The 72,089-nt window shown below is 41.4% G+C and overlaps 3 protein-coding genes across 3 annotated transcripts; 1 reads left to right on the top strand and 2 right to left on the bottom strand.

Annotated features, from left to right (window-relative positions):
- Positions 1-17,571: 17,571 nt before the first annotated feature.
- Positions 17,572-32,412, bottom strand: rhbg (Rh family B glycoprotein; the record flags this gene model as incomplete). The annotated part of the gene is made up of 10 exons (XM_080752964.1): positions 17,572-17,646; positions 19,425-19,498; positions 20,427-20,548; positions 22,592-22,725; positions 23,215-23,352; positions 24,375-24,541; positions 24,794-24,941; positions 25,187-25,337; positions 25,887-26,073; positions 32,223-32,412. 10 exons carry the CDS (start codon positions 32,410-32,412, stop codon positions 17,572-17,574), a joined length of 1,386 nt encoding a protein of 461 aa, XP_080609090.1.
- A 13,398-nt stretch (positions 32,413-45,810) lies between these two features.
- hapln2 (hyaluronan and proteoglycan link protein 2) lies at positions 45,811-50,959 on the top strand (the record flags this gene model as incomplete). The annotated part of the gene is made up of 5 exons (XM_080741619.1): positions 45,811-45,889; positions 46,077-46,433; positions 47,692-47,808; positions 48,167-48,352; positions 50,682-50,959. 5 exons carry the CDS (start codon positions 45,811-45,813, stop codon positions 50,957-50,959), a joined length of 1,017 nt encoding a protein of 338 aa, XP_080597745.1.
- A 3,186-nt stretch (positions 50,960-54,145) lies between these two features.
- bcan (brevican) lies at positions 54,146-67,469 on the bottom strand (the record flags this gene model as incomplete). The annotated part of the gene is made up of 13 exons (XM_080741608.1): positions 67,391-67,469; positions 66,091-66,483; positions 64,241-64,415; positions 63,111-63,238; positions 62,629-62,922; positions 61,268-62,065; positions 59,465-61,021; positions 58,672-58,776; positions 57,437-57,595; positions 56,744-56,826; positions 56,196-56,340; positions 55,442-55,624; positions 54,146-54,273 (listed from the first exon to the last, which is right to left on the bottom strand). The coding sequence occupies exons 1-13, from the start codon at positions 67,464-67,466 to the stop codon at positions 54,146-54,148; spliced, it is 4,224 nt and encodes a 1,407-aa protein (XP_080597734.1). The 5' UTR covers positions 67,467-67,469.
- Between the last annotated feature and the right edge of the window lie 4,620 nt (positions 67,470-72,089).

The following is a 72,089-nucleotide window of genomic DNA, read 5'->3' as shown; positions in this document are numbered from 1 at the left end:
GAGAACAATCCTTCGTGGCCTCACTCAGCGTGAGTGACCCACCATAGAATTCACAGAAAGAAAAGAAATCACACCTCCAATCAGCCACCAGAGGCCTTGAGGTTGAAGATCTGATTGACCAATTACTCCTCTCCATAGGCTCAGGCCAAGAACCCCAAGGCTGAGATTGTTCTCCAGTCTCTCATGGCTCTCGTCACTGGGGGCTCTTTCTGCTTGATTGCTCCTGGACCACTCCCCCTCAGAGTCTTACACACACACACACACACACACACACACACACACACTGGCATTCAGCGAGATCACATCAGGCCTTTCCACATGGTAGCGCCCTACGCAATGAAGCCTTTGCCACGGCCCATTCACAACCAAGCCAACTGTCACGTCAAATCAAACAACGGCCAGGACCCCAAATCAAACATCTCATGCTAAAGAGGAAAAAAGCGTAAGGGGGAAGAAAAAAAATCAACAATGCCTAACAAAAACTAATTCTTGCTCGTTGTTGGGAGTCCGGATTAACACGGAAAATGCATTGTTACACAATCCCATCAAAGTCTGAACATATGTATAATTCATACCACCATATGTACTGTAGCTCCCATGATATAATGGGCCAACATTCTTTTCATATGCCGGGTCCTCTTGATGCCCAGTGTACATTAAACAGTGCTGAACATTCACACAGCGAAATAAATAAAGAATTGAGCAAACTCACTATAGCAACCGATTAGCCAATACATTAACCAACTTGTTAAAGTCCTCTGCATGGCTTGTGCAAACTGGTGTGGGCTGTTTTTTCGGCATGCACGTCGCTCTCTGGGCCATGTGATTCTAAAGCTAAGCCCCTGCATGCAGCCCCATACAGAAGGATCACAGGGCTTAATAGATTAAAAGTGATCCTGTTGGACCAACCGGGCCGCTATGGTTCAGTGCCACTGACCAGGCCACAGAAAGCTGTGAGGAAATATGTATGCCAATGCACCGTTTAATTTCTATGCGCAGCTGTCAATGGACGTCTACCAAGAATCAACTACACAATACATCAGAAAAAAAATGCAAATCGAAACAAATTTGACATGAGGGGGAAAAAGTTTGAAGTTGAACCTTATGTGTCCGAGAGAAAACTCTGGAAAATTAGCAAATTGGCAGCTGACAAAAGCCACTGTGCTGTGGGATTTGCTCACAAAAGGTGGACACATGCACTCACATTCATGCATGCACTTGGATATAAACATAAATGCACAAAATAAAAATGTACATTGAGAGTGTGACAAAAACAAAAAAGAAAGAAAGAAAACATGTTGCAACCTACCTTCTGTGTCCTTTTGTCTCCCATGTCCTTTCAAAATTGTCCATTTTCTTTGCTGCTTCTGCTGTGAATATGGCAGAGTGTGTGTCTGGGAAGGATGTGTGTGTGTGTGGTGGTGGTGGTGGGGGTCTTGATGCCTTTTCAGGAGTGTAATGGGATTCTTGTTACTTTCGGTTATCTAGCTTTATGAAGAATGTACATCACTCATACAGCTAGATAACCAAAGATAACAATCAACCCCGAAGGCTACCCAACCTCTTGAGCCACAGGTGAACAGGCCAGATTCTGACCTATAAACAGAGGAAAAAGTATTAACAAAAAACTCAAAAGTGATGATATCTTTCCAATTGGTCCACAATGTGATTATATTATCATCAAGAAATTCCAAAATTGTCTTTATCGCCGTACAGAGGTGTACAAACATCCTTTAGATTAGGCCTTGTATCTCATCCAAGTTGTTGTAGCCCTTAAAATGTCCAAACCCGTCATTTTAAGTACAGAACCGGATTCGCCCCTCAGCGTGGCATCATACATAGGCTCCACCAATTGTAAACCTATCTCAGAGCCAGAAAAGCTTTGATTGGATGACCAGTCCATCAACCGCCTCGACTACTCAAAGTCAAACAATCACAAGTGAGGCATGGAGAAAAAACACACGATCAGCTGAACTGGTCCAAACTGGCTTTGGCACTAACCTCCTTTGACCAACCTCTATTTCCACCCGTTGCCTCCATCCTTATGGAACGCCAGCCTCGCACACAAGGACTCGCCCCATGGGAGGTTGATAGCTTCAAACGCCACCCCCTGCCTCGGCCCAAATGCATTTCTAAATTAAAAGAAGACCCTGGCTGTTCTACTGTAACCACAACAGAGCAAAATGGCTTCATCTTAGTTTATATTATCTGACGTTAGACTCCAGGCCCATGAATAAACCCGGCAGCGTCTGTGCCCATGATCAAAATACACCATAAGGTCCATGGAGATGCATATCAGTTTCAGATATGAACACACAGCCATGCACACAGGCATTGATGCGTGTGCAGAAACACGTACATTAGTACAGTACTTCCTCACACGTATGACACACACACACAGCACATAGACAGACACACGTGTGTGCATGGATGCAGACACACCAGAATTCCTGTGGCACATGGCACAAGGGTCTGTCTAATTAAAACGACTCTCAGTGTGTACCCAGATTTTCTTTGTGGCGGGCCCCTCCCATCCACACCATCACTAGCAAGTGGTCTATTGACTGAAGGCGAGCAAAGAAGAGATATTGAAGATGAAAGGCAGAGAACGTTCTCGTCCTTTATCGTGTACATCTACCCTATACCACTCCGTCCTAACACACTAGTTACATTACCGCCTTAGCAAGCAACACATTTCACTGGCATTGTTCTGCATCTAGGTCTTAAGCTAATAGACGACATGTGCTTCTCACTAGAGCCCAGTCTGAATCTATACAAGCAAAACCTCTCATTCCTGCTCAGTTATAATAAGAGGCTTCAGCTGCAGGCTTTGTCCTGTAGCACTGCAAAATTCACAGTGACAAAGCAGGGCCTTTCAGGAGTAAACGTACAAACATGTTGTACCTCTGTGGCTGCATGCTCCAATAAAGCTTATTCACACACATGCATGTGAGGACACAGGGATGATCCTTCTGATTACATGATCTTAATTAGTTACACAGTCTCACATTTATGCATACAGATCCACGCGCGCGCGCGCGCGCACACACACACACACACACACACACACACACACACATGCACACGCGTGCACACACACACACACACACACACACACACACACACACACACACAGATTTAACAAACCTTATTTCTGTCAGGTGAACTATTACTGTTGTGCCAAAGGGAAATATATATATATATATATATATATATATATATATATATATATATATATATATTATATATATATATATATATATATATATATATATATATATATATATACACATATATAGTATATAGTTATTTCTTGTTTTTGTTTGTTTTTTAATATAAATTGAGTGCAATTAATCAATTAATGTTGATTCCACAAAATTACGAATATGTCAATTCAATAATTTTAGGTAACGATAACTTCCTAAAATGTTTTAGATATTATTATATATAATTTGCATTGCTTAAATGTTTTTGCTTGTTTTATCAGCTCTGTAAAGCACTTTGAGCTGCATTTCATGTCATGAAAGGTGCTATACAAATAAAGTTTTATTATTATTATTATTATTATTATCAAACCGGGGACTTTAATGTGTCAATGCCTGATTGAATATTCCATTACTAGCCTTATAGTAGCCTAATATGGTAATCATCTTTCTCAGTCAATGATTAGCATTTTAAATCGATACAAAATTGTAGTTTACAATACGATTTAGAACTACTGTTGTATATACTGTACATTATAAGCAAATTAGCTATAAGCTAGAAGAGAATTAGCCATATCCCATGCCTGGATCCTGCATGAGGCTACATCCCATGCAGACTGAAGTTATTTTCCCCTTTTCCTTTTTTAAGTTAATTCTATTATCATTCCTATTTCACTTTTTTGTTATTTCCAATTATAATTATTCACTATTAAGCTATTGGTAATAATTGGTAATAATAAAATGTCAATAAGTCTAGCTTGCCTTCTCACTGTCTGGATTATATATCAGTCACCTCTCTTTCAATGCCCATACAGGAGTACCACGGCCTGCATTTAAACTTTGAACCTCCTTTTAACATTTGTTTTAACAATGTTATTGTTAATAACATTGTTGGCCTATGTTATATCAATGTATTAGTGTAGCCTATATACGATCGAGCTCTGCCAAACACTATAAATTGGTTTGTGTCAATGGTGTATTATGTTGCCTAATTGTACCAGGCCAGCCCGATCATATTTGGCCTGGACTTGAATTTATATATAGGCAACACACCGAATTAATACACTACTCAATTAATGGTAATTAAGGCATTAATTCAGGCACATGTATAGCATAAGCCTAGGGCCATATAGACCAGGACACCATTTGCACAGCACAACCTCTCTTCTTTGATTTTCATCGGAATAAAATGGTAGATTACACCAATAAGCTGTAGTAGCATGGGAAAGTAAGTACAACGAAATTATTTTACACTATTGAAACGTGTCTATGTTGAGTGTATTATTTTGATGATACTGACATGCAGATCGCACGAGCAATGTAGTTGGCAGAGAACAGACAGATCAATGAGCTTGATTTAAGCTAGGCTAATAATGTAGTGCTAGTGGGCCATGGACCCAGCAGCAATCATGAGAAAGCATGCTATTGCTTTGTCATACCTAGTGGGTAAAGCTATATGGCAACATTAAGATAGATAACAATATGGACATTTCATATTTACAAATTAATTAGTCACTATTGTGAACAGGGCAAGCATTCCCCATCATTAAAATCGTAGATCACTAGCCAAATGTTATGCCGGACATGTGATAAGTTCTTTCTACATCTATATTGAGTTACTATAGGGCCTGTGTAAAAACCTCAAATGCTTTAGTCATACTTATAGTCTGAGCTGTCAAACATGTTTAAATGATTTCAATCAGAGGCAGCGGTCGACCATATTACCTATTCCACGTGTTCTGAGTCATGCAGATGAATGTCTCTCCAGGGAGCCCTGGAAAAGGGGGACGATAATTGTATTATACAAACAGATAGGCTGCTGCAACAATCACCCCGTTTTGCAAACTTGCATTGTATATTTCTACAAAAAAATAACGATGGGCTTGACATGCTTATCTGACATCTAAAACACAGCTAATAGGCTATAATCTAACTAACTTTGGCAATCCCGCTTTGTTTGATTCTGCAGGTGCTGCTGGCCAGAGATGTACACTGCTATAGGCTACAACTTTTCCTCAAGGGTCGTCTGTGTGTGTGTGTGTGTGTGTGTGTGTGTGTGTGTGTGTGTGTGTGTGTGTGTGTGTGTGTGTGTGTGTGTGCGCGCGTGTGCGCGTGCGTGCGTGCGTGCGTGCGTGTGAGAGAGAGAGATGCGCGCGCGCGCAATCACAAGAAATTAGGATTATATGGCACCACTGCTGGACAATGACCAGGCTACCGTTGCATGAATTAATATTGATATTAAAACTAGACCTACATTTTAAATGTCAATAATCCAGATGTCCCTATTCATGCCCCCTTTCTCTTTTCAGCATCCATATTCATCCGTGCTATATAGGCCTAGCTGATTTGACTGGTGCACACACACTGCACATGAATATTCTTAGCTATAGCCCATATTAAGTGAAAGTTCCATAATCCGCAGCAGAACCATATTGCAGCCGATGCCAAACACGCAGTCAGGTTGTGTGTCCATGTGCACACGTGTGCTCGGCAGGCCTCATATTCGGCGCGCACGTGCGGAGTGGATATTTGGCCTTGTAATCCTTTATCCACAAGCTATATGGGTGGGAGCAGAGCGCCTGTACTTGGTGGAATTGCAGGGATCGCAGCCATGTCTCATGGTAATCCTCATCCTCAATAGTCCGGTTCTATAACGGTCAACGGTTTGATTTGCTCTTTCCCCTTCCAAACCTTGGCAAATTGAGTTGGACCTGTAGCCTATGCATCCAATAGAGCTGCATTGTTCCAGCAGGACATTCCTCGTCTGGCAGGTGCTTTAGGCATGTTTTCTTTTTTTTAAATTGGCCCACTAATTGCCTGTAGCCGTAAACGAGCTCAAAACTGAATATAAGTGCCATCGGCCTTTCTGGCCCTGGGTTGAAATGTCGTGTTGGAATTCAGCCTCACTGGACGAGGGGTAGTAGACTATTGTATGCATCATGAGTTTATATGAAACACATGTCTCTTAAAGTATTACGAATTATAATGAAAGGAAATCACGAGAGTGTTCTGATCTGATGCATAATTTAGCCTGAGGGCAAACACGGGTTTGTTTTTGCATATTAATCTGAAAGCCTGACCTCTCGGTGTAATTTGGCACATTTCAAGTCAACCGCTCGTTAATCCAAAATGATATATAGATATTAATATCCTACATTCTCTGTAGGCCTATCCATTTACATCCACAGAGTTACCTATGGAGCCTATAACATTAGACTATACTATATTGTATGGAATGCGTTTGAACATTCTAGGGAACGATCCATCCTATATTCGCTAGCAGGTGCCATTCTAGAATGTTAGGCTATCATGCCATTATGTGTCTTGCACTCGTCTACAAAGATGAGCTCTTGAATGTAACTTCATTTCGAGTAAAAACTAATGCTATAATGTAGCCTAACCCTTGTCAGTTCACATGATGCTATGCCATGTTCAGAGCCAAATCCAAGGCAGCTCGAAGAGGATGCGCGAGTCTGTTCCGTTATGTGTGTGCATATTCGCAATGAATGAACGCAGACCTAAAAAAGAAAAACGCGTTTCGTTTTCCTCTCCCCATTCTAACACGTATACGCTACCCTCTCACACATCATCTCTAACAGTCACACATAGATATATAACATACTCACCCTGTTGTCTGTGAGTGAGCCACGGTCTTATAATACGCCGATCTCCACTAGCAATCAACCGAGCGAGCCGAGCGGTGTAGAACAAGTGAGCGGCTGCACGCGCTCCTCGGCTCGCTCATGGTCTCTCTTGAGCGTCATGGCTGCGGCTGGCCGTGACGTCGCGCTGGCCTCATCCATTCAGCTTTCCGTGGACGGGTTGCCCCCGTTGTTTATCATCAGCACCGCGTTATTTCCCATAGAGACGTCGCTCCTCTCCTCCCCCCCGCCGCGGAAAGCAAAGTGAGCTGCCCGCCCGCCGCCACTCAGTCACACGAGATGCATATTATGAACTTAAAACATGCCTGCCAAAAAACATATACCCGCCACCTAGACCCTCCCCCTTATGACACGATGCAGGTCTATTTTGTTCCCACCCATCTCTAATTGAAATAAGCATATAGGCTGCTGCATGTGAATAGTCATATGCCTACTCATATCCATATATCCGTGATTTCCCCCTCGGTTTATAGGCTACTTATTTAGCCTAATTACTAGGCTATTACACATTTTCACTAATATTGGTTATAGTTGAATCCAAGTGTGGAAACAGTTGCCGTTTACCTGCCATCTCTAGACCACAAGTCAAGAATTATGTAGGTCTACAGGTTGAGTAGGCTAGATTAGAAATAATGCTTAATAAATTGACATGTAGGCCTAGTAGCCTACATCAGGGCCTAAGCATCCTCTCTAAAGTTACACTGCAGTGGCTTTTCAAGTGTGTCGTTTATAACGTGTTTCGTCCATGTGGGATTATAAAAGTTTCGTTGTAATCTTGTCTGGTTACTAGTATTCGTTTGACATAAAGCCCCCTGCGAGACTATAGCCCCCATGCGCCCGGTCTGAATCAAGAACGTTCTACACTGCACTATTCTCATTGTCGCCGTGGCTCTTTGATACAGAAGAGAGTCGTGGAATGTGACCAGTGGATCGCCGGGGGTGAAACCGTGCAAATCAGCTTTTACTGTCACCGCCGAGCCCCCAGACCCCGTAGACAAGAGCCAAGAAAGGGGGTCTAGGTCACTCGATTATCATAATAATCAGATCGTGGGGATAAAAATCTCCTTTGAATAAATTACTGCTTCAATAGGAGGCGCGGGACTGCCAAAGAGACAACTTTGTCAGTCCTCTTGGTTTGTTGGGGTTCTCTTCTCTCGACCAATGTTCATGAGTTCCCCTTTTCTTTCTCTTCAAATTTTGGACGCTTTCCTGGAGATCAAACTCTAAATACGGCGACTGTTTCTTTTCCCGGGTTTTGCTTGGTAAGCTTGTTTCCCCTCTCTTCTATTCCTCTCGCCTCTCACAACGATGCTTGGTTTCCAAGGCCATGGCGAAGGCAAGCTTCAAACCGCTCTTTGGAAACCGACCTGCTTGCGGCTAATGGGCTAAAGCACCGGGTACAATAGCCTCGTGCCCCCCTCCACCCCCACCCCACCGCCCCCACCATGGGAACCCGGGCACCGAGGTGGACAAGGGACTGTTCAGTATTGTGATGGCACGTCTCAAGTTCATTATCACTCATCAGGCAACTCTAGCATGTCTCCCCCAGCCCCCCCTCCCCCCCTCGTTGGCTGCACAGATCACAGTAGTCTACCGCGCCAGCACAGCCATGTCCAGTCAGTTTGCATTGCACACCAATAGGGGAAAAGGGCCCATACACATTATTTTGATAGCCACGTATCAAATTGTTGGAGCAATTGCAATTAATTACTTTCATGGAGTTCCTCTGAATATATAACATTTTCAGAATGTTCAAATATAGCCTATATATAATATTATGAGGTGTTGTGAGCTTGTAGATCGGCTATTTTCGCTATATTCACAATCATGACACCTTATAAATGAGCAATAATAAAGTGGTGACTTTTTTATTTAAGTTTGGTTTGCCTCAGTTGAACGAAATGGACACATTCACACGTGGTGGTGAGGCAACAAGTGGGTCCGGTTAGGTTGCCAACACTATAGGGATTGAAATGCATGATTCAGGCCTAATATGTCCATACACACACTCACATAAAGTGGACATAAATTAATTCAGTTTAGCTTGTTTCCCACATAGGCCTATGCTTAATTGCATTTAACACTGACGCTTCACTGACAGTGAAAGTATTTTTACGAGGAATATTTATTGTCTTGGTGATGTTCAAGGTTGGCACTGAAGGCTGAAGCAACTGAAACATTTCATTTATTTAGATTAGGGCTACTTTGTGAGAAGATGTAGGCCTGTTCCTGGGTTACATGCATTTATAACAACTCAAGCTTTTGTTCACGATGCAAAAGGGATGCAGTATTGAAAAGGGTGGCGACCTTAATATGAACAAAATGCTCAGTTTAAACAAACCAACCCTAGAATGAGGTGATGGTGACGCATGGCTCTTTAGCTAACAACATCCTAAAACCTACTACATTTCTAAATTATACAGGTCTTGAATATATGAAATAAAGCGTATCATTCAAAAACACTATCACAATAGCCTATACTTTAAACAAACATCCAAAATACTTGACTTTTACTTTTTACTCTTGATTTTTTACGATCTTGTCGTCTAGGCCTAAACTGATCTTGCAAGAGGGTGACGGACTGACGGTTTGAAATGTTTTACTGAGGAGGCAGAGTCACGTTTCATTTGTGATTGTGCCAAGACACAAACCTGCAGCTTATACAGGCCTACCATGAGTTCATCGTCGTCTGCGAGCAACCTGCGAGCGCGCAGGTGCTTGACTTTACAGTAGGCTTATGTGCATATATATAGGATATAGTAAAGAGAAACTGTTGCCTGATTTTGACAACTTGGCTATAATTAATGTTCTCGTCATTACAACGATAATGTAGGATAAATAAATAGTAGCCACTTGTTGGCACTTTCGTTTTGGCCTTTTTGGGGTTGTCTCCAAATGGGGAACCCTAACTGGAGCCCTTTTATGGACAACCGATACAGATCTGTCATGCTGATCTGTCCGATCTGCCAGGGTGTTGTTTTAGGATCAAAATAAATTAGATTGATAACAAAACAAAGAAAAAGAAAAAGAAAAGTAAAAACTGACTTGCACTATAGACCGGTATATTGTTTATTGTTGATTAATTCCAATTACTCTGTGTCTGTCTTAGTTCTGAAGTTGAACCCTGACTCTTAGATGGATTTGCTGGATGAATGCCATGCTTGTATAGCGCCACAATGTTCACGTTTTTATAATGCCAATGCAAGCAACTATAGTGTCGTTTGGTAAATGAACACTAACTAATGAATAACGAATTAATAATCAATGCAAATGATGGTCCTATATTATATGCCTATAACTGAGTGCACCACCACCATGCAAGTCTCCCTCTTTGGCTCACTATTTGAATCCTCCAAACAAAATATGGATGTGCAGTTATCTCAAGACACATAATTGAAAATAGCAAAAGCAGGTTTTATTACACACAACCTTTTATTACACACAAGTTCACAACACATTAACACAATATATGTATGCTTATAACCAAGACAGTTTTTTACTGAACTCAATCAGAAGCCATTGGGTTTTCTCTTTTAGTGCAGAGTTTTCTCACATTGCCACCCTGGTCTTGGCAGCTCCGCATCCGAGACGTGCTCTGCAACTCAAAGCTCACGCTCTTTTGTCCCACTAAATCTGCCCAAATTGTCAAAGCTCCATGGGAGCTGTCGCGCGCGTTCCTTGTGCCACACGAGACAGGCAGACCCCCTTCCCTTCCCCTTCCCCCCAAATTGTTCATTAACCAAAGAGGAAGTTTTGTAATTTTTCCCCCCTATGCTCCATCTTTGCCATGTGATGACAAAAGCAGAAAGTGTGTGTGTGTGTGTGTGTGTGTGTGTGTGTGTGTGTGTGTGTGTGTGTGTGTGTGTGTGTGTGTGTGTGTGTGTGTGTGTGTGTGTGTGTGTGTGTGTGTGTGTGTGTGTGTGTGTGTGTGTGTGTGTGTGTGTGCGTGCGTGCGTGTGTGCGTGAGTGTGTGACATACATTTTGCGCACGCGAAAAGTCAGCTTCACAAGGTGTCAGACAGAATGTATAGCTGCATTCATTTCAGACTCACCGTTCCATGTCCCATGTAGTCGTTGTTATAGACAATTTTACACCAAATCAACAAGGCTATTAGATACTCCATCTGATACGAGAGAAACCACCGTCTTTATGTCTCATCTCATCGCGAGCGCGCCTGGTCTGCCTCAACAACACGGTGAACTTGGCCTCATTGCACAATTAAGTCTCTTATTTGTAACCCATAAAATAGATAGCAGTCACGACGAAATAGCCGAGTCATGGCCAGATTAATAAGACAATCCAGTTTTTGAAAATGAAAATCCTGTAAGCAATGCAACAACAAAAATGGCGGATTGGAAAAAAATCTCCCACGCCAGAGTCATTACGCTTGCAATTAGAAGCTCATTTGCATAAATGCTAATGAGACCGAAATTCATATTGACGCTTAGGGGAAAATATGGGGGTGTTGTGTGCAATGTGCATGCATGGACTTGAAGGGAATACGACATTTTGGTGCGTCATATTGATAGCCTATATCTTTTCATAATTTGAGTTTTGAACAGGCTACGCTAGACCCTCTTACAGCTTAAAAGGGTAAATCAACATAAGACATCATCACTATAAAATCAGGCCAGTGTATCTAAATCAAATGCCTGTTTTTTTATTATAGGCTATAATGTTTTTGTTTTGTTTTGTTATGTTATGTTTTTTTAATACTATTCAGCAGCAGGTGTTATAGCCTGTTGCCTTTAGTGTTGCTGAAAGCACCTCCAGGTGATACAAGATTCATGGTGCATTCATATCATCTTGATGAAAAGCGAATAGCCTACCCAGTACCCATACATTGCTTATAGAATATGCTCAAAACCGAGCGTGAAGTTAATTGTGGAGTTGTTTGGGGGAAGGAGTCAGGACAGGAAATAATTCAGGACAGGAATTCATTATAGTTTAATTTTGAAACGAGCTATATAGGCCTAGGCTATGAAGAAGACACAAAAACCTGACCGCCATATAATGCGGAGGAGAGAAGCTAGTGCTATAAGGACAGGGGAAGTTCTGGTTGAAGAAAGCCTCGGTACTGCAGGCTATGAGGGTGTTGCGTTCACTCTGCTCAGCGGTGTTCGTGGGAATGATGAAATGATGCGTAATGCCAAACTAATTGCTTAATTAATGCGTTCATAATATGAATGCAGCGAGGCCCCCCCGCCATGCATAGAAGATGTGTATGTGTAAAAGGCCTACATGTCACGAAGAAAACAGTGTCGAAGGGGCCTCGCTGTCTCAATGTGAATGGATACGTGCATGATGATCAATTATAGACAGTAGACACATAGCCATATAGGAAGGCCTGCAGGTTATACAGGCTTTTTTTTAGGCCACAGATAACATTCAGGTTTGCCTGTTAATAATGTATTTTGATGGAAGGTTGTCAGAGAGAGAGAGAGAGAGAGAGAGAGAGAGAGAGAGAGAGAAAGAGAGAGAGAGAGAGAGAGAGAGAGAGAGAGAGAGAGAGAGAGAGAGAGAGAGAGAGAGAGAGAGAGAGCTAGAGTCAGTCTGTGTGTGTGTGTGTGTGTGTGTGTGTGTGTGTGTGTGTGTGTGTGTGTGTGTGTGTGTGTGTGTGTGTGTGTGTGTGTGTGTGTGTGTGTGTGTGTGCTGTGCTGTGCGTGCGTGCGTGTGTGTGTGTGTGGTTTTTTAAAAACACTATAGTCAAAAAGAACGAAAGAAAGACAGACAAATAAATTAGGCTTTAAGTAAAATAAAATGAATTGATATACCCAGAGGAAACTTACTGGTATGTAGCAAATGATCGACTATAGGCTAATCTAATCTCGAATCTATTTAATTTGAAATATAATAACTAAAATTCATAAATGCTCGCCTCTTTCTTTCTTTCTTTCTTTCTTTCTTTCTTTCTTTCTTTCTTTAATCATATAGCCAATAAAAGTCCTAATTTAGCAGACTGCAGGTTCCCAGGATGACAACGCATTAAAACATCTAAACCTGTTGAATAATGCATTGTATTTTCTTTTAGTAAACCTATAGGCTCAAGTTGTGAGATCATTTTGATCATTTTTTGTCCGATATTGATTATTTATTTGAGATTTCACTGGAGGATAAACCCATTGAGTTGCATCAACTCGTTTTCGAGGGTGTCCTTAAAGCGCAGCAAACAACAATAAACAACACAGAACAACAAATCAAGGACATACACATGACTCTTCCAACATCTCAACCCCCACGATTAGACGAGCTCTAAAAGGCTAAAAGATGCAATAGCCAGGTGGAAAGTGCTAAAGTGTTTTATTTATGTTTTATACCATTATAATTTATATCTGCAAAGTAAACTAACTAAAGTTTTCAAATAACTGTAGTGGAGTGAAAGTAGGCCTACAATATTTGGATCCGAGATGTATTGGAGTAGAAGTAAAAGTATTGGAAATACTCAAGTAAAGTACAAATACCTCAAAATTGTACTTAAGTACATTACTTAAGTAAATGTACTTACACCACTGATAAGTACATCCGGATATGGGATGACCAAACCTCCAAGAGATGAAAAGTGAGAGGTGCAGATAGTGGATGCTAAGGCAGTGGTTCTCAACCAGTGGTCTCTGAGGGGGTTCCAGGTGGTCCCCAGCTAAATGATGGCGAGTTGGTGCTAACCAAATACCTTATAGATCTTTGTGGGTTGCTCTGAAGAGTTAAATTATTGTTAAATATCTGATTGATTGATTGATTGATTGATTGAGTATTTTATTAGACAAAAGTGGAGAACATAACAAGTATAGTCAATACATTAAAGAATGTAGTACAGTACAAGTACAGTTAAACACCCTGCCTAAAAGGAACATAGCAAATAAGTATTTTTACGGTCTTTTTTTACGTTGCAAGTCCTATACTATAGGTATTCAACTCATGGTTATACAAATAACAGAAAAAACATACAAACATCATCACAGCAAAAACAGCAAAAACAAAACAGTATATGTTCAGGGTAGGGGACTTCATTTACAAAAAGTCTAGGCTACATAATAAGAGAATGTAGAAGAATTGTTATTTTTTATCAACGTTCGCCTGCTTAAAAAGTGTAATAGTGATTGTTTTTTGTTAAAATAAGTGTTAAATATATATATATATATATATATATATATATATATATATATTAGTCACCTGCACCATAAGCCCCAAGGCAGTCTGTGAGTATGTGAGAGATTAATCGAAATAGAAATGATTTATCCGAAAATTGTCGGTTAACAGATTTGAGTCGTTGCTTTGTGGGATACATGAGATTTATTGACACTCACCTTTAGAATAATTGGATGAGGGAAAAATCAATAGGTGTTTAATTCGGAAAGCTGTATTATACATTTGTGGGAAAAGAATGTAGCATAGCCCGTCAGTAAAAGGTTATTTAATTGACGTCAAGCTTTACTTATTTAATTATTTGAGCCACATTTAGTTTCCCACAATTTTTGAGTTCTTATAAACTCAAAGTAGGCGAATTCAAACTGAAATGTAAAGTAAAACTGCAGGCTATAGGGCCTAATTATCCCAAGAAGGAGTATATGGCCATACAGATACGTTGCACCTGTGCGTATAGGGCGCTGTCCAATCAATGGTGCTGAAGTTGAAACGAGTATTACAGTAACACACACTGTAGGGCTGTAATCTGGACGGTACTTCTTGGAAGACGGCCTTTTCTGCAACAAACCCACTGATGCCCTGCCAAAACTTCAGGAAAAACATGCATGCCACTCTCTCTCTCTCTCTCTCTCTCTCTCTCTCTCTCTCTCTCTCTCTCTCTCTCTCTCTCTCTCTCTCTCTCTCTCTCTCTCTCTCTCTCTCTCACACACACACACACACACACACACACACACACACACACACACACACACACACACACACACACACACACACACACACACACACAGTGTTAGGTGCCCTGTTCCCCGATTCCCCGAAGATACAATAAATAACCTCTGGGGATTTATTAATTGGACGTCATCAAAATTGGACATTTTGATGATCAAAAGAGAATCTCTGCGTATTGAGATTGTAGCCTGTTTCTGCTTGGAACCATCTGAAATGTATTGGCTATAGGCCTAATCAAAACATATCTTAGAGGTTAGTTGAGTAAACAAGTCCCTCAATTTATATGACGTGTTCGTCTTCAGGCAAAAAAAAAGAAGAAAAAAGAATCACCTGCAAACATTCAGGTATATATATATTTAATCTGGTATAGCATAATTAGAGCTGGTGCAACTATTATGACACAATTTCAACGCTGGAATACTTTTTTATTGGGCCTCTATGGCTCCTTCAGCTGTGAACGCATATAAAAAAAATCCCATGCCTTGGGTTAACATTGTTTAATTGAACAAATATTTCACATACAAAACAAAACCCCACATTCTTATAATAATATCGACCAATATCACGTTTAACTTCTATTTCATTTTAAAATATAATAGGCCTATATTGCAAGCAAAAAAATAACACCCCATTGAACCGAACATGCGTTTAACTGCTTTAATTTAGACAGTTCTAAATTGCAAGTTTTATGGATTGATAGAAGTGATGCCAGAAATAAAAAATAATGAAAATATGAAACTCAGGATTTAATGTATACCATTTTAATGCTTGCATTTTGTCCATGCTGCATTTAATGTAAGATTTCTTTAGTTAGTAAATCACCTCCCCCAAAATTTGTATAGGCCAAATTTATATTTTTAATGAATCATTACAAATAAAAAAATATTATTACAATATTAAAATATTATTATTAAAATATTAAAATAGTATTTGTATAATTATAGTAATATAACATTCCCTATACAATTCTTTATAGTCATTGATGAATTGGGGAGATTTTTTTATGTTTATGTTTAACTAAAATTATTATAAAATCCGTAGGGACTAGTAGGGGATTATTGCAGAGGAGAAAAAAGTCGTACACAAATACACAGCGCATTTGCATGCTGTATCCCACGGTGGGAAATTACAATGGCGTGCAATTAATATGCACATAAATTAAAAGCCAGAGAGGCTTCTAAATTCCAGGCACAGGCGGTTCTTCCAAAGAGGGATAGGAGAGAAAAGGCCTCGGTTTGGCGGAGGAACAAGACGACTGTTCACACGCTAATCGGAAGGGGGGGGGGGGGGGGGTAGATGGGGTGGTGGTTGGGCTAATATGTCTCTCCACGCACATTATTTTAAGTATTTAGAGACTGACTGACGTTTACCTCAAGTTCCATCCATAGATAGGCCACATGACATGGGCATTTCTGCATGCAGTGACTGAACGAATTTGAAACCCTTAAGATACAATTAATTGCTAATGGGGGATGGAGCCCATATAGGCATATAGTTCTAGGCTGCAGTAAAGTGTTTCGTTTTTTGTAAATAAATACATTTAAATCTATCTTCTAGTAATCATTGATATGTGTGTTTGTTAAGTAACAGGGGTCTGTGCTCTGCTCTCTGTAGGCAGAAAATGCATTTTCAGGTCGGGAGGGATACCTATTTTATCCAACCAGGAGAGAGAACTCATGCAGGATACAAGTGATGACACAAAAGATCAGAGCAGACAAAATTGGAACGGGAAACTATAGGTCTACCCTATACGTCTATAGGCCTACACATAAACAATAACTATGTCAGACATGGAAAAAAAAAGAGAATATAGAAAATATTAGACAAACATTTTATTTAGTCAAAAAATATATAATGACACAATTTATTTCAATACAACTGAACTCAAAGATGTTCTCCTTTATATCAGCTCGTTTAGACCTATCTAAATGGCGAATGTAAAATTAAACTAATCTGAAACAGCATAGAATCATCTAAGGTTTACCACAAACACTCATAACTGGACATGATATAAAATTCTATAACATAAACTAATGTGGAAAAACAAGTCAGAAAACCCCAACCCTCAAGTAATAAGAGAAAATACATGACAAAAGAATACTTTCCAAATATACATCTCAGCACCTTGTACGTTTTAAAAGAATTGTAATGCTGACAAATAAGTGGACATCACATCACAAACCCTATTCCCAGTTTCTCAAGACTTGGTTCATGTTGAATGTGAGCTGCTTATTAAAAGGGACAGCATGTCTTTGGTTTTATTTATACAGACCCCTACAATTAAAAACGCTTTAAAACCCTGTTTGTATGGAAAGAGCCGTGGATCAAGCAACGGGAAATAAATGGCACCATATACATTCTACAGCACTTTCCGTTTGGCAGATCATTTCCAAATGTATGCCCTTTCACTTGTAGCCTATACTCACATAATGACAGGCGTTAGGGCGCCCTCGAGTGGTCACTGAGTAGTACTCGAAGAAGACAGTAGCCTACAATGACCTGTCAATAAGTGATATTTTAGACATTTATTTTAGTGGTTCATGCTGGTCTGGCTATGGATGGATATACTGTAGCCTATATCAACACACATTGGCATGTATCCCGTCATAATCACTTTCTAATGCATATAACAAATAATGAATTATGCTCAATCATCACCCAGGTAAACATAAGCCATACATGTGTCATGTATTTGTAAGCTATACAGACAGACCTTTAAAGAAGTGTGTGTGTGTGTGTGTGTGTGTGTGTGTGTGTGTGTGTGTGTGTGTGTGTGTGTGTGTGTGTGTGTGTGTGTGTGTGTGTGTGTGTGTGTGTGTGTGTGTGTGTCTGTCTAGCTGTTGAGTTTCTCAGATTCCTCTGTCCTCACAGTCGTCAGTTCCTCATGAGCATGCTCTTCCCCTGGTACCTGAGAGAGAGAGAGAGAGAGAGAGAGAGAGAGAGAGAGAGAGAGAGAGAGAGAGATTGGTTAAGTTTATCTTCAGCAGCAATCCAATAGAACAGGGGTTTTCAACCTTTTTCAAATCAAGGTCCATTATTTATGGAAAAATGAAAAAAATGAAATACAAAAAAATACAAAAAACACGGCCTACTCACATATTAGGAGGGTAGTATGAATCACCAGAAAAAATAATGTGTGTTTTTAATGAATCTATCATGGTTAAAATGAAGTTTGAAGTTACAATGGGTGTGTGTGGGGAGTGGCCCTGGGCCTGGAGGGCCTGGTAACATTTACATCAAATATCTAAATATTCAATCAAGCTAATTAAAAACTGTTCAGGGTGTTCATAAAAGCCTGATTAGATGATAAAATTACCAAAAGTTTTTTTGAAAGTGAAATACCCCTTTAATTGTGTAGACTTCTAGTAATTTAAGTAGCCTAATGCAGGGTGTTTACTGTTTAACAATAATGAAACTTGTGGGAGCGTAAAGTGATTATTTACGGATCCATTTGGTTTCATTTTACACTCTCAAGAGTTAAAGATCTACAAAGGGGCCGAGTCAATTTGGTTACCAACTCTCCATCATTCAGCTGGGGACCACCTGGAACCCCCTCAGGGATCACTGGTTGGGAACCATTATAGAATGTAATTAGTCCCACACAATCTATAACCACCAGTGTCTCAACATTTGACCTGAAAAGAGTTCAACTTCAAATATGCCAACATCATCATCCTGTAAACCATGGATTCCCCAGAATCACTGGGTGCATGATTGTGTGAAAAGAGAAAGACATCTAATGCTGCTATTTGTTTCAAAAGCTTTATACCCTATATACGATACGTATATATAAAATGTCACAATAAAACATAGCTCTGTTTACACAATGCTGTCCCCCCTTCAACTGTATATATGTTGCCCATTTTCAACAGTTTTTATTTTTTATTTGTGACACTTGCTTTGGCAATGTAAACGTATGTTTTCTCATGCCAATAAAGCTCCTTTGAATTGAATTGAATTGAATTGCAAGTCTGACCATACACCTCCTGTACATTATGGAGTGACAGTGCCAAATGCATTGACCACTTGCACCATCTGGTGGTCAGTCACAGTAACTTCTTTGTATCACAGTGGAGCACCATGCAGGGCTGTATAGTGACGTCACATCACTAATCACATCAGATGCTATTTTCTTATGAATATAAATAATTATGAGAATTGTTCAAAAGTATCAGTGGTGTTTTGACAGTATATTAAATGTAGGCTGGTGTAGTTCTTTTTTAGGCCTGAAGGCAACTCTGTGTCACTTTCGAACCACTTTAACCACTATTTTATGCTTTAACTATTAAAAAGTAGCATATACTGTATACAAGCTCACAGCGCGGCACCGATTGTTGTGCTGCAAGCTTGTAGATCTGCTATTTTTGAATATTTTTGACACTATTCTATAAATCCTTCTTCTAAATCAGTGGTTCTCAAACCTTTTCAAGTCAAGGACCCCCAGAATTACATGTGTTTGGCCGTGGACCCCGTGCATTTGAGTTACAAATGTTTGCTTTTAAAAAGACATATTCAAAGACTTGCAAAAGAAATCACGATTTTTCAAAAATAGCAGATCTACAAGGCAAGCTCGCAGCTTGTATATCTGCTATTTTTGAATAGTTAAAACTCCAAAAACATTTAAATACATAAATAAAAGAAAACCACAACAAGCTCCTTTCCACAGTCATCAGTCATCCTACTGACCTCCCAGTAGATGCTGTCCTCATAGCAGATGGTGTCAGGAGGAGCTCCATAGATGGGCAGCTTCAAGATGAAACCTAACGGAAGGAAAGAGGTATAGTCAGTCATCAGTGATGGAAGAAGTATTGCAATGTAGAAATACTCTGTTACAAGTAAGTCCGGAATTCAAAATGTACTTGAGTAAAAGTGCAAAAGTATTGGCATCAAAAATGTACGAAATGGACCAAAAGTAAAAGTACTCATTATGCAGAATGTCCCATTTCAAGTTTTCAAATGTATACAAATATTTTTGAATAAAGCAGATCTACAAGCTCACAATGCGTCGCATCGCGATATATTGTGGGCTTGTAGACTGGATATTTTCAAATGGCCGAAATCTATAGGGTTGAAGTGGTTAATGTATGTTTTGTAATTATAATCAATTTACAAAGTAAGTAAAAATACTCATTATTCAGAATGGAGTCCCATTTCACAAGTTTTCAAATGTATAAAGATATATAAATATAGCAGATCTGTCTACAATCAACGTGTCGAAATTTCTCGCAAAGCTATTCCCAACATGCCAAAGTAAATACCCTGTATATATATATAGGTATGAAGTGGTCTTCAAATAATAATAGTAGTCTAAATCTACAAAGTAGCCTAACTAGTAACTAAAGTTTTCAAATAATTGCAGTGGAGTAAAAGTACAATATTTTCCTCTAAGATGTAGTGTGGTAGACGTAAAAGCAGCTATTTTTGGCAAAGAGGTTTCGTGTAGAGGGGAAAAAGAGCAGACTAAGTACAGAGTGATAGGTCAAGTTTATTAAGTATTGACGGTTCAAGTGGCTAAATATCTGGAAGCACAAATTTACATGAACCCAAAATACACTGATGATTGTGCCGTCAAACGATAAAACTATATGGTATCTATGGGTTGTGGGGGTCCCTGCTACATCTCTCTCTCGACTAAGGGGCCCTTGGCCTGAAAACGTTGAAGACCCCTGCTCTAGTCTCTGTACCTACCGACAAGGAGTCCACCAAAGATGGCCATGCCCAGAGTGACCGCCAGTGAGATGGCTTGACGAACCCCCTGGAACGATGCTTCAACTTCCCCAGAGCTCACATCAGGGAAGACGTCCTCCATGCTGAAAATCACAGAGGAAGATAAATAATAATTAGGCCAACTAAACAAATCACTTCAGTTTCAAAGTAAACACAGACAGAAATGTGTCTTTTATTGGTGTAAATTCTGATCATCAAGTAAACATAACATGTTCAAAGGAGTAGATAGACAACATGACCTCACATACAATATAAAGGAACAGGGCAAGCAATATACACTGATAATAAATACTGTATTTATACTGAGCTGTTGCTCACTGTAGTTTTGGGACACATACATCCAGATGCTTTTTACTCTAAACTGAGTGAGGAGCAGAGAGGTGTTAAAGGGGAATTCCACTCTGGCAATATATCCCATACACGTATACATACTACACGGACAAATGTGTCTGTGGAAAATCTTTGATTTCTCTCTCTAGATCATCCTCAGACGAGCCCTCCATCGTCGCTTCCAGTCATCCCTGTTCTCCATACATCCGGCCAGCTCGTTGGTGCTTTGCACTCCTGTGTCTTTCTTGAGTACCGGTACAACCACGTACAGTATGTCCTCATGACCGGTGCCCATTAGTTGGTTCCCACAGTACCAGTTTGCTGGCTGGCAGCTCTTGGTGTCTTTGGCAGTGTCCTGCTAGTCTCATTCTCATGGCTGCTATGTTATCGCTGATTTTGTTTTTACATAACATGATAATGTTTTCAAAGACCCACTTACTGAATGTCAGTCTCCAGGATTTCTTCAGAATATGTGTGATACTGATTTACTATGACACTATCAAACACAGAAATTGTCTGTTTTTACAAGTTGGGTTTGTACTTTGCAGGGTTAGGGTAGATAGTAAAAATATTTATTCAGAATACAGTGAGTTTAGAGGCAAGGATCATTGTGCATCTATTCTACAACATCCATGCCTGGAGGGGCCATTGTCTCATAATAACTCACCTATGATTAAATGCCATTCTGGAGCATGAAGCATAAAACAGACACTTTCATTACAGAGAAACCTGATATACACTGTGATTATAATGATAACAATCTGCTGCCAAGTGGGAACGCAGTTGCACTGTTGTAGTTGACAGTAGGCCTGGCCTATACAGTGAGAAAATGTGGAAATTCTGGTTGAACCACTGCCAAGCTACAACATGTCAAGTGTTGCTCTCACAATGCGTTTAGTAATTTAGCTTCTAATCTAATCCTACACTTATAACCTGTGTTCAGTACAGTACTCACAGCCAATTCCTTAGGTTACATGTTTAGAAATAATATCGTCTTTGTGATTTAACCTTTATTTAGCCAAGGTCAGGACATTTTTACAGCTTGACAAAGCTGTCAATAAACAGATGCCGCAACTAGTCCTTCTTGTTACTTTCTGCCTATTGACTAAGCTGCTGCCACATGGTGGTCAGATCTGGGATTGCAAGAAAACACTGCTGCTTCTATCATCATGTCTCACTCAATGTCTCACTCACTCACACGCGCGCACGCGCACAGCCGCACACACACACACACACACACACACACACACACACACACACACACACACACACACACACACACACACACACACACACACACACACACACACACACACACACACAGATGTGTTTTATTTATATTGGTAGCCAAGCTGTAAATGACATTTCATGTCAGTTTTTTTTCTCTCTTTCTTTTTCTGGGAAGGATATTTTTCAAATGAGTTCGTAGTGTTGCACACTTTCACACTCAAGAGGCTCTGTGTATTGTAGAGAGTATATCGGATAGTCTAGTGACATGGCTAATGCAGAAGTTGTGATAGTCCCTGGGGGAAGTGAGAGTACAGCTCATTCACATTCCCTGTCCTTAATGTTCTACGTGGGTCCAGTGATCCTAATTAGAAACATTCCACTTACAAGCCCTCCTTTTTCAACCCATAAACCTGACTTGTGTGTGGAAAAATTGCAATTATGTGACATGTTGCTTGACAAATGCCAGATGACATTATGTCTTTTCAAGCGTCACTTTTCAAGTGTTTCAACACTATTTTCAGTTGAAAATTCCATTAGATGTGATGACCTGACATACTACTACTCACCCATCTCCATAGACATCCTTGGTAGCCACAGCAGCAGTGACAGCTCCCACAATGGCACCCAGGACGCCAGGCATACCGTGCAAGTTGTGAACTCCACAGGTGTCCTGGATCTTCAGTTTGTCCTCCAGTATTGGCTGAGGGAGGTTAAGGAAAGGAAGGGTGAGTTCATGATGACATTGCTATGCCTGTAGTGTGAGGACTATTGGTATATGTTGAAATAATAGTGTAAAACTGAGAGGAGACTTGTGGTTTTATCTTTTATTCTTTCTATTCAAATTCCCCTTTTGCATAGACTAATGGCAATAGGTAGGCTGGTTTTACATTTGTTTTGCATAATGAAATACATGACTATATATATTTGAAACGGTCAAACACTTCAGATAAGGGTGGGAGTCAATTCCCGAAGTTCAAACAAGTCTAAACTTCAGCTCAGCCTCAGTTACACAGCAAGAAACTGTGTAATTGTCCATTTAACAAAAGAAAAAAGTAAGAAAGTAAGAATGTAAATTTCCTTTAGCATACAGATACATTTTCAAATTCTGAAGAAAATCCACACGTTAGAAGATGACCTGGCATGAAAGTACGTACTGAAAGAGCAGCGAAACAGATGCACACATCCTTACCGAGAGGTACTTATAGCCTAGCACGGAGATGACTCCAGCCAAGAAGCCAACGATCATGGAGCCGTAAGGCGTTAACATCATCTCGCCAGCCGTTCCTGCAGCAACTCCACCCGCCAGGGCAGCATTTTGGATATGGACCTAGAAGATCATAATTACATCGAAGCTCAATTTGTACATACAACCGAGTCAACTCGGCAAAAAGAACTCATTTGCAATCCAAATTTATTTAGCTAGAAAAACATTTCAATAGACATTTTAGACCACTTTCTTGACATTCAGGGGTGTCGCACCAAATTCTGGGCCCTGGGTACAAGGATTCACTGCGGGGCCCCCATGAATGTTCTTCATAGGGGGAGGGGCTTTAACCCATTTAGACTGGGAACGCATTATTACGCATTATGCCGCGCTGCGAGCTTGTAGATCTGCTATTTTTGAAAAATCGTGAAAAAGTCTATGAATATTTCAAATCCTTCTATGTTTTTTTTTTCTTTTTTTTTAAAACCTATGTTTCTATGTCAGTGGTGCTCAAACGTTTTCATGTGAAGGACCCCCAAAATTATATGTATTTGGCCACGGACCCCCATCTCAAAATATTTAGTTCCAGGGACCCCCCAGAAGCAAAATTTGAGTTAAAAATGTTCGCTTAAAAAATACATATATTCAAAGATTTGCACACATATTCACGACTTTTCAAAAATAGCAGATCTACAAGCTCGCAGTGCAGCACTCGGTGCCACGCTGTGAGCTTGTATATCTGCTATTTTTCAAATAATTAACTTTCCCTTCTTTCTTTGGCCGAGGACTGGCTGGCCACCTCTGAAAACCGAATCTAGCTATGCTCGTAACACGGGCCATGGTGGAAGTCCTTATATGGTCAGCACACATTCTAGTGAGGAGAATGAATGGAAAATGTAGCAATTATATTTTTATTTGAATGAAATACAATCACTGAATATACCTTTAAGCAACGTAGCAACAGCTGATGAAATTAATAATGGGTTCGATTTAGGTGTGCCAATATGCAAGCATTGACAATAATGTTGACTACTACAAACCCATGGCGCTGGCATTAGGCTGCCACCGCCTGTTAATTCTTGACTGTCTTACCATGTCCAGTTTGCATTAGGCTACCACCGCCTGTTAATTCTTGACTTTCTTACCATGTCCAGTTTGCCGTCGTGAGCAGTGAGGGCAGACAAGCCGTATGTGGCCAGAGTACAGCTAGCTAGGGAGTAATAGGTGTTCATGGCTGTACGGTGCTGGTCATCTCCATGGGCAGTGATGGCTGAGTTAAAGCTAGGCCAGAACATCCACAGATAGATGGTACCTGAGAACAAATACAACACATTGAGTAAGCTTTTTTTGCAATATGAGAACTGAGAAAGTGAAGAACTGAGTTGATATATTTGAGAAATATTGGCAGATGAATCATGTGCTTTTGTGAGCGCTATAAGCACAGGCAGCACTACAGTACAAACACCCCACAGACAGACCATATCAGAGACTGTGCAGCCATCATAAACTGAGCTACCTACTGGCCTGAGGGCCTTCTGCACTACAGACAATAAATGATCCTTACCGATCATGGCAAACAAATCTGAGTGGTAGACAGAGCAGTTCCTGTGCTTGCTCTTGTCCAGGTTGGGGCGGTAGAGCACTCGAGCCACCATAAGGCCAAAGTACGCTCCAAATGTGTGGATTGTCATGGAGCCACCAGCATCTTTTGCCTGAAGAGCAATTGACAAACATGTTTTAATGTTTGGGGAGTAATGAAGTGAGAATTAAGTTGAAGCTGACAAAATAATTAATAATTTTAATTCCAAAATGACAGGTCTCTGGTATGATTACAAATGTATTTGTTTGTGTGTTAATATATTTTACATAATTATTAAAGGAAAGTTGCAATTGTTTTATCATCAAGGACATAGAGAAGGACATTGGAGAACATTTCACATAGATTAACAGAACTCACCCCTAACGCAGTCAGCAGGATAAACTCATTCACAGCAAACAGGGTGACCTCAATCACAGCCATTACCAGGAGCTGGACTGGGCTGGTCTTACCCAGGACTGCACCAAATGAGATCAGCACAGACCCGGTGCAGAAATCAGCATTGATCATACTAGATGAGAGGAAATCAGAGAATATCTACATTTACATACGTACATATCGTTGTCGGGTGGAAACCATGTATGTCCAAAACCGCTCATTTGTATTTATCATTTTAAAAATGATTTAAATTAGTGATAGACGATCTACAAGCACACAACGCCTCGCGGTGCGAGGCGTTGTGTGCTTGCTTGTAGATCTGCTATTTTCACTAGTTTTGTGCGACAGTCTTGAATGATGAACCAGGGCTTTACTTTACGAAAAAAGCGTACCAATTTGAAACTTAGAGATACGAGGTTTCTGCCCGACAGTGACAATATAATATAGACAGTTAGACAAATGGGGAAAATAGCAGATCTACTAGCTCAAAAAGCATCACAATGTGTCGAATTGTTACACACAATTTTGGAAATTGGGGGAATTGTTTGAAAGTTTTTGGAACCTTTTGGAAGTTTTCTGGGATATTTTTTTGGAAATTTGTGACAATTTCTGACGACCATTGCCATTAATGACAGGCCCCAAACAGGCCAGGTTGAAAGTGGTTGAGCAGATGAGCACACACCTCTCCACTCCGATGTGGATCTTGCCATGGTGCATGCCGTGGAAGAAGCCCTGCATCAGCGTGGCCCATTGCAAGGCCATGGCCGCGATCAGGAAGTTGAAGCCCACGGCGCTGAAACCATAGCGCTGTAGGAAGGTCATGAGGAAGCCGAAGCCGATGAAGATCATCACATGGACATCCTGGAAGCCTGCAAATTACAGACAAACACATGAAGATCATCTTGTGAACATCAAGGAGGCCTTCACAATACAGTACAGACAAAACATGGGTTTTAGCTGTGTGGTGAGAGACAGTGGAATCCTTTAGCGACTACCAACAAGGTCACCGACCTGCCGCCGGGTGTTGTGGCCCTTTTCTAGCTCTGTGTGTAGACCACAGTCTACCAAAAAGCATGTAAAATCAGATTGTAGATCATATGATCTACAATGTAATCTTGCAGGCTTACATTAAATTTGGCTATACACTCTCTTAAAGGGGATGAAACCATAATCTGATGTTGTAGTTTGTTGTACAGGTAAAACTACTGCAAGGTAAAAAAAAAACTGATCTTATTACAATGTGATGTAAGCAATGCAGCGGCAGCTGATACAACTAATAATGGTTGTGTTAGATTTAGGTGTGCGTGTGCCAATGCGTTTGTCAATGATTTCACACTGCCATGCCTAAATCTCTCCCACCCACGATTATTTCTTTGCTGCAGCTGCGTTGATGCCATGTTTTTAACCTGTGCAGGAAAACAAAGTACAAAATTGTCCTAGGCTTTCATTCCCCTTTTAATGCAAACACTGAACGTGTACAAATGGGTCATACAAGATTCTCACCCCTAAAACATTCTCAAGATTGATTTTCTTCAGCATTCACAGACCACGTGATGACCACCAGGTGCTTTATCATGACATGGCTTTATCATCCAGATGTCTATTTCCTGGTGAATCAGCACAGTTACATAAGCAGGGGTCTATGGGGACTTTGGTGCCTCTACTGTCCTACATAATACTAACTGTACAATGGGATAAAACAGGAGCTGAAGAATTCACTTTTAAAATCTATGTAAGCGACTTGAGTCCATTCAAAACTCAAGATACTTGTCTCTTCATTTTAATTAGCTCGGGCATCACATTAGGGAAGGAAATCACTGCTCAATTCAGACTTTGTGTCTCCCTGTGGTCAAAGCCACTAGGACTAGCCACTATTCTTTAGCTGTCCTTGTTTGGTCCAAACTGTTAGACAATATCGCTCTTCACCGCGACTGCCGTTGCCATGGTGACTGATTTTTGGCATGGCTGTCAATGCCACTTCCTCTGTCCCCAATGACACCGTAGCCCAGATACACAATGCCACCTACACACGGACACGGACACCAGCGCTCTTCACTGACTACAACACATGGGGGCAACAAGTTTCATAATATGTATTCCAGTGGTGTAATTTAGTAACTAAGTACATGTACTCAATTACAATTTTCAGGTACAGTACTTTTACTTTACTGTATTTCCAATTTTCAATACCTTTACTACTTCTACTCCACTACATCTCAGAGACAGATATTGTACTGTTTACTCCAATACAATTATTAGTTATTTTGGAGATTTGGATTATTATTACAAAACACACATTTCAGCTACACATTTCAGCCATTTGAAAATAGAAGATCTATGCGCTTGTAGATCTGCTATTTTCCAAAGATTTTTTATACATTTTTATACATTTGAAAACTTGTAAAATGGGACATTCTGCATAATGAGTACTATTACTTTTGTACTTTAAGTATATTTTGATACCAACAATTTTGTACTTTTACTCAAATGCATTTTGAATTCCATCTTTTACTTGTAATGGCACGGTCACACCGCACTTTATTCTACCTATGAGGGCTTATTCTGCCAATGCATTTCAATGGGAATGGAGTGGTTTGCTGCCATTTGTGGATTTCTGCAAAAAACAATAACACTCCATTTCCATTGAAATGCATTGGCAGAATCTGGAGGCAGGGGCCTATAGGTGATATTTTGCATGAGGCAGCAGCTACTGTATATCATATCAAGTTGACGTAACATTCTTATCTCAAGGGAGTGAAGTCAACATATACAGTAAGTTAATAATATGCAGTGATAGAAAAAGTACTCAAATTCTTTACTCAAGTAAAAGTATCAATATTGCATAGGTAGAAATACCTACCTAATCTGTTAGAAGTAAAAGACCACAATTCAAAATGCACTTGAGTAAAAGCACAACATTATTGTTATTAAAATGTACTTAAAGTAGGCTACCAAAAGTAGAAGGTCCCATTTCACACAAATAGCTGATCTACAAGTGAAATGTATAAAGGGCTAGTTTAAGTGGTTATGTATGTTTTGTAATAATAATCAAAATCTACAAAATAACTAGGAACTAAAGTTTTCAAATAATTGTAGTGGAGTAAGAGCACAGCCTATTTACCAGATGTAGTGGAGTAGAAGTAAAACTGAAAACTGGAAATACTCCAGTGAAGTAAACATACCTCAAAAGTACAATACTTGAGTAAATGTACACCACTGATAATATGACAATGCATTGTGTGATTATGGCATCAGGAGGTTACCCTTCTATAGAGTCTGTCCATCTGTGTTTGGGTCTGTATTTTTGTTTGGAGCAGCTGGACATAATATGATTTAGTTCTACTGGATCTCTTCTCCACTAGTCCTTCCCTAACATTTTGTTGTTTTAATGTTTTTTAATGAAATTGTCAATATATTAGTAGTCAGTAATTTTTGTCATCATGGCTTAGTTTATATTTAGTTTTCGTCAGTGAAAAAAGGTAGTCGACGAACATATTTCATAATTTACAGGTGGGGTGGCTGATTTCATCCAAGGTATCCATGTTTGAGCGTTGGAGCCGCTCCTCTGAGTGGGTATGTCCGTATGTGGCTGCCTATGTGGCTGGCTATGTCCGTATCATGGCAATACCTCTACTGACCCCACACACACATTAAAGGGCCATTTATAGTTACGTATGGTTGATTTTGTGTACGTTTGGGGGTGAGACAGTACGTACAGTAATTGCGTCTACATGCATAGTTGCTCTCTCCGTTATTTATGTGCCGACCCGCTCTCCGCTCCAATTCTGCTCCCGTTTTTTTAGCCAAAATATGTAGAACCACAGAATTTCTTGACCCGACGACCGACGTGATGTTTGCTGTCGCCAACGGCAACGTTATCGGGGTAAATGCAACTCTGCGAGGGACCGAGGTACAGATTAACCACCCGGACTGAGTAATTATAACAAAACACACTGCACCCCTCTTGCTGTTGGAGGACAGGCGGTGTGAGTGTGTGTGCGCGCGTGTGTGTTGAGCAGGCCAGGCACACTCACACTCACACACACACACACGCACACACGCACGCACGCACGCACGCACGCACGCACGCACGCACGCACGCACACAGCCTCCACCACTCAGTTCACACGGGTGTGATTTTTAAACTTCAATTTGATAGCGTATTAGCGTTCCAGTTTTACATTGTGTGTGCGCTAATGTCTTTGTGTCATCCCTTCCACTATCACTTTTTTATCCTGTATCCTGTAGGCCTATGAGTTCTCTCTCCTGTTTGGATACAATTGGTATCCCGACCTGTAAATGTTTTTTTTTCTGTTTACCAAAGAGCTGGAAAGACAGGAAGACCCTTATTACTGTGAACAAACACTTATAGCAATATAGCATATTTTCAAACCCCCAGACTGGAACCCTTCAATTTAACCCAGCTCATGTGACAAGAACAAGCCAGGTTAAAAATTTCCTGACTCTGACTCTAACCCTAAGCTATTAGGAGTAATTGACCTTTACTCTCGAGTGCTTCGTTTTACTTGTCTAACCTTGGAGAGATCTTTCTCAATGGCTTGGCATAAATTAGTGTTAATATTCACCATTAAACTGATCACATACATCTACCGACAGTCTGACACCTAATAGAGACTGAGAGTACTAAACAATTGTAGTAAATTGTTTGATGTAGCCTACATAGTAATACAATAATACAATAATAACTAATGCAGTGTTTTAGGTAACTCAGGCTCAGCGCCACGGGTGCCAAAGGGGGCCTGGCACCCTTAGTTGCAAATTTTGCTCCCAGAGTTTAAGTCTTACTTACAGTAGATATTGTTTTCAGTCATTTCATCCTGGAGCCGAGCCTGAGCTACAGTAACTACACAGTAAATTCCTCAGTGTTCATTTCTCATTTGTATACTCTCTGAGTTAAATTAACACTGAGGATTGTCAACTACTTTGACATTGATGGAGTGCATATGAGAGAAAAAGCATTCCTCTCTCCAGATTCCCATGGCATCCTGCCCCCCCCCCCCCCCCCCCCCTTCTGTTGCCCCAGGCTGCTTCACGCACCTGCAGGGTTATGGAGGTAGTGAGAATGAAAAACAGAGAGGGGTGTGTGCTGGGGCGGGAAGGGGGAGGGCTAACAGGAACCCACAGGTCTTGAGGTGTGTGTAGTAGTAGTAGTAAGCTAAACACACACTCAGGTGAACTTTCAACGGTGCGCTTCATATTGGGCAACACCCCCCTCCCCCCAACCTCACCTCCCACCTTGCGTGTCACTTCAGATTGGTTAAGGTGGATCTGTGGAAAGTTGAAGCAGCTCGGTGAGTGATAGAGATCAAGCTCTTGGACCCAACAAGGAAACAAAAAATGTAAAACTGAACGCAAGCACGGGATGAGTTAATGTTAATGAAATATCTGAAGGTACTAGAATTCATGCACACATTTAATTCATGGCAGTTTTCGAGCTCCAACATCAACTGGTTCCCAAAAGATGTCCGGGCCCTAAAGTAAACTGAAACCTACATCTAGCCTAGATATATGGCCTACATCTTGGCACAAACGTCTCAAAGATTGTTGTACCCCCAGGGTCCCATTGGCCAAGCTTCGTGGGACGCGCTGTGATTGGCCAGAGGGAGGATTGATGAAATTAACTCATAAATGCACCACTCACTTCACACTAGGTGTGATTTTTTTAATGTATCCAAATAGTCTACTACAGTATAAGAAGTATAACTTATGAACCCTTCCCTCGGCCCTCAATATGATAAACTACTAGACAATAATACAATGCAGGTTGTCATTCTGCAAACATACATTACATCAACAGACTCCATGCTAGTGTTGAAATATTGCTGTTTGAAACATCAAATTCCTCTTGATTGAATTCAAACAAATGACATTCGTTTACAATATGCTTTAGAATATGCAGTTTGGAAACAACTCAAGTGAAAGTACAAAATAAGTAATTTTGAGGAATACACTCACGCCACGCTGAGTACAAATTAGTTACTTATGGTTACTGTGAAAGGGCCAATGTGGCATCCTGACTGTACCATTAAAAGTAGATTAGAGAGTAGAGTGATTAGTTACTTTCCATCCCCTGGCTATACAGTGTCACCTCCACACTAAGGACAGCAATCCATTTAAAATTTGAATATTCATTTGATCAAACTGTCAGTGGCCTGGAAGACAACACAACAAACTGTTTACCCTCAAAGAATGGGACCATCACAAACACTCCTCCAATTAGGAATCTGCACGCTTTTTGCCGCATTGCTGCTCAGCAAGTTGTTGATGACAAGTTGTGACAACCGTGAAGCATTTCACAAGCTTACTGTGGAACTGTAGCAACACAACAACAGAGACCAAAGGGCCACAAAACCTGCAGGAACGAGGGAGTCAGTGTGCAAGAGTGGCATGTATTATAAGCTGATGAGAATATAACAATCTAGTGAGGGAGGGAGCACGCATACAATGATGAGATTTTAGTTTTAGTAAGATTTTTGAGATAATGAAATAATCTCAAAAACCTTAGCTCAGTCAGGAGTCTCACTCAATCATGAAAGCAAATCCATGACACCTCAATTACACTGTACTATAGGTCCCCACAAGTCAACCTTATGTATCTGTGGCACAGTACTTAGACATAGTCTACACCTGCAACCTGGAAATGTTCTGAATGTACCATAGTTTCTATTATGAGGTGTTGAGACAATATTCCACAGAAGGCATCACACATATGAGCCTAACATTACAGCTATCTGTGCTCTGAGGACCGGCGTGTCCAAAGACACATCTACACCCATTCCCTCAAAGTATCCCATTCCAGAAATGTCTTCTTGAGTGAGTATACAACCATCTGAAATGGTCATCTCTAGATGCTCCACATTTATGCTCCTATGACCCCCCACCCCGACACACCCACCCCAGATCTCTGCACCTCAGAGCTGCATGTCAGACATCCTCAGGCACCCCAGCAGCCCACCTCACATGCAAACAACCCCATCTCTCTCCCTGGGTCACCTACTTGGGTAGCGGTAGTAGAACTCATTTTCAGCATCCGTCTTGGACTCGTTCTTCATGACGGCGTGCCATTTCTTTGCGTCTGTGTGGTCGTCGTACTCCACCAGTGCACCGAAGAGGATGATGAGGATGATCTGCAGGATGAGGCATGCAGCCGGCAGCTTCAGCCGCATGTTGGTGGCTGCGTCTGCCATGGTGCGTGTGTGTGGAGAGAGGGGGGGAGCGTGGGGGGGTATTCACCTGAGTCCTGGTCTTAGAGGGGGATTGAGGGTTAAAGATCCAGCAGAGCTCAAGAATTGATCTCTCTTTCTCTCTCTCTCTCTCTCTGAAACACACACACACGCACACACCCCCACAGACACAGAGGTGTCTTCAGTCCAGAGAGGGGACACTCTGAGCGTAAGCAGACAGACACATGAGTTGTTGGTCTAACTTTTTGTGTTTTTGTTCACGCCCACTCTCATCTCTGCCGCCAATGAGGCACAGGCCCCTCCTCTACCTCTACTACTGTAAGCTTTAAAGGTGGTCTGAAACATCTGATCTAATTTTAACTGAACCACTTTTTACACCTGAATAGAAAATAAGGTCTAGACTCTAATCCATAATGTCCAAAATCAAAGTGGTTACTTGTTGTTGTTAGTTTCATGCAAATCAACTGAACTTGACCTCTGATAGAGCATTGCCTCAAAAAAGGTTTGATCATATGTTTATTTTACGGTGTATAAATGCGGAAAGTGACAGTATAAAGGCCAAAGGAGAAGGCTTGTGAATGAATGGCTGCCAGTTTGAATCCCAAGTGGAGGAGTATTGCTTTTCAACTCTTGCTCTAGTTACAGTAAGTGCCTTGGTGGCGAATGGCAGGGTCATTGAAGTAGGCAGCTCACAGGTGGTAACACATGTAGGGATGGGACGATAAGAACATTTCATGTCACGATTACTGTGACCAAAGAAATCGTGATTTACGATATTATCGCGATAATCAAAATATCTCCAACATCCATTATCCTGGGGCATAACATTTGCCAGAAAATAGCAGATCTTAAGATCTACAAGCTCACACAATGCGTCGCAATGCAGAGGATAATTCATGATTTTTAAATCTCCACGATACGATTATTATGAGTGTTTTTTATCACTATAAACGATAATATTGATTATCGTCCCATCCCTAAACACAGGCTATGAATGCAAAGCATCAGTGTTGAAAAGGAGCATTTTTCTCAGCGAAACCCTCATCTGCATGGATAAACATGGATTAAAACACTAATGTTCCAACCTTGGCACAATGTAGGCTACTACTGCAGCAGCATGCAAAACAGATTTTAATTATTGACCGAATGAACACTCATTTCGTACATTAGATTGTGCACACATTGTGAAATCGTTTGTTTTACGTCACATGATTGTTTACATAGTTTGGTGAAGAGACATTCCTGTTAGCCTTCTAGACTCACAATAGGAAAAGAGCTGAGACAGTGGGGTCTTTGAGGATGACTGCACACTAGTAGATTGGGGGAAGCCAGAGGGACTGAGAAACATCTTTTAGGGAGAAAGACCTGTGGTAAAAAACGAGAGAGATGTTGATTTAGGGATGGGTTTGTGCACATCCTGCTCCTGGCTGTTTTACAACGTTCAATAAGAGATGTCACTCCTGCTGCTGCTATCATCATCTTCCATCGGTAGAGTCTGCCTTTTCTGCAGGAAGGAGAATCTGACAGGAATGCCGTTGGTTTTGGGGAATCTAAACTATTAGCACTTCAGACCACAGGCATCAAAAGTAAACTGCAGAAATGAGGGCTCTCTTGTCTGTCAAGCATCCTGCATCCTGGTTCAGATGTCTGTCACAAAATCATTTAATCTGTCTGCAACTTATGTTTAGGTATTTGCAGAGTACATTTGATCTTACCTTGAATTATTCCTCTGCATCTACCTATCCTGACCATTAGGAGCCATTCATACGGAACCTGGGGAGCAGTTAGGGCTGAAGTGCATCTGAAGTGCATCTGACCATCTTTCTATCCACCTGTTTCCGCGAGAATTTACTGTAGCATTATCTGCAGGACACTTCCGGTTAACAGCATACATACAAACTCACTTCGCGTCGCAGATGCAACCGTTGTGAGCTTGTAGATCATTCTCGGCTGCGACGCCGGAAACTGCCGTACATAGGGTTGCCAACTCCCAGAGTTTCAAATACGGGACACCCGCTAATGAAAAATGCGGCGCCAAAGGCGCTGCCGAAAAATCTGGTATTTTCGGTTATAAAGTTGGCTAAAACGGGTATTTTCGTATATTAAATCATATTTTTCCTTTCACAATATTAATTCGGGTGTCTTTGGGCCACCTGACCTATTACCTTAAAATCATGTGTAGTCCTATATTGTATTTCTCTCAATTTTCCAAAACATATAGCCTAGGTCTACCTGGTTATCATGTGCCCACTCTCTGGTTACCCAACACTAGTTTCATATTGGCATACAGTAATAACCATTAGGTTTTAAAAACAAAATCAACGCATGCTTATGTTATTTCACATACCAGCCTGTCTGGGGTCGCTTTAGTTGGCAGACAAGACTACTGTAGTGTTCCCAGGAATACCATCCCATGGCTTATTTTCTGCTTGCTTGCCTGCTTTTTCACCTTGTTGTTTAGGCTATCACCTATCATGGATTCATGTTTGTACACAATTTTCTGTCACACGTTTTTTTTAAGACATTAAACAATGTTCTGAGCCGAGCACTGTCGTATGCTCGCTCGCACGCACTCGTATCGTCTCTCGCAGGCAACTTGTGGACTCACTGGACTGAACCTACAGCCCATGGGAAGGGATGGGTGTAGGGGGCGGAGACTGTGTCTTAGCAACACTGTTAATAAGCCAATGAGCTGCCTACAAACAGCGCAGCGCGCCTCACTCAGCAATGGGATACAGCACTTGTCTCAGAGGAGAGCAGTGGAAGCTCACTGACAGGCAGAATCGCTGTCATTTCTCAATTAAATCATCCCGTCATTCATATTTATCCCCCAACCTTAAAATACGGGACAAAGAGCGTCCCATATCAGTTCAATACGGGACACGTCTTTTAGTTTCCAAAAAAGGGACGATCCCGTATTTTACGGGACGGTTGGTAACCCTAGCCGTACACCTTCTGCGCAATGCACGATGGGGTGTGGGAAAGTTGTGGATATATTGTCCCTGCTATTTCAAATATTAGCATCCAAAGGTTTGCACAGAATGTTTTTTAACTGGTTAAATTATGTCCCCATGCACTCAAGTTCATCAAAAGTTCACATTATACCCCCGAGGAGCCCCTGTGCAACAAACGTTTGTCACACAATAACTTACACAAATGACATTTGCAGTTTTACTGTAGGCCCCCTGCCTGTTTTCTTCCAAAGGAGAATTTTTACAATAATTTGTGTTCCTGTTTCAATTGGAATACAACATCTTTATCTTAAAGGGATATTTCACTTTCAAAAAAACGTTTTGTAATTTTATCATCTAATCAGGCTTTTGGGAACACCCAGGACAGATTTTGAATTTCTTCTTGCAGTATTTAGATATTTGATATTCATTTCCCCAGATGTTCCCCCTTCCAGGACCTTCCTCCACAAACCCATTGTAACTTCAAACTCCATTTTAATCATGATAGATTCAATGAAAACAACTGTCCTTTTTTCTGGTGACTCCTGACACGCTCCGAATACGTGAGCAGGCCGTGTTTTTTCGATAACATTTTTCATTGATTCCTATTAATCTTTTGGGGAAATGAAAAGTATTAAATACAATACAAGATTATAAAAAACAAATGGAAAAAGTTATTGAAAAAACACGGCCTGCTCACATATTCGTAGGGTGTCAGGAGTCACCAGAAAAAAGGACAGTTGTTTTAATTGAATCTATCATGGTTAAAATGGAGTTTGAAGTTACAATGGGTTTGTATAGGAAGGTCCTGGAAGGGGGGAAATGGGGGGAAATTAATATCAAATATCTAAATACTGAATTAAGAAATTCAAGAACTGTCATGGATGTTCCCAAAAGCCTGATTAGACGATAAAATGACAAAAAGTTTTTTTGAAAGTGAAATATCCCTTTAACGTTGTCATTTTTCATATCATTATTTTTTTTTGTACAATTATATCATTATCTAATGAAATTACCTAATGACTTGACAAATTGTTGACCTATAGATTTCTTGTAATCCATAAAACCTTTCTTTCCCCGTTCCCCACAGACATGTCTTGTCCTGTAATTCCGTGTGAACTATAGCCTCACCTCCTCAACATACATCACCAACATGGCCTACAGGGCATGTCTAAATCAACAACCATTCCAACCGTTTCACTTACCAAACCACTTACTCTCTATGTTAAACTCAGGTCAGGAAAAAGGGACACAGCTGCAGATTCCAGCAATGACAGTTAAACTTGGATGTGATATTTTACATGTCTGGCAACATGGTATTCATTAAGGTTGTGCTTTATTGTTACATCTTGTGTAGTCTGTGTTGCAAGAATTGTGACAGGAAGCTTTCATCTGTTTGTATGTTCATGAAAATGTAATTGAAATAAGTGAAATTTCATATTACTGATGTTACCTTAACATTTACATATTTGAATGATGACTTCCAAAGTCTTTACTAGAATCCATGGTTAGTGCAGTTTAGTGATATGCATAAGCATATTTACAAAAGCAAATTTTAAACAAAGTATTCTCTCAGAGCCATTTGCATGGCAAACACAATATTTGTTTAACAGTAGACTCCAATCCCACAGACTAATAGCAGGATGCACAGGTATCCAAATTACTATCTGATAGCTCTTTATTCATTTCCAGATGGAAACCTGAAGGCAATTATCTTTCTTTTCACACTTTGCACAAAAAAAGAAAGAAATCTGTAAAAAATATCTTGCCCACCATATTACAGTCTATCCACATAGTAAATAAATAAATAAAACCTCAAAAAAGTCAAATCCTCATTTACAGTTGCTGTTCCTGATATGATAATAGTACCACCACCATCATCATTTCATTTCAAACCCTAGGATAATGATCACACTTTACAGAATTCCAATCATCAGTATACTAACCAGTAGTCACTGCACATTGGAGTCAAAAACCAAAAACACCTTTGGTGCACGACAACAATATAGGCATACAATTATACACACACTAGTAAGACGCTTCAGGGCGACGCCTCAGGGCGACAAGCGACCTCGCCCTAAAGGGCGAGGTCGCGCCATGTCTTGGCCATCTGGCCAGTGATGTATATCGGACCAGTTACCCATATATGGAGACCCCTGGTACCCATATATGGAGATCCATGTACTGTATATGGAGATATGCTGTGAGAGCCCAACCATGCTTACTCAGTTATTTGTTATGTGAAAGTCCTATGACGTCTAAGACATCTGACATCATACATACAATCCCTTTTATGCCCATACATGGAGATCCCTGTCTGTAGAACCAGCTACACGGATTCTGGTAGTGTGGTATTTTGCCAATCTGGCCTCCATATATGGGCATTCCCATATGAAGTCCTGTTAGATATAGGCTTAATATTGATGACATCAGTGATCTCCATATATGGGCATAAAAGGGATTCTGTTAGTGTGCTTACCCTGACATCACAGTGAAGTCAGAGTGTGATGTCAGAGCGGCAAACCCATTCTGTTAGAGTGGTTCCCCTGACATCACAGTGATATCAGAGCATGATGTCAGAGCGGCAAACCCATAGACTGTAAAAAAAAGTGTACACGTCCAGACGGACAGAGTCAGCATGTGCTGTTTCAAATACTAAACTGCAACCTTCGGTCGCAACTATAAATTAGCCTTCAGCCACATCTCACGTCCCCTGTCATACTGTACAGGTAAATGTGTGATGGACCAATATGTAGCAGCTCACGTGACGTGGCCTAAATACTTTGTCAAGTCAAGCGTAAACTAGTCATGTGCTAGTTCAAATACCGAACATCGCTCATGTCATCCTGACCTCCATCTCTGATGCTAGATAATGCCTCTCCTTAAATATTACACACCACACTGTTACACGCTAGCTACACTGTAAGAAATGCACCTTCTGTACTGTAGGTGAAATACAGAATGCAGACAGATATTCTGTACAGTACAGTACACTGTAGTGTACAACACACCTGTACTGTATGTCTTGCACTATCCCCGTTGACCTTGTGCAATACTATGTCTGTACTGAGTGCCTGTATGTACTGTACTCCATCCATCCATCTTCAACCGCTTATCTGGAATCGGGTCGTGGGGGTTACAATTCCAACAGAGATTCCAATCTTCCCTCTCCTGAGCTGAGGTGTGTATCCCAAGGCGTTCCCAGGCCAGTGTGGAGATGTAATACAGTACCTCCATCTGGTCCTTGGTCTGCCACGGGGTCTCCTCCCAGTGGTGCCTGCAGAGAGGACCTCCCCAGGGAGACGCTCAGAAGGCGTCAGTACTAGATGCCCGAACAACTTAAATTTGCTCATTTCCAAGGGAAGGAGCAGTGGTTCTATTCCAAGTCTCTCTCGGGTGACTGAACTTCTCACCCTGCAAGGGAGCTAGCCACCCGTCTAAGAAAACTCAACCCACAACCTTATTCTTTTGGTCATACTCATAACCCACATGTACTGTACTGTAGTGTGTAAATTATCAACATGTCTCAGCACTGGTGTTGCCTAGACAAATCCCTGGATGTTGTACTTGTTCATCAATGTGTTTCTGATTCGGAAATACAGTAGCTGTAAATATGGAGCCCTATTTATGGTTCATGCCTCATTTGCACAATGGTGAGCAAAATGAAATCCACCGACACTTAATAATGACCATAATAATGGTCCGGGTAGCTCAGTCGGAAAAGCTCTCGCCTTTGGAACATAAGGTCATGGGTACGATCCTGGTCACCGCCAACTCAGCATATGAGTAGCACGGCTTTGGTGCAGCAAGTCGTGTGGCAAGTAATGGGAGCTGATGGTACAGTAGGTGTGGTGTTCCACCTCAGCAATCCATCTCCTAGGGGTCTAATGCATTGTAACAGGGACAGACTCCCATGTGTTACTGGCTGATACCAACAATAAGACACAGAGTCCCGAGCAACCTTTTCAAGATGTACAGTATAGCAGTGATACAAGCATCATCCTTCCAACACAGTAAAATCCTGTTTGTTCATTTATCACAGGGAGCGTAAAAACACTCCCAGAGATAAGGGTCCATTTCTATGCTCAGGACTTTGCGGTACATTAGTATCTCTCCTCTCCTCTCCTCTCCTCTCCTCTCCTCTCCTCTCCTCTCCTCTCCTCTCCTCTCCTCTCCTCTGTCACGTTCATTCAAGTCAGGAATCCCAACATACCCAGGTACTTCACAAGTGTGCGTGCCACAGTGTTTTATGTAAAGTGCGCGGTCCTTGTCACTCCATCAGCACAGCAGGCTGGCTCCTGGGCCCCACAGATAAAACAATCTTGAAATCAGCGTGGGTTGACAGAGCATGAGAGGGAAGGGGGGTTGGAACGGTTCAGAAAAGGGACAGACAACATCATGGTAACAGAGCAGGCTACTGGGGGCCGGGCACCAGATGCGATGGCGATAAGCGCAAGAACAGACATGCACGTTATGCAATGTTGAGATAACATTCAATACTGTACTGACATACAGGTACTTCTTCTCACCTGCAGACGCACAGGCAGTAGTAGTAGAATAATGCTTGGGTTCCCAAACGTTTAACGCAAGTCCCAAAAGAGACATTTCATGTCCCCCGGGACCCAAACTACTGAAAATAGCCAATCTGTTACAATCTATATCACATCGCAATGCATTTATAGTATGCAGTGTACTGTATAGTGGGCCTCAGAATGAGTGTAAAATACACACATAGCACCATATAAACTGCATATAGTAACCTACATGTCTACAGTCATGTTGAATAGAAGATATCTGTGTCTTATTTTCATGAAAGTAAAACACCTTGCTGTCAGCTATCATATACTGTATATACAGAACTATGCTGCTAATACTGTACATTCATGCACACACAGACATGTTCATGTTTTTCTGCACTCTTTGTGTTATACATCAGTGTCAGCATAATAGTGGAAAAACAGCACAGAGACGCTGCAGGGTAAATAGAGGAAGAGAGACAGGAGGAGACAGAAACATAAGTCTAGTCCCATACCTGAGATCTGTATCTGTAGTGACTACTGTATCACATTGTTCACATGTACAAAATCCAACTTTTAGCTGATAACTGACTGGTTAATAATCCTCAGACGTGTCAATAATTCTAACCATGTTTAGAGACCACATGGAAAATCTGTCATTTTATTTTACTTGAATGCTTCAGTGTAGATTCAGTGTATGAATTGTGGTGCAAAAACAACTTAGGGGAATTGCACTGGATTCTAGGAAAGGAAACTTTGAAATAGTTCGTCAAAACTGGCTCTGCCAGATAAATGAGCGGGCCAATCAGTTAAGATTGTCTGGTTAGGTTAGTGGGTGGAGCTTGCTTGCCCGCTGACTGATCTGTAAATCACATGACATGTCAGACAACAATCAACCATCCGACCATGAAAATATGCACCCGCCAAAAAGAAATCAACACATTCACTCAGGAATGTGTGTAGTATAGTATCCTTTATCAGTCATTTCATTGAAAGACGGATAACGTTTTGGAAGGTAGTTAAACTCACAAATTGTTAAAACATGGATGTATTTGTTCATTATTATTTACCGGAAAGCACGACTAGCATACCTTCCAGGTTCACTTGCACTGTATGCACATTGTGAAACACTCCCATAATGCAAATGATGAAAGGCTCAGACAGGAAAGAAAAACAAGACGGTTAACACATTCTCCCGATGCTTCTGTGTAATAATTTTAAGTAGAAAAATAGGAGCCAAATTCACTATTGTACATTGGATTTTGGCAATGTCCTCAAATTTATGCAGATATCTTTTAGGCTAAATCAATTTACTGTAGGCCTACTAATTTCATTTAGCCTTTGTGGCAAAGGAATTCAAAATAGCCAATGTTTTCAGTTCCACAAAGGTTGTTTACTAGTGATCATTGTTCCATGCATTACAAGGGAGTCAAGGGTCAAATTCAAGCCCATTTAGAATCTGTAAGCTAACACGCCTAAGGTATGCAAAAACACCTACACCTGCATTTACCTGCATGGCAGGTAAGGGGATGCAGGCACTCTGCAGTCAGGAAAGGGGTACCCCTTAGACCTGTCATAAACCTTTACCGTTTAGCTGGGACATCATTCACAGAACTCAAAACCTGTCAGACATAAAACTTTAGAACGGACATTTCTAAGAATGTCAGAAAGATTGAAAAAGACAGTGTGTCACAGGCGGCAAGGGGTATCTTTCAGGATGATAACAAGCTGTCAGAACACACATACTTTTAGTGTGACTCCATGACCCCAATGGATGTCAGCTTTCGTCAATAGAGTCATGCACTGATGAACCTCAGTAAACTGATACTAGATCAGAGCTGCAGGCAGGCCAAACCTGCTTGCTTGTCTTGTATCATCCTAACTGATCTACTGTACGTCAAATGTCTGTACAGTCTACTCAGCTGCAACAGTACCTTGAGGAACTTAAGGTGGATTGCAGTTAGAGAATGTTTGTCAAAGATGCTAATTTGTTGATACTTTTGACTAATGAGGTGCACCACCTTAATATTCAAAATGTATGGCATTCAACTGAAATCTCAAGACATTTAGATTGAATTAAGATGTGAAGAAGACATCAAGCATTTAGACCTTTAGAACAAATATTTTAAGATAAAAGGATACATCTTTAATCATGCAATTTTTATGAGCATCTTTATGTGCCAAGGATAATCAATTATTGACCTGCAGGGGTCTGGCCCACCAGGACGTTTTGTGCTACCCCTTCGCAACAATACATTTGAAACATACAAATGTTTTTTCTTTCTTTTTCATACATCTCTCTGTAAGTTGTGTTTTAAGAAACCCCCCGCCCGGCCTATCCAACCCCTCAAACAAACAAACAAACAGACAAAAAACCTGGACATAATGCATTTTTCCCCCCATAGATGTGCAACATAGGCTAGATAACTCCTTATCTGTCATATTTTGAGTGGAAAAAGTCAGGTTAGAACAACTAGAATACATTAAAGGTCCATCTTGCATATAGGCCTATAGCCCACTGACTTTAATTAACTAAATGTTGTTGTTGTTGTTGTTGTTTTTTTTTACTTTAGTGCCGTTTGTTTTTTATGATTGCAAAAATGCAGTTACACGAGCAGACACTGGAGAGCAGTGTTTCTTTTACTCTATAAGAGGAGAACGACCAGGGTGGCCAACGATGAGGAAAAGCTACCTCCAGTAAAGCTGCCTTGAGGGAGAAAAACTGGTTAAAAACATGACCTATTGTAATAGTTTGTTGTTATTAATGACATTTTATATACACAATAAATATTGTTGCCTATTTCCTATGTCAGGGGTCCTCAAAGTTACTACAGGGGATCCTCCAAATCTTCTTCCAATCCTTTTTATATTAACAACTTGAACCCTAGTGTCCATATTCTGAGAACTGTAGCCAAAAATAGCAGATCTACAAGCTTTGCAGTAGATCGGCTATTTTTGGCAAAGAGGTTTGGTGTACAGAGTACAGAGTAAAAGGTCGAGTTTATTAGGTAATGACGGCTCAAGTGGTTAATTCTGAAAACACAAATTGACATTAATCCAATATACACTGACGATTGTGCTGTCAAACGATGGAATCTCTCAACTAAGGGGTCCTTGGACTGAAAACGTTGAAGACCCCTGTCATATGTGTTTATGCCCCAGTCATATTAATAAGATGCTCCTGAACTTCCTCACGTTGCAACATTCTCACCAAATAATGCACTCTGCTCTAACAAAGCTGTCTGGTTAAGCTTGCTTTCAATTCACCCTTTGTCAAGTCCCGCCCGTTGTCCCGCCCCTCTTCACATCCATTGGTTGCTGTGTCTTGGGACACTCGGTGGGACACTCCATCCACTACCATTTTAATTCGGTTGCTTCGTATTGTTATTCTGTGTGTTCAATTCTAATTTCAAACTTGGTTTCAGTAAAATGGAGCTGCTCAGTGGCAGTATAGTGACTATGACTATGTTTCAGCAAATTCAACATAAAAAAGGCGGAACCAGGGCGGGACAAGGCAGATAGAGCCTGCTGGTTGGTCAGTCAGGGACCAACCAGAAGGGTAACAAAGGGTGAATTCTGAAGATTCTGAAGTCTTTACGCTACTCAACATTCCAAAAGTTCCTGAGACAAAATGTAACAGTCTGTTCATAAGCTTTGATCAAGTCATTGGTAAATCATTACATTTCACCAGTGCCATCTGATCTATACATACATTTTAGAACTGCAGCCAGCGGTTTTTGTTTGTTTGTCAGTCAGACACGACCAAATGCAGCACTCCAATTGGCTAGGACTGATCACGTGGCACACGGAGTTCCTAACCGGAAGTGCGTCCGGCGGTCAAATATGTCCGACCGGAAACGTGCGCTGCGGCACAATAGTTCCGCCACAATAGTTCCCCCCCCCCCCCCCCCCCCCCAATTTTTTTTTTTTTTTTTAACTTTTTTTTTTTTTTTTTTTTTACTTTTTCTTTTTCTTTTTCTTTTTTTACTTTTTTTTTTAACTAGATGTGAGCGGGCCGAAGGCCCGCGAACCTCTAGTGTAGTACATTTTGTTTGTTAATTTCATATGATTAATGCTCCAACTCTACAGAATAAAATCTTAAATCATAAATAATATTACCCCCCGATGCACCCTGCGCCAAAATATATAGAAACATTAAGCCACTTGTTTTACTGTGTTTTTATACAGATGATAATCAATACATTAAGTGATGCATATAATTTGCATTTGAGGAAATATTGTGAGGGTGGGGGTCAGAAAGAGATCGTGAGGGAAAGATGTATAGATGAGAGAAATGGGGTGGGGGGGACTACCAAAAAGTGATCAACAGCTACCAAAAGGAGGAGAAAGAAGGGGCAGTTGTCATCTAAGTGTGCCATGATGAATACTAATTGCTGTGAACTTGGAGGGTCCAAGAAAGAGCTCCATTGATAAACCCGGCACAATGGAGAGGAGACACAGGAGGAAACAGAAGAATCCCATTATTTCCATTTTTTCCACATTGAGTCGTGTTTGTGTGACCGCCGCCCGTTGTCACTGCGGAGAGAAGGGACACCATGAGGCCGAGACAATGCAGCCCTTGTCCTCCAGGGCCACAGGAGCACAGGAAAGGCTGCATCCTCTCCTGCTGCCCTCAATGCTGTGTGCGGGCAATAACAGACATGGCTGAATGCACTCTATGGTCTTTTCCCCCAGTAATACCCATCTGAGAAAGGTTACAATTACACACAGGCAGGCTCGTTGTCGTCAACATGATTCAGTGACACTATACATTAATGTATGCACAGAAGAAATCCTCAGTGTTATTTTAAATGTCAAATAGACCCTTATGGGTCCATTTGGTTTACGTTTGTACACTCTGAGAGTTGCACGTGTGACGCAGACAATTTTACAGTGTAAAATGCAAGCACAAATGAATATAGTTTGTTTAATGAACATACATTGCAGCAGAGTTAAAATGAATTGATATTTATCGTTTTAGTTTTAATTATATTTCCTCTGTTAATCCCTGACTTTCTGTATGACAAACTATGTCTTTTACATTTGACTTAGTTGATATACTTGCTAAGTTATGCTGTGGGGGAAAAAATCTATACAATTATACTGTAGCCTAAATGTCCTCATTTGTTCCTGTCTTGCCCTCTGAGACCAGAGAGAAATAGTGGCAGACACTCATATAGCCATTGACATCTGGAGAAGAGATGACAACAATCCTGTTTACAGACTGTACACCATTGTGTTGGACATATGACCAGATAGACGGGGGAGACTATGTGATGTGGGAGAGAGAGAGAGAGAGAGAGAGAGAGAGAGAGAGAGAGAGAGAGAGAGAGAGAGAGAGAGAGAGAGAGAGAGAGAGAGAGAGATGAACTGGACAAGACAACTAGGAGATGCAGAGGGTGGGCTCATGGCTAGAGAAGTTTAAGAGGTAAAAGGGACGAGAGTGATCAGGGGTAATTATTTAAGAGGGGTTAAATATTGGTTTTGCTACCAACCTCAAAGCATCATTCTCATGAAGGATAACCGTGGTGACTGCATGATCAACCATCACTGAAAGGACATTTGCATCTTCTGCGCTAAACAGGTTCTGTTGTCTCAGTGTTTCCTTTTTTTTAAATGTACAGTATGTATGGGTCAGATAGAGTTAGTAAACACTTCCGTGCATGTTTCACTGTTAGTTGGTGTAGGCCTACTTGGTGATTACCAGGATGTTTTATTTCTGTATGCAGTGAACCCTACTCACCTACTGCTAACATAGGAAACACAGAATACCACTTTGTATTGAATTGTGTAGCCAACTGTATAATGTACTGTACCTTTCACATTGCCCTCATAGTGGCTGTGAAATTGTCTATGTCATTTTCTTAACAATACGGTCTTGCTACATTTTCATGAACTGCAGGGAAAAGGGTGAACAAATGATGAACTTCATCATGAACTTTGCAGCAGTTCTTCTACTAATAACAAGTTGTTTCACCTGGGCAACTGCTATATACATCCCAGAACAAACAGGTAGATGTTTATATTGCTGATCATCTTGCACGATCATGGTTACAGAGTAAACGTCCTTTAATGGAGATTTTACACATCTTCCTCTGCACAGTAGAAAGTCCATGTCAATAATTCTGACAACTGCAATATATGACTGACATTTGAAGCCACTAATTTGATGTGCATTGGACACCTTTTTTGCTCGCAGCGCATAAGAAGCTTAAGTATCTAATCGAACCACCTGTTTATGCTGAGGTCATCGCTCGAAGAGGGGAAAACACTACCCTGCCGTGTATGCTGAGAGCCAAGCCTTCCCATTACAAAGTGAAATGGACAAAAGTGGAACCAAGGAAGGAAGCAACAGAGAACATTATCATGATCTCAAACGGTCACGCCTTCAAACCCTACGGCCGCCTTGGGCCAAGGGCCTCCTTGCGGAAGGCCCACACCATGGACACTTCACTACAGCTCAGCCATCTTGAACTGGACGACGACGGGAGATACCGCTGCGAGCTCATCAATGGTGTCGAGGATGAGAGTGTGGAGATTACCTTGAGGATTGAAGGTATAGTCCAACTTTTACATTTAAAATCAATGAAGCTGAAGATCTCTTGGGAGTCTCCAAAGATAGTAGCGTATAGCAGAGTGGGGCCTTGGGTGGCGCCTGGCGTGTGTGGGTAAAGTCTCTGCCCACCATGGTGGAGATGGGTTTGAATTCTTTGTCGTTCACCCGGCTTGGACAGGTATCCCAACTATCACACACTATGAGCTCTGTGCAGAGCAGCCATGTTGGAAAGAAATTGGTGTTTCACCAATGATTCTAATGAAGACTCTGATTATCAATCCCAATTATCACTGTTCTCAAATGTTTTGATTTCAAGGACCTCCATAACTCTGAAAGTGTACAAATGGAACCAAATGGACCCATAGTCCATTTGGTTCCATTTGTACACTTTCAGAGTTATGCACCTGTAAGGGGCCATTTGGAAACCCCTCAAGGAACCATGAAGGTCCATGGACCCCAATTGTTTTTGACCAAAATGGGACACAACCTTAAGCATCATTGTTAACACCCGTGAAGGAAGTAAGGAAGCTGCCCAATTTCTTTCCAATATGCATTCAGCCTATTGGCCGTGTCCACAGGAGGGGAGCCGGGCGGGGAGGGCCATCTCTGTCGTTGCACTATAGTGACCGCTGCAGATTGACCAGTGCTCGTGCAGTGGGACTGAACTGGAAAGAACAGCATGTCCCTCCACATGCCTGTGGATGTGTAATAGGGGACTGTCTACACCCTCGCTAATGAGAGAACCAGTAGGGGTCAGCAGCGACCAGGGACAAGTGCGACAGTGCAAGGGTTGGATATTGGCTGAACAGCTAAATTGGGAGACAAAATGGCGGGAACTCCAGGGGAATCCAATTCATTACCAATGGAAGTCACATGGTTTCATGCCTCTTCCAAGCCTCTTGGCTTAAATCAAACTTGATTTAAGCCAAGAGGCTTGGAAGAGGCATGAAACCATGTGACTTCCATAGGGAATGAATTGGACGACGCCCTCCCCCCCTCATCCACCAAGGAGAGCGAAATGGTATATCACTCAAGAGTGTGAATGCACCCTAAGGGAATTTAAGGTCAAGAGATCAAGTCGTTATCTTTGTTCTGCATATGCTGAATTTCACTGATCTACATAAAATATGTTTTAGATAGATGTACACTATGTTATCTCTGCAATAGCAAGATTGTTAGTATGGTACTTACATTTGCTAAACTAAATGTGTTCAAAAATCAACAACTCTGACTTAAACAATGAACTCTATTCACTTAGGAGTGGTGTTTCCATATCAGAGTAGAATCGGTCGCTACAAGTTCACATTCAAGGAGGCTAAGGAGACCTGTGAAGAACAAGATGGCATGCTGGCCACATTCAAGCAGCTGTACAGAGGTAGGCCTGTGTGTGTGTGTGTGTGTGTGTGTGTGTGTGTGTGTGTGTGTGTGTGTGTGTGTGTGTGTGTGTGTGTGTGTGTGTGTGTGTGTGTGTGTGTGTGTGTGTGTGTGTGTGTGTGTGTGTGTGGTATGTACAGTAAGTGAGTACTTTGAGCAAAGCATGTCATGTTGTGTTAACAGAATTGGAAAGTTTGTGAGAGAGCATTTGAATGTATAGACAAGTTAATACAAAGTAATAATAAATAAGAGTATATTTTACCAAACTAAATGCACTAATATGTTGAAAATGACTCATTGTTGAGTGTACTCTATTATAACCAATAACTTTATGCATAATTTTCATCCTACCTTTGTAGCCTGGACAGAGGGTCTGGACTGGTGCAACGCTGGATGGCTAATTGATGGAACCGTCCATTATCCTATCCTACACCCACGAGATAGCTGTGGAGGAGAGGAGCTACTTCCTGGCATTCGCAGCTATGGACCAAAAGACAAGAATAATGATCGATTTGATATGTTTTGCTTTACATCTTTAACATCGGGTAAGCTGAGCTATTCTACATTGACCACACCAAATGCTGCCTATTTGCACCCAGTTGGCCACTGGGTTTTACACCCGGCCCACGTTCTATTGTGCCACGCTGGCACAACAGAACGTCAACAATGTGGACCATGCCGAGGAATGGCATTCAAAATAAGGCTCTGTTAGGGCGGCTGTGTGACGGCTGTACTGTCAATTCAGCACAGTCTGAGTTGTACATGGTGAACATCTATGTTGAAATTGAATATAGTACTTGACAACGGGGTGACTATAAGGTTTGTTTCATGGACTGTATTCAGTGGACATGATCCACATCTAGAAAAGTCGATTTGAAACATATTTTTCGTTCAGAAACATTGTCATTCAACGTAACTATGGTTCTCAGAAATTAACTGGCTATTCCACCAGACCACCACCAATGCAAAGAGCATTTTTGGCGACTGACACCTGGGTACTAATAGCCTCTACAATGTACTATATTTTGTTTCAATCTTCAAAGGGCAATGAAATCTTGGCTGCTTGTGTAATTTGTCACCCTGCAAATAAAACATTGGCGTGACATGACAAAAATCAATAAGGAAAGGACAAAAGGGGGGGAAAGGGTTTGATTCACCTTTAAGGTACATGCCTTGCCATGTTATACATAATCACTTATGTTTTCTCTTGTATAAGTGTCCTATATATATATATATATATATATATATATATATATAATATATATATATATATATATATATATATATATATATATATATATATATATATATATATATATATATATATACAGAATGATAACTTGTCTTAATAACACAATTACCTTTGCCATCAGGACGTGGGATGGGGACAATAATATCTGCTCTTGAGACATGCTGAAAACATTTTAGTCTGTGGGGAAGATTTGGTTTGCAGTTAGTCAGACATTCGTAAAAGAGAGTTAAAACTTGATCAGAGTGGGTGTACCGTCTCTACCACCACACATGTGGAGCAGTTGATTGGACTCAGGTAAAGGTAGCCTACCTACAGTACAGAACAAAAAGAAATGATACACCATCATACATAATGAATTACATGAAGGACAAAGTACTGTATCACATGCACGCCTAGCACTTACAATAGTAAATGACACTGATCACCCCCTCAATCATCACTTCACAATAATGCCATCTGGACGGAGATACCGTAAAGAACTTTGAGATGGAAAACATTCTCTTCAGTTCTGTCCACTCTGCATATGCAGTATTTAATAAACTGCCTCGCTGGCATGTTGTGTGTTAGGAAGTATGGATGTACTTTTTAGATTGTTTAACAGACGGTGAAACCAAACATCCTTCTGGGACAGTATTCTATTCTAATCTAATAGTTGCTGCCCACACCCAGTACAAGACACTGGTGATAGCCTATAAGCCAGGATAAAGTCAGGACATTATCCTACCTCACACCACAAGACTCTGTACTTCCTCCTGGCATCCAAGTTGTGGAATAACTTCCCCTTGCAATCACAACCACAGACTGACTCCCCAGTCTGACTCTGAACTCCACCTCATCCCCAAGAACTTCTGTATCCCTTCTTGTCACCTTATTTGATAGATGCTAGTTATACTATAAAGATCTACCGGTATGTTGGTTACTTGTTAATGTTTTTGTCATTTACAGTATATTAGTGTTGTCTATTTAGCTGTAAGCTGTTTAGACCAGGGGTCTTCAATGTTTTCTGGCCAAGGACCCCTTAGTGGAGAGAGAGATGAAGCAGGGACCCCTTAGTGGAGAGAGAGATGAAGCAGGGACCCCTTAGTGGAGAGAGAGATGAAGCAGGGACCCCCACAAATCTGTTCATAGATTCCATATAGTTTCATTGTTTGACAGCACAATCATCAGTGTATTTGGGATTCATGTCAATTTGTGTTTTCAGATATTTAACCACTTGAACCATCAATACTTAATAAACTTGACATTTCACTCTGTACTTAGTCTGCTCTTTTTCCCCCTCTACACCAAACCTCTTGCCAAAAATAGCAGATCTACAATGCTATTTTTGGCTATAGTTCTCAAAGTATGGATTCAAGTGGTTAATATTAAAGAGGAGAAAAAAAGTTTCTATCACTCAGAGATTTGGAGGACCCCCTGTAGTAACTCTGAGGACCCCCTAGGGGTCCTGGACCCCCTGTTGAAGACCCCTGGTTTAGACAATTGCTAGGTTTGATGTGTAGTGTACCTGGTGTTCCTAGTTTTACACTGCTTCCACCAGTGACTGTGATCAACAAAAGCTTGGGTGGTCTGTCGGTAGACAGTTCTTTGGTCATCTCTGCTAATGTACTTCTCTCCTTCCACAGGGTCTGTGTTCTACATTGGAGGGCCTTTTTCATTTAGGGAAGCAGTGCAAGCATGTAAACATAAAGGTGCTGACCTGGCTTTGGTTGGCCAGCTTTACTCTGCCTGGTATTTTCACAAATACGACCAGTGTGATGGCGGGTGGCTGAAAGACGGCAGCGCTCGATATCCCATCGCCACCCCTAGGGAACGCTGTGGAGGCCTGCCTGAGTCGGGCATACGCTCATTTGGATTCCCCAACAAGACACACCGGCTGTATGGGGCTTATTGTTATAGGTAGCCTAGCACATGCACTCTCTTAACAAAGGCAGTGACATCCATTGGTCTAGTTTTGAACAATACAAATTGGCCTATGCATGACCGTATTGATAACACATTTTGTTCCAGTATGTGTTGTTATTAATGTTATGTTGTGCTGAAAGCATGCACCAGATGTCAATAAGGAAACAAATGGATGTGTTGAAAATCAAATATTTTTGAAGAGTGTATAGCATAATATTAGACAAATTAACTTCTACATTCCAAAGGTGGAGAATTTATCTGTGCATTTTCAATTGCGAGGTAACTCAAGGTTTAATTCTTGGGCCTATCGTGTTTTCATTTAAGTTACCCTTGCGTCATTATAATTATTCAACAGCAACTTCCCTTGCATTTCTATGCTGACAATACACAATTGGTATCTTTCTTTTAACCCAAATGATTTTAGCCAAATGTCTCTCTTACATAATTCTATTCTTGACATCATGGAGTGGATATCCCATATATATTGTTTAATCATTGGTCGTTACTCCATTGCACAAGCAGTTCAACAATCCCATGGCTCCTTATCCTGCAATGTAATTACATTTTGTATTCCTGTTTGCATTTTAATCAGCATACAAACCTGGTACAGTCGTACTTCTTTCATCTCAGGAAAGAACAAATCTAGATGATCCTCTCACATTACTACTGTTCTAGCCTCTTCACACATGGCTCCCGGCACGTTTTAGAATTACTTAAAAAAGAAAAGAAAGAATTGTAAATACTTACAAGGCCTTGCATGGCAGAGCTCCTATTTGCACAGCCGCCATTTTGAAGAGAAGTTCTCTTCTCACTTCACAGGTGTTACCAATACTAATAGGGCCTCTGTTCCATTCCATTCTGGTCAAGCAGAGTCAGGGTGCAGATATTGTGTAGAAATGGAACCAAATGGATCCGTTTGGTTCCATTTGTACACTCAGTTATGGGGGTCCTTAAAATAAAAGATTTGAGAACCACTGTGCTACATGAAATGGAACAGAGCCTTCATTAGTATCATTGGTAATACCTTTGAAGGAAGTGAGAAGAGACCAAACTCCTCAATATGGCTGCTGTGCAGCCTATAGCCTGTACGTTTGAACTCTTAATACTTCAAGGTGTCTTGAGACCAAGGGCTTTTAGCTGCTGTCCCTCTAAGCTCAAATCACAAGCCGACCGAGCATTTGCAGTTATGGCTCCCAAGCTATGGAATCGTTTACAATGTGATATTTTAAAATTGGACATGGTTAAAAACATACCTGTATAGCATTGCCTGTGTCATCGTTTTAACTGTCATTGTATTGTTTTATTGTGTCATATTGTCCTGTTCAGCACTATAAATTCTTGTTTTTGAAAAGTGCTGTATAAATAAAGTTCAATATTATTTATTATTTTAATAAATGGCATTTTTACAATTCCTGTAATTTTTTTTAGCTCAAACTGAGATTTTTGCAAGTTTCTACAATACGTACACTAAGATCTATTGCCTTCAAACTTGCGAGTTTGTGAAAGCTGGACAACAGAACACTGAGAATTACTCACATCCTCCCTTAAAATGGCATGACAGACATGCAGTGACTGATTCAGATTAAGAGCTTAATCTGAAGCATTAAAATTATAGCAGCTATAGAGTACAGTATTCTATACAGTATATATTGTGAAGATTTATAGAATACATTATACATTATAGAAGATTTACATTATAGAAATATATATTAAGATAACATGTGTTACTCTTGGATTCAGATAAATCGCAATAAACAACAAATGACGGCAGTATTACAAAATAACATTTTATTTGTCATCTCTTCATCGGATACATTTTATTTTTGTTTTATTTGTACCATATTACTGCTGCTTTTACAGTTATTTTGCAATGGTTACATTAGGATTTGCAGTGATCCATTGAAAATTAGCACTAACTTCATGGTCATGTTCCACCATAGGACATAACTACAAAATGATGTATTTGATAAGCTATTATTATATTTATTTATTCACATTATCAAAACTGTTCTTCTCAGTACTAAGTACTTGGTTACAGTGTAAGAAAACAACTTGAGATTCTGGCGAAGTACAAACACAGTACATTACAGTAGCAACTAACCATGGTATAAAGTCTGCAAGACACCTGAATAAAAGCACCAGAGTATTGTAAAGTCTGATTTAAACTTTGTTCAACGCTAGTGTATAGTGAGCTTGTAGATCAGCTATTTTGGCACGTGACATTGACATATGGTGACATTTACGTACGTGAATCTGGTTTAAGGGATTTTTGAATTGAAATGTATTGGACAATAAACAAAATATGTGTCAGATTCAGACCAATCCTTATTAAAGGTAAACTCATGAAAACAAATAGAGAAAGAAAGTGACTTCAGTGAATTTCAGACCAGCTGAGGCTGCAACATGACGTTGCACTTTACACAAAACATCTATCAAGAACTCCCTTCTAGGTATCATAAATATAATCCATCATAATCTATACGGAATTAGCAAAGTCAAATGCATAAGCCTGACATTGTCATAATACTGTTTCATAACTATGCTTGTCAACAATATGTGACTCCATTCAGCTCACTCCACATGTATTATTATATTGTGCAAGATTGATCTCTTGTATGTATCATGATAAACACATTTAAGAGTGATTATGCAATGAAAGTAACATCAAATCAAAGTGATGTCACAGTATAATTGTGGCTACTGAAAATGCTGGTGACAGTATTTAAATACCACTCCTGGCTTATTCATGAATATTCCATGATAATTCACTTGTAGTTGATTCCCAACTGTGTCAGGTTTTGCTCCAGCTTGCTACAACTGTCACAAAACAGTCCCAGTGTTTTGCTTTCTGATTTGTTTTCAGAATCATTATTCCCATGATCCCAGCTGTGGTACCGAGATCTATCAGCACCAATATTTGATTTATACTGTACTCTTTTGTTATCAACACATCATTCAAAACATCTGTACATGTATGAAATCCACATTATGTATTTCCTCCCAACCTATCCAAGGCCTGGAAAAGAAAATGTCCAATTCCATGTTTGCCAGGTTATGCGTGACTGCAGGATCCCTGGACTCTTCTGCAGGACAATATTGCTTTAATGGGTCTGCCTCAATGCAGGGACGAGGCTGGACAGTCAGTGGACAGTAGGGTGGGGGGTGGGGGGGACAACGTGTGATTTTAGATATTCCAATTAATGTCCCAGAATTCTGGAGTGGCTTTCTCTGTGGCTGTTTCCACATTCTCCACCTGTTTGTTCTGGTAAGGAGCTGTTGTCGCCTGCTCTCCGTCCACTGAATGGGCTAAAGCTGAGGGAAGGTATAGAAGGACAACATATCTGTAAGTGTAAGGCTTCCCACACACTGTAAAGTCATATACCCTCTCCTTGTCCTTTGAGAATGAGGGGGGGATCCAAGCCTTGACTGTATGCTTGTGCATTTTATCTGACTAGGCCGGAACGCTATTATTGTACCGGTATCTGTAGGAGATGCAAGGGAAAGGAGCGCTTGTTTTCAGTGATGGCGACGTAGGTGCGCCGTCTCAGGCGACCTTGAGCGACGTGAGACACCGCAGAGCGAGCGGTAGCAAGCAATTCGCCGCGTTGAGCGTTGCGAAGGTCGCATGGGCCGACTCAGCGCGGTTAGACGTTGTAAACCAGGTGGCCGAATAGTAAATCTTCGGCTCCTCCGCGCGGTCCAAGTGAACACAGCGGAGCGCTCCCTACCTCCGGTTCAGCCAATCACAAGCCACGGCAAACCACGGATCTCCTATGGACACCATTATCGTGGCCGGAATGGCCATGGCCAGGGTTTTTTTTTTGGTCTGTCTGTCCTTGTGTCTGTCTGTGAACAACTAATCTTGGGTACTGACAGACCAATCATCAGAGTGAAACTGTGCACACATACTGTAGGGCAAGGAAGCAGCTCTACACACACTCAAATCATAAAGGCAGTGTCCGATTGCCTTGAAAGTTCACACAAGCCTGTTTTAGCACCACCAGGAGGCTGATTTTTGCAACCTGACCTGGCAGAGACCTGTGCATGCTCCTAGGAACACTTTTTCTATTTTACTTATTTTTTGACATACTGTAACCAGTATTTAACCATTCTTTGCTACATTATAACTGAGATTTCTGTGGTACAGAGGGTATGCACATGCATAAAGTGAATGGCAAAGTGAGTGGCAAAGTAAGTTTAACGCAATTTAAGTTTAATGTTTGTGTTTAGTTCAATGCAATCAGATAGGACTTTTCTGTTTGGATCTATGAGCTGTCAAGGCCAGAAAGTAGTTCTTTTTTTTTTACTCAGTAGGGCTTCCACATAAGGGTATGATGATGATGTCACACGCATACCCTCTATTCAAATTTGAATTAACCATAGGGTACAGGTTATTTCGTTGTTTTAAAGCAGATTTATTTACATAAATGACATCAGTTGTGTTCATGCACACAAGTAAGTCAGATTGAATTGTCCTTACTTGGTGTACAGGTAATAAGAGGCTTCTCCCACTGGCCGTTTGGCAGGCACTTGATGACAGGGTTCTGTCTCTGCAGGAAGCCCTCCACACAGTAGTAACGCACCTGTGCATTGGTCTCATAACGTGGCCTCTTCTTACCAAATACCTTAGCATGTAGAACCTCTGGGGGTTCACCGCAGGAAGCTAGTAGAAAACAAAGTGAGAATGTAAAACACGGAGATGAGCATTTACCAAGACACGTTTACGCTTGACTTAACCTGTTAACTATCTAAATATTTTCTTTCATAAATATGTGCTATTGAACACCCTTTACATCTGTGTGTTGGTTAAAATAATATTGAACCAATGAAAAGTAGTAAAAAGCCCTTCGGTCAAACCTCCTAACTCCACTTGAGCTCATTTTCCCAAAAATGAACATTTTGTAGAGATATAGGCTACTATATTATGTTTTGTGGATTTCAAAATGGTATATAGCTTGCCTAGGTAGGTGACACACACACTTGTGTACACACACAGTTCACACACACACACACACACACACACACACACACACACACACACACACACACACACACACACACACACACACACACACACACACACACACACACACACACACTTGTGTACACACACGGCGGGACCGTGGATTGTTAACAGGTTAAAACTAACTAACTAAAAAGCTTGGTCAAATTCAAGTAATGCAGTAAAGCTTAGGTTTGAAATATTTACCAACATCACTGAAATTCTCACTCACATGTTCCCTTCTTGCATGTGTAGGACAGATGATAGTTACATGGCACATCACTCCAGCGCCCTCCATCATGCCACACCATCACAGCACAGTCTTCACCAGACAGGAAGTAGCTGTCAGGTTGACCCCTGTACCAGTTTTCATACAACTATGGAGAAGAGAAGAGAAGAGAAGAGAAGAGAAGAGAAGAGAAGAGAAGAGAAGAGACGAGAAGAGAAGAGAAGAGAAGAGAAGAGAAGAGAAGAGAAGAGAAGAGAAGAGAAGAGAAGAGAAGAGAAGAGAATGCACTCAGTTTAAGAACATTAACCAATTAAACCATATATACTAGTTGACCGGTGTCCCTCAGGGCTCTATATTACGTCTGCTACTTTTTCCCCTCTATACTGAATATATTTGCTGAAAATAGTTAATCTACAAGCGCACACCATTTTGCGTTGTCACACATTGTGAGCTTGTAGATTGGCCTTTTTCACCAGACGTTTGCCCCAGAATAGGGATGCTAGGCAATGCTGAGTCAAGTGGTTAAGTATGTGTGAGTCAGTTACACTCACCATAGGGTTCCCGTCAGACCAACGGAAATCTCCCTCAATGGTTCTGTCATTTAAGCCAATCCACTGGTATTCTTTGTACTTGTCTGAAATAGAAGATGAAGGGAGAGAATGAAGAAACATTTTATAAATGAATAATCTTGTCAATCAATCAATGCTAGCCACATTGTATGCATGTGAAGTTCACTAAAGCGCTCTAAATACAGATTGTGTGGTATCTAGTGAAAAGAACTCTAAACCTTTGCACATACTGTGCATGGAAGTGTTACAATACAAACCATAACAGCCACCCGCAGAAATGCCAAAGCACCACCAAAGGAATGCAAGATAATTATCTCATTGCCTTGTTCGCAGTGAGAAACGAGACATAAAAGACAGTTGTTGTGTCTGCTATAGACCACACACCTTTTAGCGTTGTGCTACAAAGAAAACTAACACAATCCCTGACAAAGTGCCTCACAGATGACTTGGGTTATTACAGGGTCATGTAGGAAATATGTTTGTGAGGGCGGCATGGATCTATACCTGCAGGACTTTTAACAAGTAAAATTCCAATGAGCAGCATGAGATTCTCAGATAGGTATATACAGTAAAGTATATACAGTATATCAGTATATAATGTTGTGTACAGTATATATATATATGGTACTGTATGTGTGTGTGTGTGTTTGTGTACTGTATATACAATCATTGTACCATTGATGAAGTCCTGCTCCTCAGGGCCGTTGACAGACACCAGGTGACCTCCACACATTCGACAGTGCTGCTCAGCTACCTCCCAGCCCTGGCGCTTGGTGAAGTGACGGTAGCAGAAGCTCTGGAACTTCTCCCAGCCTGGCTCACATGCCTCCAGCTCTGAGGTAGGTAGGAAGAAAGAGAGGAATACCGAAGACGGTACCGGCGCAAGCACATTTTTATTGGGAATGAGGGGGAACTTGACTGCTGTCAGGCGTGAAGAGTCTGAAGACCGTGAAATAAATATTCGTACACCTATATTCTATCAGATGAAAAGTCGAGAATCAGCGACTGCTCGTGAATATGGGTGTGTACATTGCTGGGCGGTGTGACATTATAGCATACACATGTTGGTTGATAAATAAATATAATAAATAAATAATATAGTAAAGTAAATAAAAGTAAAAGTTTGCGACATCTGCATGGTGCAATGTCTGTGTTATAGGTCTGTCACTTTTACCCAGACTGAAGTTTGAAAGAATTCAAACTTTTATGTAATCATCACAATTATGAATGTACTTTTTTGTATGGAACGTGCTAATTTCTAGCGAAAGGGTGATTGATAATATGACATATGAGATGACAGCCACTGATGTAGCAGATACAACGATTAGAGTTTTCCAGCCTTGTATTGCGTGTGTGCAGTAGCCTATATTCTGTACATTTCACATGCCTGGTCTAACCAGGCCGTGCAAAAGTGTCACTGAATCATGCACACGCGCACACACACTGTATTCGCACATGCAAACACACAACGCGAGTCTACAACATTTATCACATCCAACACTGGATCCACATTAATTTCAGACAAACTATCCAGATCAAAAACAAAATTGTACAAACGACCTATTAATAGGAACAGCTAATGTCACACAAAACATTTTATTCAATGAAAATGTCTGAAGATGTTAAAAGATTTCTTGGGGTTGTTACGGGGGTGCTATGCAGATGCTATGCGTTGAATACAGCAGACAGAGAAAAAGTGAGTGAGAAAACATTAGAGGGGAAAGAGAAAGTAAGTCCAAGTGATCTTTGTTATCTGTCAGTTATTAAGACTTGTTAAATCCACTTAATTAAGATTTGGGTTAAAGAATGATTTTAACATTAATTAATTGCAAAAGCCACTATGGGTAAGTATTTGTAATTATTTGTGCCTAACAGGAAATTAACTAGATAAAATCTTGACAATACTGCACCTATTTGGCAAAAGTCTCCTCCATAGCTGGGCAGGCAAAGGCATCTTGTTGAGCCCTCATCCACACAAGTGCCTCCATTCAAGCAAGGGCTTTCTGAACAGGAATCTAAAGCATTGTGAATATACATGTTACTTTATACATAGCCTCTGAAAACAATATGATTATTAAATTAGTTATATCTTAGAAAAACTGAACAATAACAAAATGTGAAAAGAGCCTTCAAAAGCTTTGCTTGTTACTACAGCTATTTGCCACTGGAGGGAGCCATGACATCATGTTTAGTAGCCTACCAATTTTCCTACAAACTACTACACCATTGACAACTACTTTAGACTAGAGGTTTTTAAGATGTAGTATTTTGATAAAGCAATACCTGACTTAGCTATACTTGAGTATTTAATAACTATGTTTAAATTGAAGACATGGTGAATATTAAGAGACTATGTCACTTGTGTCCTCACTAAGTTTGTATAGTTAAAAAGACAAGCTGTAGCCTGTTACTGTACAATATGCAGTATGCACCTTTTCTTTTCTTTTTCTATATTATGTTCTGGCTGAGTCATAAATATCCAGATGGTCAAGCATAAACTGTGTATCACAAGAGATCCTGTTGAGATCATGCTGTGTGTTTGTCTCCCAGGATTAATCCAAACTGAGAAGATAATCCCTCAGTTTTGCTGAGTCAACAAATGTTAATTAGGCAGTATGGCAGGAAAAGCAAAAGCATAACAATTATTGACACGCATGACACACATGCACATACGTAACAATATTTGTGACGATGGATTATCACCTGAAACACCCCCCTGTCTCACAACAGATGATCTGCTTGCAGGCAGTGCAGCAGGAGCAGTGGCTGCTAACTTCTGCTCTTCAAAGTCGTCTGTGAAATCCACTGGTTCTTCTGTTGTGCTGGGCCCCTCTGGAGTGACCTCCTCTTCTTCTTCAGAGACGTCATCATCACGTTCTTCAGTAAGAGGAGGCGGTGTGGCGGGTGGCGGCGATTCTTCAGTAATGGGTGCTTCTTCCGTAGCGGGTGGTTCTTCAGGTTCTTCATGATGACGATGTGATTCTTCAGCAATGAGTGGTTCTTCAGTAATATGTGGTTCTTCAGTAGTATGTGGTTCTTCAGTAGTATGTGGTTCTTCAGTGATATGTGGTTCTTCTTCAGCGATATGTGGTTCTTCAGTCATATGCGGTTCTTCAGTAATGTGTTGTTCTTCAGTAACAGCTGGTTCTTCTGTAATGGCTGATTCTTCAGTAATGGGTGGTTCTTCTGTAACAGTTGGCTCTCCAGTAATCTGTGGGTCTTCGGTAAAGTGTAGTTCTTCAGTAACGTGTGGTTCTTCAGTGACGTGTGGTTCTTCGGTAAAGTGTAGTTCTTCAGTAACATGTGGTTCTTCAGTAACGTGTGGTTCTTCAGTGACGTGTGGTTCTTCAGTGACGTGTGGTTCTTCAGTGACGTGTGGTTCTTCAGTGACGTGTGGTTCTTCAGTGACGTGTGGTTCTTCAGTGACGTGTGGTTCTTCAGTAACGTGTGGTTCTTCAGTAACGTGTGGTTCTTCAGTAATGGGTGGTTCGTCGGTAAAGTGTAGTTCTTCAGTAACATGTGGTTCTTCAGTAACATGTGGTTCTTCAGTGACGTGTGGTTCTTCAGTGACATGTGGTTCTTCAGTGACGTGTGGTTCTTCAGTAACGGGTGGTTCTTCAGTGACGGGTGGTTCTCCACTGTAGCCCAGCTCTGAGCGAGATTCCTGCGGCACGGTGGGGGAAGGCTCTATCCCCCAGCTAGGGGTTAAGGTCGCGTGAGGGAGCAGTGTGATCTCTATCGCAGCGGAGGGTGCATCAGTGCCAGACTCCGTCTCACTTCCATCCGTGGCGTTGACCCCTGAGCTCTCACTTGATTCGCCTGATCCTTCACCTGATTCAGCGTGCTCATCTTCAGAGTCTGGCTCTTCATGTTCCTTTCCGCTCCCCTCACTTTCGCCGTCTCCACTCTCCTCGACAGTTAGTAGCACAGGATGTCGGATTCCAAAGCCTAATCCCTCTTGCTGTACTTTCACCATGACTACTTCCACTGGGTAGGTGTCAAATGACGTGCTGTTTTCTGGGATAACAGTGACAAGCTCCCCTTGGGAGCTCACTTCTACATCAACCCCAGCAGGAGACAAGGTCACAAGTTCACTGGAGCCTGACACATATGTGACGGTGATGGTGTCTTCTGTTGCTATGTCAGTTGGGTTAGTGGCGACATTTGGTTCCATATCACTGTGGTCAACCAGGGTGGAGGAGTCGTTCCACCAGGGTGGAGGAATCGTTCCACCTGATTGCTCTTGAGTGGGGTAGTAACCTGTCATGAAAGAAGTCGTATTGCAAATGTAAAGCTATCCATAGTAAAGTAAGATAACAATTTATTATCATAGATGATTTAATTTCTCAAATCTCTGCACAGTAAAATCCTGAGTGTTCATTTAACTGACCAATAGAGGAATCAAATATGACAAACTACCGAACACAGCACTAATGAGCGGATTAGCATTTCTATTCTCAATTTAGGTGCTCACTGTGAGTACATAATTGCAATTCATGTACTCACTGTATTCAGAGGTAGGGATCAGTCCAGAGGTGGCATAGGGCTCTGGGCTTGGGGAGATATGATCCCCTGTGTCTTCAGTAGCAGCACCAACGTCCTCCACTGACTGGGTGACAGATGAATGCACCAAGTCTGTGTCCTCATCTGGGTTATGGTCCGCACTCGACTCCCCAGAATGCCCCTCCGTTATAAGGTGGTCTGGTAGTGTAGTGAATGTGATATCAACGTACGGGATCAAAGTGGCTGTGTGGGTGTCTAATTCCTCTTCATGGGATGAAACTGCTACTGGTGTCTCCTCCACACCAACAGTATTAGCCTCCTCTGGCCTTCCTGAAGCATCATAACTTTCAGTGGTATGCTCCAGGTGGTCGTCCACAGTGTGGTCCTCTTCTCCACTTCCTTGTGGAGAGGTGTCATACATTTCAGTCGGGCCAGCTCCAGAAGCTCCGGGTGTTGTGTTGATATCTGCTGTTTCCAGGGTTGCAGTGTCTTGGTGGCCAGAGGACTCTGGTGGTTCACCACTCTCACCACTCTCTTCACGGTCCGTCTCCTCCCAGGTGTCCTTGGTTGACATTGGATCTTGGGGTTTGGATGGGGCGGGATATTGACCCTCCGTGGTGTCCTGTTCCACCCCGGGGCTTGTTGTCTGTGCACCGTGGGCCTTGGTTCCCCCCTGTACAGTCACCTGGCTGGGAATGACCTCCTGCAAAGGATTAGTCTGAGAAACAATGTCCTGGCCGATGTCCTCTGGTTCCGTGGCCAAGAAATCCTTGGTGGATTCCGTGTAAGGTCCACTATTGCCTGGAATAATCCATAAAGAAGGAGAAAGTTATTTGTCGGTATTCAAGGTCTGATTTACAGTAACTATCCCTTGTGCTGCTTATCTGGGACGAATGCTAATTTGGATATATAGACTAGAAAAGTATGCTCCACAGAGCACATATCTGCACCAGGCAGGGTTGCCTAGCCAGGGCTTTATGCATTTGTGTGGCCCAATGGGCAGAAGCGAAAGTGGTTTTGAAGGTCCGCTCTATAGAAGCCCCTCAACATGTGATTGGATATTGTGTTCATTACATATTGTTTTTGTAACAAATAGGCCCTTCTCAATACATTTTGAAGCCATTTATAGGCAAACAGGAATGGAATATCAAAACCCTCCATGGGAGTGAAATTTCTATTGTTGGCTCTGTGTTGTTTGAAGACCCCTCAATGTGTGATAGCTGGGTCTGCAACTCTGCATAGCTGAATGGTGAGAGAGCCACATGCAGTCCCCAGTCCTGGCCAGCAAATGTGTGAACAACATTGTAAGCTAAATGAATTCAATTCAACTACTGCAGCTATAAACAGCAGTAACTTTCTCTTACTTCGGAAACAGTAGACATCATGTAGAGAACTGGCCTCGGGGAAACCTGTCTGGTTGCTGTAGCGATAGACGGTTTTCACTCCAGGCTCACCCCCACCACAGCGCTCTCTAGGGGTGACGATAGGGTAGCGCACGCTTCCGTCTGCCAACCACCCCGGGCTGCAGTGGTTCAGGCCATCGTTCCAGGCAGCGTACAGCTGACCTGTAGAGGCCAGCTCAGCCCCCTGAGACAGACAATAATCCTTAGCTTCCCATAGGGTGAAACGCTGGGGGACGGAGCCATGGAACACTTCCCCTATGAAAAGGGAGATACTTTGCATTGTAATAATCTGAGGTTTGAGTAGTGCATGTGCTAAATGATGATGCTACTTTGTTTGTTATTACAATTAGCCATGGTTTTTTTTCATGTATTCTGCCTAATCTGACATACAATCAAAATCAGGGTGTGATCAAACTTGCTGAGACATTTGTGATGTCCATTACCATCAATAATCTCTACATAACAGTACACATCATACAGCTCATCGGGCTCCAGCAACCCATAGTTCCTCACTCCTGGCTGTCCATCCATGTCTCCAAAACAGCCCTCTCTTGGCATTTGTATTGGATATCTATAGAGGAAAGGATTGTACACCATTAAAACACCAGAGATTTCTATTGCATGATACTCCATGTTACTCTTATCACAAAATACACTTTGAAACAAATTGACATTCACTCAGCATGAGTGAATGACAATCCACCCACTTAACGATGCAATGTTATTACTTTATCTGTGTATTATCATTAAATGCTGAACTAAAGTCTTTTCAAACTCAGTTGTCAAGTGGCTGAGTGAGTGGTCCACTGGACCCTCTCTCAGTCCTCCTTATCAAGCAACATAAGGATGGTTCTACCACTTTTTCGAGTCACGTGTTCAAATACTGGATTCTGATTGGCTAAATTCCGGAGGTTATGAGAGAACTACTGCCGCAAAGTTGTGTGATGACTTGTCCGAGATCAATGAGCCTCAGTGTACATCCGGGGACTTCAGGAGGTAGTCGGAACACCTTTCCCCCAACCAACAAATGACCGTGGCAACGGTCCTATGTTCACTAACGTGCATGCTATAGTCGCCGATTTATTTGGATCCAATGCAATCCGCCAACTTTAAAGCCCCTTTTCTCTGAACCTATGCCTTTCTGGAAGCGAACAGCCTCTATTTACGGCCGGAACGGTACTTCTAACTGACGTTAGCTTAGCTGTAAGCTAGACGCATGGATTAGTATGGAGTTGGCGCCATCTGTTGGTGAGTAGAAGATGTTGTTGGTGGAACTATCTGCTGTCTCGCGGAAGTTTTATAGGCAATAATGATTGTAACTTAAGATCCTTGCAAGTTACAACTATGTGTTTTCTTTCATGTATAAGGGAAAAAGTGGTAGAAAAGCTATTTACCACTCGGGGTCGGACATTATGCTCTGATAATGTCCTGTGTTAGGGTGTTATCGGACTCGGCTTCGCCTCGTCCGATAACACCCTAACACAGGACATTATCAGAGCATAATGTCCTCTCACTCGGGGTAAATTGCTTACTTCTTTAGCTACTCACTAAGCAACCTTTCTATGGTCCTTACCTCACTGAGTGGTCAGAGAGCCACCCTGCATCACACTGCTCATATCCAGTCTGGTAGGCTGCCAGAAGCTGCTCTGGAGTCGCAATCTGAGCCCCAATATCCTCGCAGGCCTTTTTGGCGTGTTCAAAGGTGAAGGCATACCGACTTGAAGCATCGCGATAGTGGAACACCACCCCTGGTAACACAAACCCAGAATAGTATGCAGCCAAAAAATGTTTTCAAAGCAAAGCAAAACATGTTCTACTACTATTCTACTATTGTTATTCATCTCACAATTACAGTATACATCATAAGAACGACAATAATGTTTAGTGTAGAAGATCATGTAGCCCTTGTTTCAAGCCGCGGCGCATCAAAACGTGCAGCCCCATTATTTTCAATGAACTAACGCACACCGGCTGCGTCAGACGCGTGCAGACACAGGTCTGATGCCTCGCCTACCGAACCGATACAACGCTGTTCTATTCTTCCAGCGTTGCCGCGCAGTGAAAATGTTCTCCCCGCATCCAGTTGGTGTTACCGCGCGGCACTTCATGCACCTCAATACTGCGACGCTGCACGTCCGGTGTGTGTTCCCCTTAACACTCCCCTAGCCTGTAAATACAGAACAGCTAGATTATACATTCCGGGCCCTACAGTACAGCATACTGTATGATGCGGTTATACGGCAAGCAACGTTTCTGATTTATTGGGTAACAAATGACTCTGGTCAGTGGATCTATAATCTATTACTTGGGAAAGGTATGGAACAAGACAACCCATTCATCATAGTGGAGTGTGTATTGCATGATAAAGACATTACGGCATTGACTTGTCTTTTGCAGGACAACACTTGACCTTGAGTCATTTATGTCCTTTCATGGCCAACACTACATCACTGTTCACTCCTTCAGTGTTTGATAAATGATTATCAATTGGTTACCTATAAAACCAACATTTCCCCCAACGTGATTATTCATAACAGCTCTGGAACAGGACAGGTTAATAAAACTTTGAATGTAACGTAAAGTAGAAAATTAGCAAATACCACCGGCCAAACAGTGGCTTAGGAATCAACTAACACTAACTTCAAGTGAAAGGTAAAATGCTACTACTAAAATGCTACTACTGTCACAAAAGGTTTGCTTCTAACCTTGCCACATCATCTCAACCAGTGGTGGAAAGTAACTAAGTACATTTACTCAAGTACTGTACTTAAGTACAATTTTGAGGTATTTGTCAGAGTATTTCCAATTTCCAGTACTTTTACTTCTACTCCACTACATCTCTGATCCAAATATTCCACTACAATTATTTGAAAACGTTAGTTACTAGTTACTTTGCAGATATAAATTATAATATTACAAAACATACATAAACCACACTAGTCCTATTTTATACCTTGGCTATTTTCAAACATTTTGCACTTTTACTTATATTATATTTTTATACCAATACTTTTGTACTTTTAGTCAAGTCAATTTTGTATTCCAGACTTTCACTTGTAAAGTATTTTTATATTGCAGAATTGATACTTTTACTTAAAGGAGTAGTTCACCCCCAACTTTTATTCTATTGACTACTCACGCCATGGAGATATTTTTTGTATGTATGACATTCCTAAAAATGTAATTACAATAAATTTACCCCCATTGATTCTGTATGGGGACCCAAATGCATTTGGGTCCCCATCCAGAATCAATGGGGTAAATTTGCCATGATAATTTTCTTTTCTTAGGAATGCGACAAATACAAAAAAGTATTACTGAACTCAACTCTCCATGGCGTGAGTAATCAACAGAAAAAAAAGTCATTTTGGGGGTGAACTACTCCTTTAAGTAAAGATTTTTCCACCACTGATCTCACCTCACCTTTGACCTTGACCTGTACCACGTCATCGGCATCTTCCAGGCCCTGCTGCACCTCGCAGCGGTAGAAGCCCGTGTCGTTGTACATCAAACCCTCCAGCCGCAGGGTGAGGTCGGCCGGTGAGTAGGCATAGTTGAGCAGGGAGGCGCGGTCTCTGTAGACCTCGTTGACTTTCACCCGGTCGCCGCGGGCGACCAGGATCTCCATCTCGCGGCCCTGTGTCAGGACGCTCCATTTGACCCGCGGGAGTGTGAGGACGGCGTGCCGGCCGCTGGTGGAGGGAGACGGCGGCGGGTGGGACAGAGACACCAGGCAGGGCAACGTGAGAGAGTCCCCCAACACGGCCAACACGGGCCGGGGGGCGGGGATGGTCACCTGGAGGAGCTTTGTATCATCTGGGGAGTTGAGAGTGACAGGGTTAGATACCAAACATTTTCCAAATCGTATTTTCTTTTGCTAGTTTGGGTAGTTTTGCTGCTTTTGTGAGACACAGTAGGGCGGTGTTAACCGCTCCTACGTCTGGCTTTGCGTGTAAAGTAGGTCCCTTGATCCCTATGTCCGTATGAGCACGGAACTCCGTGTATGGAGAAAACTAATATCACAGGCAGAACGGCCCATACAAGGAGATATGCACATGCGTAGACCAGTACGCACATATATGTGCGATTTTTTTTCTTTTAAAACATGACAGGATGAAATACGAAGATCCAAGGTCTCTGCCCAACAGCGACGATATGAATCATCGTGGGTCGATGACAATGATGATGATAAACTAAGTATGATGCCTCTGGCCGAGGGGAGTCATTTTGGAGATGCATAGGCTCTCTTGGTTTCCCCCGCCCGATTAATTATATCCGCTCTAGATCGGTTCAGGAAACTGCAAAAGGAGTTGATCCCAGTCTAGTAATAATACCGGTATATCTCATCAGGTGACTTTAAAGAGCCAGACATTTCAGATAGAGAATGTTGTGGGGATCCTACTACATATGCATGCCCTCTAGCTAATCTGGAAGCTGGGGAGCCACTTCTAAAGCTTCACGATTTGCCATCACTGTGTTGTTGACACAAACACCAGATGAGACACCTTGTCGGTCCCCTTGGGTGCATCCGTTAACCTTCATTTCCTCCTGTAAAAGTCAAACGCTAGAAAGCGGCTTCCAGAGTGTGTGTGTGTGTGTCAGCAAAAACAACGAAGGATAGGAAATTATTGAATTGCACCCCGCTGCGCTTATAAGTCAGAGGTCATGTATGATTGATTTAATAGATTACTGCGAGGAGGGAAGGAGTACAAGGAGTGTATACCTGGCTCCTGGTTGGCGGTAAAGGAGGACGGTAGGACGAGGAGACAGATGGCACACAGCAGCAGAGAGAGGAGCATGTCCAATCTGTGTTGAAAACAGAGGGAGGGAGAAGGTAATAAGCTCTAGGTTAAATAAATGCCTGAAAATGCTATCAAACTTGCTTTGTCGCGACGCATTGTTGAGAACTTAAACATGAGCTATTTTAACTTCACCTACAGTACAATGACCCAAAATAGGGATTGATTCAATTATTAATATTCTTTTTTTTATAATTGATTAAATCTATTTGTTTTATTAACTTTTGCAGCCCTAATACAAACAGACGAAAAATACCTCCATGAGAGTCAGTGCCTGGTACCCTGTATGAATGATTGGAGCTATGATACAAATTATATTTTTTAATCATAAAATTAAAATAAACATATTAATTGATGCTTAAAGACATTTCAAACTAGGAGTAGATTGCTGGATAGCGGCAAGGACTGACTTTCATCACACACATTAGCCCCTGCCAAAGTCAAAAGCCGTTGGTGCTGCTGTTTTAGCTGGATCCATAAAAACATAGGGTGATGAATCTATCCATTGCGGGTAATGTCAATGCCCAGACATTGAAAATAATATGCATGCCACCCACACAGCATAATACAGTATATCCTTCATTCACATTGATTTATACTGTACAGTTTCTGGATTATTGCTGAAGTGCTGTTGCAGATTTTTGCTTTGCTTATAGTGACCTAATCACTTCCTGCAGGACAGGGTGGAGGTCATAATTCTAAATTAAAGTTCTATTCATTGATTTATGGTAGAGTCCTCCCACACACTAAACCAATTAACAGCAATCATGTCACTGTGTATTAATCCAACATACACTGTATGCTTCTGGGGCTCTATGGGGCTGTTAAGTCTGACATCATTTTGTAGGCAGAGAACTTTTGGGCCCAAAAAAAGCGAATCTTTTTACTATTTTTACTATTTACAATTTTTGGAGCTGTGTGGAACACAAGCTCCCTATACGTGGCCGTGTGTGTCTGTGGGTGGGTCTGTCTGTCTGTCTGTCTGTATGTAGCCTCTGGTGTAGCCTGACTACCCTGGGTGACCAGAGAGGTGCTGTTGAGTCTAGCCTGCCCTGAGCATCAACTGCAATACACACACACACACACACACACCCCCCCCCCCCCCCCCACACACACACAGGCACCCCTCCCCCCCTCCCCCCCCCCCCCCCCACACACACAGGCACCCCTCCCCCCCCCCCCCCCCCACGACCACCGCTCAGTTCACACACACACACACACACACACACACACACACACACACACACACACACACACACACACACACACACACACACACACACACACACAGCTCCACTTCGAACAGAGGTTCGATTTTTCTTCTCTTCGTTGTTGAAAGGAAAGTGGTAGAATTATACTTTAGTCGTTATTTTTGTCTCGGATCTGTTGAAATAGCGAGGGACAGATATTGACAATAAATCTGTTTGGAGGTCTGACTACAAAATGATGTCACGGCTTAAAAGCCCCATAACCAATCAAACTATTATGTGCAGAATTCCTGGATTATCAATCGAGTTACATCTCACTTTGAAACGTTTTAATTATAAAGATTTACATTTTTAGATTTATTTTGCCTATAATGACAAGCCCAAAATATGGACGGCTTTGACGCCACGCAGGTTGAAAGTGGCTAGACACTGATAAAGACAACATAATACTGTATGAAAGTTAGTTTATCAAAATAGATATAGATAATTTGTTTGTGACCGAAGGTCGCAGTTTACCATGAGAAATGTCACAGCTTGTCCGCGTGTAGACGTGTGTGTTTTTTACAGTCTATGGGTTGGTTCCCTTGATACATCACTGTGACATCAAAGGTGATATCACAGGTGACATCACCTATGTAAAAGTCCATATATGGGTATTCCCCAGAATCTCTTTTATGCCCATATATGAAGATCCCTGTATGGGCATAAAAGATATTGTATGTTGTCATGTCATGGGAACCACTCTAACAGAATCCCTTTTATACCCATATGGAGATCTCTGATGTCATCAATATTAAGCCCATATCTAACAGGACTTCATATGGGAATGCCCATATATGGAGGAAGACAGCTCATATCTGTGCGGCTGGTTCAGACAGGGATCTCCATGTATGGGCATAAAAGGGATGTACTAAGTACATGGATATCCATATATGGGTAACTGGTCCGATGTACATCACTGGCCAGATGGCCAAGAATTGGCGCATGTCGTCCTGAGGCGTCTTATTAGTATTGCACAGCCCCAGTGTGTGTGTGTGTGTGTGTGTGTGTGTGCGTGTGCGTGTGCATGTGCATGTGCATGTGTGTGTGTGTGTGTCAGAGAGAGAGAGTTGTCCAGCTGGCATTAGCCAGGCATTGAGAGCCGGCAGAGAGTGATTAGAATTTAGATTTCACCAAAACACGCTGAGGGTAATGCAGAAAAACTCATTTGAACTTGTTAGAATTGACACAATTTAAATTAATTTGTCAATTCCAAACATCCTCTCTACTCTACCATCAGTATCGGCTCCACCATCAGTGGCATAAATAATGAAAGTCGTCAAATGCACCCATCTATGGACTGGACATAACCGGTGTTCAGCTACAGTTTCTGTTGTGTGTGACACCAGACCAGAGCTCAATCAACAAGAGAGAGACAGAGAGAGAGAGAGAAAGAGGCAGAGAGGGAGGGAGAGAGAGAGGGATAGAGGGAGAGGAGTACAGAGGGAGGGAGGGAGACCTCAGACATGCTGATTCAGATATGTGTCATTCAATACCAGAGCTCGATCAGCATGAGATCGAGAGTGCACAGTACACGTGCGTGAGAGAATCATATGTGTGTGTGTGTGTGTGTGTGTGTGTGTGTGTGTGTGTGTGTGTGTGTGTTCCCCAGGCGCGCTCCCTAACCATTCAGCTATGGCCGCCCCAATAATCAGAAATCATGCTAAAGCATTCATGCTAAATAAAATGAAAGGTCATTGTTTATTGGAGGATACTGTCACTTGGCCCAGTATAATTCTTTCCTTACCAGGTGCATACATTTCTAAACAGGTTTCATTCACCTGGATCTGGGGGTAAGCTCAATCAAGCTGAACAGTCAAAGTCTGAACCAGGCTCTTTAATCTTTTCATACAAGCTGTTTTACAAGTAATCTGTGGTGGGATATTGCCACTCTCTGTGTCTTCTTGATCGCTGCTTCCGCTTGTTAGAACAGAAACCTAACATTTGTTTAGAAAATCACAAAGTTAAGTCAATGAGAATTTTCCTTTAATTTAAATAAGGCTATTACATGAGGATGGAAATTCATTTTGGGGTTGTTGGTCTCAGCAAAACAACTTTTCTAATCAAAGAGGGATTAATAAATAATGACTCTGGTTTCTCGTGTAATCTGTAAACAGAGCCAAATTTGGCTCTATTCTGAAATCAAGTTGTCCAAAAAGGCAATAAAAATAAAAATGTTACCATGTTCCACTGTGTGCAAGCAGTACATAGACCTATCTAATTTATATCAGTCAACCCTTGACATCTTGCATAGAGATCTTTAAATCTGGATCAGACATTACTATTATAGAGTATATACACTATGGCAAACTACAGACTGGTTGAGGTTGTTCAGACTCAGAGAGTGTATTATCCTGAACCTAACACTATAATTCCAAATCAAAGGCTGTTTTATTGCGACCGTAGGTCACAGTTTACTGTCAGAACCTGCACAGCTTGACCATAACCGTGCGGGTAACGCCTGACACTGTAACTCCCCTGTGACATCACAGTGATGTCAGATACTAAGAGCAGGGATCTCCATATATGGGCATAAACAGGCACAGTGGTGTGGCACTGTGACATCACAGGTAACATCACAGTGATGTCAGATACTCAGAGCAGGGATCTCCATATATGGGAATAAAAGGGATTCTGTTAGGGATCTCCATATATGGGCATAAAAGGGATTGTATCCCAGATGATGCCCTGTTAGGAAAACCACACTAACAGAATCCAATATATGGCCAAGACAGATGGCGCGAGGTCGCTTTTCGCCCTTAGGTGTCTTACTGGTAGTGTTATTATTCATATAGGCTACCAGTGTCAAGTGTGTCATGTGTCCAGTAATGTTTGCATATAACCTAAAAGTCTAAATGGATAAATTATGCATAATTACTGAACACCTTTCCAAACTATAGCTTAATAATTTCTCAATGGCAGTATGATCCATGTCCTAAATTCTCTCTTTCTCTCTACCTACCCCTCTCATACTCAGACGAACCCTGTTGCGAGCCCAGCCGGGCTAGGCGTATGGCCTCCTGCCATCACCACATTTCCATATGCCAAGGAGAGAGGGAGAGAGACAGTGGATTTCCTCTGGGGAGAAAAAAGGATAGATCCCAGGCAACCTCAGAAGTGCTTAGACAGGCATCACAAGTGGACAGAATACCCAATGACTTCACCTTGAGAGAAAGGAAAGGATCCAAAGGAGATTTTGACCGCTTGCTCGCCAGGAAAGGTCACTCGAGGCTTGAGAGAACTACAACGGTGACGACAGAGATGGAGTGAAAAGAAGGGTAAAGGATGGACAACTGCTATCTACAGTAGATCACCGATTCCCAAACGATGGGTCAGGAGTGGACCCATTCTTGAGTTGCATGACGTTGTGAGCAAT

Source organism: Nannobrachium achirus, assembly GCF_963921795.1.
Source record: "Nannobrachium achirus genome assembly, chromosome: 2".
Classification (NCBI taxonomy): domain Eukaryota; kingdom Metazoa; phylum Chordata; class Actinopteri; order Myctophiformes; family Myctophidae; genus Nannobrachium; species Nannobrachium achirus.
This window is presented reverse-complemented; position numbering and strand designations above follow the sequence as displayed.